General features: G+C 39.1%; 2 protein-coding genes across 5 annotated transcripts; one reads left to right on the top strand and one right to left on the bottom strand.

The window, feature by feature from the left end:
* Positions 1-44,728: 44,728 nt before the first annotated feature.
* On the bottom strand, positions 44,729-54,137 carry LOC136231385 (uncharacterized). 4 transcript variants are annotated; one of them, XR_010689777.1, is made up of 6 exons: positions 53,845-54,136; positions 53,650-53,749; positions 52,012-52,401; positions 51,759-51,845; positions 49,803-50,363; positions 48,570-49,728 (listed from the first exon to the last, which is right to left on the bottom strand). XR_010689777.1 is itself a non-coding variant. In XM_066020739.1 (5 exons), the coding sequence occupies exons 1-5, from the start codon at positions 53,970-53,972 to the stop codon at positions 44,744-44,746; spliced, it is 741 nt and encodes a 246-aa protein (XP_065876811.1). In that variant the 5' UTR covers positions 53,973-54,134; the 3' UTR covers positions 44,729-44,743. The 4 variants fall into 4 exon arrangements, 3 of the variants coding, with proteins under 3 accessions (XP_065876811.1, XP_065876809.1, XP_065876810.1); XM_066020739.1 differs by lacking the exons at positions 48,570-49,728; positions 49,803-50,363 and adding an exon at positions 44,729-44,779 and having other exon boundaries at positions 53,845-54,134; XM_066020737.1 differs by lacking the exons at positions 48,570-49,728; positions 49,803-50,363 and adding an exon at positions 45,453-45,608 and having other exon boundaries at positions 53,845-54,137.
* A 1,750-nt stretch (positions 54,138-55,887) lies between these two features.
* LOC136228737 (protein transport protein SFT2-like) lies at positions 55,888-58,533 on the top strand. Its single transcript, XM_066017200.1, has 4 exons — positions 55,888-56,260; positions 57,043-57,310; positions 57,518-57,622; positions 58,172-58,533. Exons 1-4 carry the CDS (start codon positions 56,058-56,060, stop codon positions 58,280-58,282), a joined length of 687 nt encoding a protein of 228 aa, XP_065873272.1. The 5' UTR covers positions 55,888-56,057; the 3' UTR covers positions 58,283-58,533.
* The last annotated feature ends 13,556 nt before the right edge of the window (positions 58,534-72,089 follow it).

Below are 72,089 nucleotides of genomic sequence, written 5' to 3'. Positions count from 1 at the left end.
ATAACAAGATACGCCCGATGAGAGCGAGTAATGGAGACCTGTCATAGTTCTCAAGGAGAGCGTACATACACCTCGATAGTTCTAAGAATACCAAAATGCGCACTTATAAACCATCCATGAATGGGAATAAATACAATTAAATAACAATTAATAGCCATTAAGGAGAATAAAGACTTGATTGTTCGAATACCCCAACTCTGAGGTTTTCAAGGATAAATGTTGGGATTAATGGAGAATTGATAGCAATTAAAGATGAGTGACATGACTCTTCACCTGCTTCCCCATTAATATTGAAGGTTACAGAAACCTATATAAATACCCCAGCTTCCTAGGATCAAGGGTACACATTATTCTAACCCTACTTTGTGATTACTGATTATTCTCTTAAGAATATTACTGATTTTGGCATCAGAGTGTCCCCGGCCGATCCCAACGGCACCTCACAAGGAAGTGTTTCGATCAAGGATTTTTTCACAAGTTATCAAAAATGATATTGAAGGTCCAAGTTGGAAGAAATTTGGTCTTGAAGCTGAGATGGAGTTGAACATGCAGTATCGAGAAGGATACATGCGAATAAGAGAGGAAAACGTCTCTTTTATGAAGGATCCACCCAAATAGATGGATAATGGAAAGAATGTTGTTAGCACAAGTGGGACGAAGCCTACTTATGGTGGAAGATTACGAAGGTAAAAAGGAAGACAAATGTAAGAGGTTCCTCCACCACCTAAATTGAATAATCCTTATGGAAAATTGGCTCCATTAAAGTGCTTTCAATACAATAAGCATAGTCATCGATCAAATTAATGTCCCAAAAGGAGGAGTGCCAACATGGTTGAAAGATGTGAAGGAGATGATGAAGAAGATGAAATGGTGTATTACGTTGATGATGAGGAATGTCAATATAAGGAAGAATACAATTCTTATGGTCAGGTGAACGCGAATGTCAAACAAAGTCAATAAAGGACAACAACATTAATCATTATGGACTCGATGCTTACTCTAAAGATAGAGATACAATGCGATCATTGATAATGTTTGCCAAGAGAACATAATCAATCAGGTTGTTATCAAAAGATCCAGTTTGATTCCTGAAGTTCATCTCAATCCTTAGCACTAGTTGGATCAAGAATGTGGGCAAGCTAAAGGTTACACAAAGGTGTAAAAGTCCCAATTAGAATTGGAGGATACATATATGAAATGTATTGTGATGTGATGTGGTAGACATGGATGTTTGTCATTTGCTACTTGGAATGCCATGACATGACTTTAATGCTTTACATCCAGGTAGAAAGAATACCTACAAGTCCATGAAAGATAGGGTGAAGTACATATTGACTCATATGGGAGATGATTTAAGCAAAAGGAATAAAAGCACCATGATATCGTGCTTAGACCGAAAGTCCTTCAAATAAGAATGTACAAAGGATCAACCCATTTACTTATTGATGATGAAACCCAAGGTAGGGGAATATAGAAAGGGTGAACCGAACCTCATTAAGATTGAACCTTTGTTAGAGATGTACCAAGATATCTTTCCTAAAGAATTGCCAAGTAGGCTATCTCTCGTTAGGGATATCCAACATCATATTGACATGATATCAATAACAAGTTTCTTGAACCTTTCTTGAACCTTCCTCACTACACAATGACTCCGAAGAAGAATGGAATTATAAGGGAGAAGGTAGAAGAACTATTGGAGAAGGGACAAATCCGGGAAAAGATGAGTCCTTATGTAGTTCCAATTTTACTTACGCTGAAAAGGGATGGATATTGGAGAATGTGTGTAGGTAGTTAAGTCAGTAACAAAATCACCATTCATTATAATTTTCACATCCATCGTATTGATGATATGATAGACCAACTAAGTGGCACAAATGTGTTTTCAAAGATTAGTGGTTATCATCAAATTTAGATCAGATCAAGGGACGAATGGAACATTGCTTCCAAAACACGAGATGGGATGTATAAGTGGCTAATGATGTCGTCCGGTCTAACAAATTCCTCAAGCACTTTTATGCAGTTGATGAACCAAGTGTTATACCCAGTAATTGGAAAGTTAGTGGTTGTTTATTTTGATTATATTAAGGTGTATAGTAGGACCTTATAGGAGCATAAGGAACATTTGAGGGTTGTATTTAGTTTGTTGATGGAGAATCAAATCTATGCCAACACCAAAAGGTGTGATTTTGGAATGAAGAGTCATGTATTCCTAGGACACACTATTAGCAGAGATAGGATCTAGGTAGACAAATAAAAGGTTCGAGCAATCAAGGATTGGCCCATACCAAAGAACCTCGGGGATATCAAAAGCTTCTATGGGTTATGGCCTTCTACAGACAATTCATCTGTAACTTTAGTACCATCGTTGCTCCCTAAACCGAATGTTTAAAAAAAGGAGAAGATTCAAATGAGGAGTCGAATAAGAAAGTAGTTTTTCTCTTATCAATGAGAAGTTGATTACAACTCTAGTCCTATCATTTCTGAACTTTTAACAATTTATTTGAGGTGGAACATAATGTTAGGGGATTTAGAGTTGGTGGACAATTAATATAAGAAAAGAGGTTGGATTCTTACTTCAGTGAGAAATTATGCGAGTCAAGGCAGAAGTGGGATACCTATTATAAGGAATTATGTTCCATTGAGCTTAAGATATGGGAGCATTACCTCATTGACAAAGAATTCATATTGTACATAGACTATAAGGCTTTGAATTACATATGGAGTCAAAAGCAGCTAAGAAGCTCGATGCATGCAAGATGGTCTGCTTTTCTAGATAAATACCATTACATGCTTATTCACAAATCCAGAACCCAAAACAAAGTGGAGGATGCTCTGAGCCAAAGGGTGAACCTGTTCAAGACCTTAGCCTTGGAGATTGATGCCTTCAAACATCTAAAAAATGATTATTATGGAGATATAGAATTTGGCAACATTTGTAAGAAGTGTTCAACCAATGGTCATTACGAAGAGTTTTACCTGATGGATGTGTTTTTTATGAAAAAAATTTGGATTTGATTACCTAGTACTACCATTCGGGAGAAAGTGATATGGGACTGGCATGGGGTAGCGTAGCCTGCCATTTTGGAAGGGATAAGACATTCAAAGCTATAAACTCTCGGTATTTTTGGCATAGGATAAGGAAGGACGTGTCATACCTAATGGAAAGATGCTAAATCTATCAAACTACAAAAAGCTCGTGCTTAGCATACGAGATAACACATGATCTTTGCATTATGAATTGCAGTTGGGAGAACATAACTGTGGATCTTATCTTGCATCTTCCAATAACTTATGGAGGAATGAATTCGATCTTTATGTGGATCAGTTTTAAAAAATGGCACATTTATATCCTTGTAAGAAAACAAATGACGCTTCCACTATTGCCAAATTATTGTTTCGGGAGATCGTGAGATTGTATGGAGTTCCCAAGAGCATTGTTTTAGAAATAGATATTAAGTTCCTTAGTCATTTTTGCCTACCCTTTAGACATTGTTTGATTCATCCTCGAAGTTTAGCACCACTTCTCATCCTCAAATCAATGGTCAAATAGAGGTTGCGAGCCAAACATTGGGGAGTCTCTTGAGAAGCATTTGTAGAGACAAACCAAAGAATTGAGATTTTAAAGTGGCACAAGCAAAGTTTGCTTATAATGGGGAAATACATTTAGTTATCGGATGATCACCCTTTGAAATTGTTTATACCAAGGTGCCAAACCACACATGGACTTCGCAAAAACTCATGTAGGGCTAAAGATGAATGTCTCAGGTGAAAGGTTACCCCAAGAGATCCAGTAAATGCATGAAGAGGCACGTGATAAGCTGTAAAAGAACGGTGCTGAAGTAAAAGGGAAGGTTGATGAGCACCGAAGAGATATACAATTTGAAGATGGGATGAGGCAATGATCTATTTGTGCAAATAAAGGTTAGCTAATGTGGCAGGCATCAAGCTCAAACCTCAAAATTATGGACCTTACAAAATTTTGAAGAAGTTAGGACCAAATGCTTATGTTGTGGATCTATTGAACTAGGTAGGGAATATGTTGACATCCTTCAATGTGAAAGACTTCAATCCCTACAAGACAGATGCACCTCTCAACTACCCACCGAACAACATGAAGCCAAATTATTTTCAAGAGGGGGTGAATGATGTGGATATCTCATCTGAAGAGACTCGACAAGAAGTAGAGGACAACAAGGGTCTAGATTTATGATTTGAAAGGGAAGGGAACTAAGTCTATCAACGATAAAAGGTATGAAGGTCGAATGAACAATGGTAGAAAAGCTAAATGAAAGATGTAAGGAAAAGGTCGATTTCCAAGGTCAAGCTAGGAAGAAGAAGACAAAATCTTCCAATTTGAAAGGTGTCTTATTGTAACGCCATCAAAGGATTGAACCCCGAAGATCATGCAATCCAACCAAAAGAGGAGATCCGAATGCTAGCAGGTTCTTCACAAAAAGTTGTTAAGGTATTTTGATCATTATATTGTGGGTAGATTACAAAATTGGTCTAATTGAGAGGCCCATTTACATATTTAGAGCCATTACACCACCCTTTACAAAACTAGACTATTTCAAATTGGACTTTCCCAAAATACCTTTGATATATATATAACAACTTAGTCATTTCTTCTTTCTTTCTTTCTTTTGCGAACTCGTTTTGTATACCTATGCGAATTCATTGGCGATTTCTCAGTGCTTTTTTGGCGATTTCAATGGCAAAGGCCAGAAAGAAGGTAAGTCTCTAATGTGTTATGTGCGATTTTGTTCTAGGGTTTAGGGTTTTGTTTGCTCGTTTTGTGATTTTGGTTTAGGGTGTTTTGTGCCATTTCTTGCATCAATATTATTTTCTAGGTATATTTGCATAATGAAACTGACAAATGACCCTATTTCACCAGAATGACACTTTGCAGTCATGAACTTGTTCTGCATTTGACGGAAACTACAAAGCAAAATCATAGCAGTTTGTGTCAACCGCGGAACAAATTCATGACCATGAAGGTGATTTGTCCCTTCACGATTGCATAGATTGTGAACCTATTGAGTAAACTGTGTAGTCGCATTTTGACTATTGTTTCGCGGTTTCGCTCAACTACGAACTATAATACATAAGAGTTAGTTCATAGTGCGAAGTGTTTATTTGGTACTACGAAGTAGTTTTCTTTAATTGTTTCCCTAAACTTAGTTCCATTTTTTTAAGGTTGATGATGCTAAGAAGGATTCCAAAAAGAGGAAGAGAGTAACTCATGATAATAGTGTTAAAGGAATCAAATTCAAGTACTCATTCATATTGAATACAAAGGCATCAATAACAGTGTGGGTTGTCAACAATGAATAAGGTAAAGAGCAAATTGTTGAAAGATCAAATGTTGATGTTTAGGAAATATGCTTTTGGGCATTTTGCGGATATGGAGGTGTGCACATTATCCACTCCTTTATGCCATGAGGTCATTACTAGAGAGATTACTCCATCGAGCCCAAAACATATAGAGACGTGGTTCAACATCAAAGGAGTTGAACTCAAATTCAGCGATTGAGAGTTTAGACTGATCACGGGGTTGAGATTTGGTGATCCATCACCAACTTTGTTGAGGATGAGCAAGTTAAGAAGACGAACAGATTAAGAGATATGTACTTCGAAGGAAGTCAAAGCTTAACACACAAGAACATATAATGGGATGGAGAGGTGAGGACAATCTCAAATTAGATGTTGTTGTGATATATTCTATTGTCTTATATGTTATGATTGATTGTATTGTTTGCTTGAATCAGCACATTGATGCATTCTTTTGGCTATTGAGGCGTCAGTCTGCCGAATCTAGTTTAGTTGCGGACTGGGCTACGACTGATAGCTAATTCACTGGATGGATGCATCGTCTGAACCCCGATATGGCATATTTTTTAGCGACGATCAATGGTAATAAGGAAATGTATATGAGACCCTAGAAGGAAGTAAAGATGGTGTACTTGCCTATCCGTGTCAAGGGAAATCATTGGATACTAGGAGCACTTGATATGACGGTGATGCATCTATATATACACGATAGTTTGATTCTAAACGGCAGTGATACATCGCTATCTAACTTCCTATCCAAACACCTCTCGATCCTTTCTAGGGCCATTATAAAGTTCGAATATTGGCCAAGCCCGAAGGATATTTGACCCATAACTTGGAGTAGGTTTGCTGATACTCCACAACATGCGACAGCCTCGAACGATTGTGGGTGATTTGTCTGTATTTTCACATAGTATTTATCTACTCAAATGTTGTTTACATTTAGCCCAATGGATGGAACTTTTTTTCGATATCGTATTGTGCTTGAGGTATTTCATGGGAAACTTTATCCGTTGGATTAGGAACAGTTATGTATATACATGTTTAGAATAGTGAACATTATATTATAAATGGATATGTACAAGTAATATTGGATTTTGTTTGGTATTGTTTGAATGTTTTGGTGTTGTATTGTTTGAAAGTTTATGTTTGATGTTGTATTGTTTGGATGTTCACACAATGAAATATACCACTTCGCAGTGAAAATAACCACTTCGCAGTTGCACTATCTGTTGAGCTTATTATACCTCACAGTCCATATAACTGCGAAGGTATAATTTGAACTACGAAATATATGGTTTCTGATAAGTGCAAATTATGCTATGATAATTATAGAATTAATGGCTGAAAAGAGTACTAATTAGACTTAATTAATTGCCAAAATCCTCATAATTTGCCTTATATGTGCAGGTTGTTCTCGGAAGCTTCTGTCTGCGCTGAGAAGTCAAGGAACAATCAAACTAGTGGAGAAAGGGGGGGATCACGTGACCAGACTTGGGGAAGGAGAGAAAGGAGTCCTAATGCTGAAATCACAAGTCTCCAAGAAGGAAAAAGTCTTTGCATGTGTTTTTAATGGTTTTGGAAAGATTAAACATTGTCTTTTATGAGCAGTTTTTGTCTGCTTGTGCTGTTTTGTCCTGACTCAGTAGGATTGTCTTTTTCTGTAAACTTTGTCTGTTCTGCCAGACTGCTCCCACAAGCAGCAGACTGTTCTTTCCAGATTTCCTAAGCTTTGTTTGTATTTTCTTTTTGTTTTGTTGAATCCCTTTATATAGCCTCTTATGGGAAGCTAGGGGATCATCACTTTTTACTTAGTTTCAACACTTATTTTGTGTTTTGTGTACTCTTGGGAGTGAGATTCTTAGCAATCTCACACCCTTTTCAATTTAATTGTCGTTGGATGTGTTTAATTACTTTTTGTGATCCAAGTATGAGCATGAGTGAGTAGTCACTCAACGGGCTGAGGTCGGTCTAAGGCTGGCCGAAGCAGGCAGTGTCCGCCCCTATTATATGCAAGAATATGATTAGATGATTGTTAGGTTGGGTTCCTAATTCATGATAGGTCTGGCTAACATATCCTTTAGTTGGATGATTGTGGAGGACACTTGGGTCAGAAAACAGAAATTGCAGCCTAACACACACTAGTTGAGGATGGAGACACGATCAACTATTGTGCCTAGGGTTCTTAGTTTTATAGCTAATTGCTCTCTTAACCTTAATGCATAAGAGTTTGATGACCCGCGAGGCTAAACCGGGTCATACTCATTTCGCAGGCCCAGCCCATACTTAGACCTATGGTCTAAGATCGGATGAGACCCGAATAAAGGAAGCGGGCGCAGCGAGTAACCGCCCCGAATGGGACCCGAATAAGCGGAAACGGGTGAAGTGAGTAACCGCCCCGAATTCCTAAAACGGAGCATCAAGACTCTCACTCAGAACCACGTTCGTTGCCATGAAAGCCACGAAAGGGACATGGCCTAAAAAGGGGGAACCGCCCTCAGAACGTGGCCCACTGAGGAGTAATCGCCCTCGGCGGTTACCTAAAAAACACCTATAAAAGGCCTTAAGAACGAGGGAAAAAGGTACGCTCACAATTTTCCCCGCAATACTATTGTCAAATTACCAACCTTCTTACAAAAACTGACTTGATCGTCGGAGAGTTTTCCCAGAGATCCTGTCTCCGGTTCTGTTTTGCAGGTAACTCTGGCAGAGAATATCAAATCGGATTCGGCAAGTTATCATTGGTGCAGTGAAGGTGGACCTTTTTTACCAACATTTGGTTAAAGGTACGCGAAGAATATGTCAGAACCATCACGAACGACCGGCGTTACCACTAGATCAACCAGTATGAACTCCAGGGGACCACGGATTGCGAATTCGCAACCTGCAAGTACACAGCCTGTGGTGCCTAGCTCATCGGGTCCTTCGGGACAATTGAGTCCCTTATTGGAAGTCCAAGTGCAAACTGAGATGGAAATGTCCAATAGTGATTTCGTGCAGATGGCAGGACAAGTCTTGGCTTCGAACATGAGCCAAGCGGCTGGAGATCGAATGATTAATTTACTAACTGCCCTCGCCGAACACAATACCGCCGTGGCGGCTGCTCCTCAAGAACCTGTGGTTATCTCAACACAATCACCGACTATCCCTGTCATATCGGCCCTCCCGCAGCCATCTCAGGCGCCAAATCAAGTGGGCCAGAGTAGTCGCACAAACCCACACAGCCACCCGAGCAACTACTCGCACCCAGATCTCATTACGACGATACATCCGACCTGGCAGCCATCCCAACCGTTGCCAGGAGTGCAAGGCACTCTTCCGCTACAGCAAGTGGAACATTTTCCTCACAGACATTCGGAGTTGATGACTCCTGGGTGAGAGCACACATGGAACTTTGATCCTATAACGGGACAGCGGTTAGTCCCCCAACAGGCACACGTCTCAACACCGATGGGCGGGTGGATGCCACCCAGAATTCACCAGCAGCGGATGGAAGAAGTCCGGCGAATACCCGATATTGACTTAGAAGATCAATTACGAAGCATGATGGAGCGAATGGGGTACTCGCCTAGGCCGAGAGCAGAGGTCCAGAGCGATTCACCTTTTGCCCCTTCGTTGCGGGAATTCATTCCAGATCACAGAATCAAAGCGCCCGCGATACCTAAATACTATGGGGATCCAAATTCTGATCCCGAGGCTCATGTCAGGAACTACAGAGAACTAATGGATGTTGCAGGAGCGAGTGAAAGCATCATTTGCAGGTTATTCTCGACAACTTTGGGCGGAGCCGCATTTGATTGGTTTCGATCTTTACCCACAGAATCTATTCACAATTGGCATCAATATAGTCAGGATTTCTGTGCGAAATTTGTGGGCTGTAAGGCAGCGGATGTGACGGATAGGCAGCTGAAGGAGATCAAACAGAGGAACTATAATTCCCTAAGGGAATTTGTTGTCGCATTCAACGATATTCTGGTGCGATTGCAAAACCCGGATATCGTGAGCATCCGCAACATCATGGCAGATGGAACCACAGATTGGAGTATGCGGGAGGAAATCATCCGCAACAAGCCGCGCACAGTGGCCGAACTCATGAAAATAGCAAAGGAATTCATGGAAGTGGATGATGTCAACAGGGAACATAGGGCTCAAACCCGGCGAGAAAGAGATGCCGCTAGATCCACTTCGGACAATCGGTGCCAGACCCAGTCCAAAAGTAATTTTGTTCGAAGAGGCGATCGCCCCTTTCAAAGTGGCGGATATCAGACACCATTAAACACGACTCGCCAGGAGGTGTTACTTTGGATCGAAAAGAGCCCCCTGAAGAAGGATGTGCGGTTCCCCGAGGTAAAAGGTCGAACCAGTTTGGGGCGACATCCTAACAAATATTGCAGGTTCCACAGATTGAACGGCCATGACACGAATGATTGCTATGAATTGAAGAAGGAGATTGAAAGGCTGATCGAAAGGGGCAAGCTGAATCAATTTGTACGAAAGGAGACTAGTGACGAGAAAGCAACGTTACCACATGAAGAAGAGGCAAGGCCCGAAAAGAAGCAGAAAAAAGGAGTGATAAACGTGATAGCCGGCGGGATCTATGAGCCTCCAACAAAAAGAGCTCACCGTGAACAGCGAAAAAGCAACACTCATAGGGGGGATGCCCTCAATTACTCATTCGCGGGAATCATGGAGCCGCATGCGGATGCTTTGGTGATTACAATGGCTGTAGAAGGATGGAACGTCAAGCGGGTCCTTATTGATACTGGCAGTTCTTGTAATGTTATTACTCGGACTGCATTCAACAAGTTGGGAATTAATGACGAGCGAGTGGAATATACATTCATGGATGTAACAGGTTTTGGGGGTCAATCCTCTCAAACAAGTGGACAGGTGGTGTTGGAGGCAGAAATGGGTGATAAAAAGCTAAAATGGCGAGGTGATTTAGAATTCGCAATTGTTTATCTCCCATTGGCCTACAACATAATTCTGGGACGCCCATTCCTGTCAGAAACGGAGTCGCTCATCTCAATGAAGCATTTAACATTACATTTACCAACACACCAAGGGCGAGTCATAGTTGAAGGTGATCAACTTGTATCTCAACAGGCCTATACATTGTCACTTGAACCAAAGCCAGACGAGGAAGATAGGGTAGAGGAGAAGTTGCCAGCGGAAGCATTGGGAGAAACGGAACTATTCGCCATCTCAAGCGACAAAAATGTGCGAATAGCGACGGGCCTCCCCGAAGAAACGAAGAAAGCCATTGCCGAGGTGCTGGTCCAATGTGAGTCGGCATTTGCCGCCCCAAATGAAATACTGAAAGGAATAAGTCCAGACGTAGCAACCCATCGTTTGAATGTAGACAAAGGTGCAACCCCAGTGCGACAGAAAAAGAGAGGACATGCTCCTGAGCGGCAAAAGGCGATTGAAAAAGCAGTGGCGGATTTGCTAAAGTCAGATGCAATTCGAGAAGTCACCTATCCGGAGTGGTTAGCCAATGTGGTGCTAGTCAAAAAGCCAAATGGAACGTACAGAATGTGCGTCGACTTCAAAGATCTGAACAAGGCATGTCCGAAGGATATGTATCCGCTTCCTAACATTGATATATTGGTAGATGGAACTGCAGGATATGAAGCTTTATCATTCACCGACGTGAAATCCAGTTACCATCAGATACCCATGGAGAAGGCGGATGAAATCAAAACATCGTTCATAACTCACCAGGCGACTTATTGCTTCAAGGTGATGCCCTTTGGATTGAAAAACGCGGGAAACATACCAGAGGATGATGAACAAGATATTTTCAGACAAATCTGGTGAGAACTTCTCGATCTACGTTGATGACATGATCATCAAAAGCAAGAAAATGTAAGACCACCTGCAGGATATCAAAGAAATCCTGGAAGTGCTAATCAAATATGGCCTCAAATTGAACCCAGAGAAATGCACATTCGGAGCAAGAGCGGGAAAGTTCCTGGGTTTCATTGTTAGCGGCAAGGGAGTTGAGGCGAATCCCGAGAAGGTTAAAGCAGTAATGGAGATGAAAACGCCGAGGAGCATAAGAGAAGTACAGAGACTAAATGGGCGGTTGGTGGCATTAGGGCGATTCATATCATGCTCAGCTAGGAGATGTCTACTTTTTTACAATGCCATCAAAAAATCCAAGTCCTTTGAATGGACGCCGGATTGTCAAGAAGCATTCGAGGGGATAAAGCGATTACTGTGTTATCCGCCCTTAATGAGTAGGCCGGAGGATGGAGAAGATTTATTTCTCTACGTATCCGTCACCAATATGGCGATATGCAGTGTGATGGTGCGAGAAGAAGAAGGGCAACAATATCCAGTGTACTACGTGAGCAAAGTCCTGAAGGATGCAGAACTCCGGTATTCGAAGTTGGACAAAATGGCCCTCGCAGTGATAACCACGGCGGCTAGATTGAAACCATACTTTTAGGCGCATACTATCATTGTGAGAACTGGCATCCCAATGCGAAAGGTATTACAGAAACCTGACGCATCCGGCCGGTTGATGGAATGGTCAATTCGCCTGGGAGAATTCGATATTCGCTATGAAGGGAGACCAGCGCTAAAGAGCCAAGTACTCGCCGATTTCGTGAACGAATTCACCTGGGATGACGATGAATGTCCGAAGGCACAAAAAGAAGAGTGGAGCATGTACACAGATGGGGCATTATCTACAGATGGAGCTGGGCTGGGAGTCGTCATCAAGGGCCCGGAGGTTATTCGCCTGTGCTATGCAGCAAAATTAACTTTCAAAACTACCAATAATGCCGCAGAGTATGAAGCAATGATATGCGGATTGAAGTTGCTCAATGAACTCACCCCAGAAAGAGTGGTAATCTACAGCGATTCCAAACTCATGATAAACCAGATCACAAAAAATTATCTAGTGAAACAGGAGGAGCTAGTAAAATACCATCAGGTAGTCGGCAGATTGACACGAGAGTTAACGCACAAGGGAGTCGTTTGGGAGATGGTGCATGTTCCGCGAGGCCAAAATGCAAAGGCTGACGAATTGGCAAAAGCAGCGGCAAGTAGAGAACCATGGAGTCAAAAGGCATGCAATTTGGAAATAAAATCGGCACCAGCATTCGAGGTCGATCAGATTATGGTCATCGAAGAACTGGAAGACGATGAAGATTGGCGGATGCCCATTCGCCAATATCTGGAGCAGGGAGATTTACCGGTTGATAAGAGCTTAGCCAGAAAGCTAATTGGGCAGTCAGCTCGATACTCAATTCGGGATGGAACTTTGTATCGGAAATCGTACACATGTCCATGGTTGAAATGCATTAGTCGCAACAAAGGAGACTACGTGCTGCGAGAATTACATGAAGGAATTTGTGGCGCGCACGAAGCTTCGGCGCCGTTGGCAAGAAAGGTCAAACTGATGGGATACTACTGGCCCAGGGTGGTGGAAGATTCCCAGAAGATGGTTGCGGAATGTCACAATTGTCAAATACATGCGAATGAAAAGCATGTTCCCAGAGCCGAACAAATCGCTATAATGACGGCATGGCCATTCGCAACATGGGGAATCGATATAGTGGGTCCATTCCCAGAAACGACAAAGAAAAGGAAGTACTTGATAGTCGCAGTTGACCACTTCAGCAAATGGGTAGAAGCGGAGGCAGTAACCGCACAAACACCTGAGCGAATGATCGAGTTCTTACGAGAGAACATTATCATGCGATTTGGAATCCCGCAAAAGCTTATAACCGACAATGGCACCCAGTTCAACTGTGCCAAGTTCAAAGCATACTGCGAAAGCATGGGGATCAAAAATCATTTTTCTTCCGTAAACCATCCCCAATCGAATGGTATGACGGAGGTTACCAACAGGGCCATGATTCAAGGCATCAAGAAGCGGCTAGGAGACAAAAAAACAGGTTGGGCGGATGAGATACCCCATATGTTGTGGGCATACAGAACCTCTGTAAAGGCAGCAACAGGCGAAACACCTTTCTCGCTAGTTTATGGAGCCGAAGCAGTCCTACCTGTTGAAATCAAGTCGCCCACAGATCGGATAATTTATTATTGCGACACACAAAATCCTATCAACATTAGAGATGCTTTGGATTCTGTGGAGGAACGAAGAGAAAAAGCTTACATGTGAATGGCAGTATACCGCAATAGAATCAAGAAATATCATGACAGAAGAATGCGAAAAGTAATAATCAACGAGAACGACTTGGTCTTGAAAAAAGCGGATAAAATACAATCCAGAGATGGCCAAGGCAAGCTGGGCGTCAACTGGATCGGACCATACAAAGTATCCAAGAAGCTGGGACCAGCCACTTTTGAAATAGAAGAAATGAGCGGAAAGAAGCTCCCGCGCACCTGGAATCTAGAGAATCTACGCCTATATAAAAAGGCCGAGTAGTTCGAGGAAATGACGAGTACTCTTTTTCCTTTTATGAGTTTTTCCCATTGGGTTTTCTGATAAAAGGTTTTAATGAGGCTTTGATCCCACACAGTTGGTGTACCTATGTAATAAACCTTTTCTCTTTATCAATAAAGGTATTCAATTATTACATTTATTCAATATGTTACGCCCGAATGCGGATTGTTCTTAAAAACACATAAATGTGTTGCCTATTAAAGAAAGGCGGATGCATGGTTACGCATCACTCGCAAAACCCTTAGGGTTAAACTCAAAAAACACATAAATGTGTTGCCTATTAAAGAAAGGCGGATGCATGATTACGCATCACTCGCAAAACCCTTAGGGTTAAACTCAAAAAACACATAAATGTGTTGCCTATTAAAGAAAGGTGGATGCATGATTACGCATCACTCGCAAAACCTTATGATTAACCTTATGATTATATTATTTTCGAAAGAAAAATAATAGAGTAAGGCATAAAATTAAGCGAATAAACGAGTACTCAAAAATTACAAAAAGGGTTTGGCCACAGCGAAAGCAAAAATTACTATGAAGAATTACAAGTATGAAGTCGGCAAAAGGCAAGGATCATACATGAAAATAAAGTGACAATAATCGCACGTATAGGCAAGGCAAAGCGGCAAGTGAAAGAAAATTAATATATACGGGCAGTTTGTTACATACAAAAAGTCCAAATATAAATTAAACTTTGCTACGGCTTCCTCTCCTTCACCCCTATTGCTTTCCTCGCCTCCAGCGACTCCCTCATCTCCTCTAGTGGGCGGATCTACTTCAAGCAAATCCTCAACCCTCGAATCAATAACTGCTTCAGAGGGCGGTACCTCTTGCTCAGGCGGAGAGATGTCCTGTGGTGCCCCTTCTTCCGCATTCTGGGTAGGGATCTCGCCGATAATTGGAGATTCTTGAAAACTCTTCCAATCTAAGAGGAGTACCTCATCCATATCAGCATCCTCGGCTTCCAGCTTGTCCCACTTCTCAGTTAAATCCTTTTCAGGGATGGGAACCTTGGGGCGGTTAAGTACGAGACCCTGATGTCCATGCTCATAAGCGGCATGAATCCGCTCCCCATACCAGTAGATGCGGGCACCCTCTTCAGCCAGAATTTCCTCAGCCCTCTTCTTTTGTGTCTCTTTGGAATCAGCTAGATCATCGAGGGCCTTTCGCAGCTCATCGGACTTAGCCTGAAGAGATTTAAGAGCCTCCTCCTTCTCGCTCACAGCCTTCTGAAGGGCGCCTTCTAGGATCTTCACCTTCCCTTGGACATCATCATAAAGCGACTTCTGAGTCGCCAATTCAGTACCAAGACCTTCCAACTCCTTGGCTCGCTCGGCATCCCTTCGGAGAATGCCCTCAGCGAAATTGATAATCTGCATATAAGACGGCTCACGAATAAAAAAGGGCGAATAGAAATAGGCGGTTACAATGGACGCAAGATCCTTGAAAGAGAATGACAAGCAACAATATACCTCTACAGAACGCTTCTCGATCCCCTCCACAGCGGTAGGGAGCGGTACTTGTTCGCGCACACGGGAAGCAGAGGGAAGCCGCCCGAGGACATTGCATATGGAAGAGACAATGTCCTTGCAAGAAAAACTCACGGCCATGCCAAAGGTCCTAGTCCACCATCCGCTGATGTCGGGAATTGGCTGCAAAGGCGTAAAGAAAAATATCAAGAGAACAGCAGATAGCTCATGAGGAAAAAAGTAGCAATATAGAAAGAGGGAATAGATCAGGATACCTCATGAATTGGGTACTGCTCTTTCCTTTGGATGGGGCGGATACGGGTGTGCCGCCAACAGTAAGGGACATGGAGGTGTTCTTCTTCTTGGGACGAGAAGACTCTGTATCCGCACTTATCTTCCGCTTCCTCATCAAAGGAAGATCCTCGGAGGCAGAAGCGGGACCTTGTGAAACGGAGGCCCTTACAGGAGAAGCCGCCTCAATGGAAGGAATCGTTCCTCCAGAAGAATCCGCCCCTACAACGGAGGCTGTTCCCGCCATCCGCTTCTTCCTTCTCGCTAAGGCTTTAGCCTCCCGATCTGCAGCGATTTGAGATAAAGGATCACCCCTGCAAAGGGTTAAAAGAAATCATCAACTTGGAAATAAAAAGTACCTTGTACAAAAACGCGATAAGGGATATAGACCACGCGATCCCCCTCGCGGTAGGCAATCGCTACTCGGCTCCTTAGCATATGGAAGGCCTGATCATATGTCCATACAAAAGGAGGGGTACTCTTCAGGAACTTGATGACGGCGGATTCTTCCTCGCTGGGATAACCGAAGTTCAAACTCTTCACAATGGGCCGGCCCCAATGGCGAAGGAAGTTCGGATTTCTCTCATTAAACTTGATAAAAAAGTAAGAGCGATCCCACTCGCGGATCTTGTTCAGTTTCTCGTCAAAACCATAGTATCCGCTCTGGCGGATGAAAGTGAAATACCCCGCCGAACTCTTGAAATGATGAAGCTTGGAGAAAATTTTAAGCGAGAAAGGAACCTCCAAACAATCCGCCAGAAATTTATCCAGGGTCAAGTCGGCCCATCCATTTGGATGTAACTGCCCGGGTGTGATTCCGTAACCGCCGAGGATGGAAGCAATCTCATCCGCCAGCGGATAAGTGAAGCCGCAGATAATCTGGGCGACGAAAATGGTGAAATACCCCTTTGGGTAATCGCCCGGTCCTCTATCCTCCCCGGGAATGATGGTCTCGAGACCTTGGAGCCAAGGATATTGCACCCGCAAATCCTCAATGGTCTCGCGACAAACTAGGCTTCCCAACCTGTACCTCTTTGGTAACAAACGGGGGGTTGGGACAGGTGGCGGAATCAACTTCTTAGGGTCAAAACCTAGACCCTCGTCGGTTGTATTCGCCAGGTGGAGGAAGTCAGCGGGGTGGGAATCAGACCCATGAGAACTGGTTGAAATTTCATCAACCATCTCATCAACTTCATGAGAAACCTCACGGACGTAGCTCTCATCGAACGGTGCGAAGTCAAGGTCGGGGTTCGACATGTTGAGGAAAAGAAATAAACAGAAGTAAAAAGCCGAACGAGGTACAAATTATGAAGAGGAAAACTTACATGGGAAAGACAACACAGAGAAATGACGGAAATAAGAGGTCAACGCCGGAAAAGATGACGCCGGAAAAGAAATAACGAAAGAGGAAAAATTCACAAGTTTTTGAATCTTGAATAGACAAGCGAAAACGAAGCGTCCCCTATGAACAGACCCTAAAGGGCTCTTGTATCAAACTAAATGGGAGGCATGTGATGACCCGCGAGGCTAAACCGGGTCATACTCATTTCGCAGGCCCAGCCCATACTTAGACCTATGGTCTAAGATCGGATGAGACCCGAATAAAGGAAGCAGGCGCAGCGAGTAACCGCCCCGAATGGGACCCGAATAAGCAGAAACGGGTGAAGCGAGTAACCGCCCCGAATTCTTAAAATGGAGCATCAAGACTCCCACTCAGAACCACGTTCGTTGCCATGAAAGCCACGAAAGGGACATGGCCTAAAAAGGGGGAACCGCCCTCAGAACGTGGCCCACTAAGGAGTAACCGCCCTCAGCGGTTACCTAAAAAACACCTATAAAAGGCCTTAAGAACGAGGGAAAAAGGTACGCTCACAATTTTCCCCGCAATACTATTGTCAAATTACCAACCTTCTTACAAAAACTGACTTGATCGTCGGAGAGTTTTCCCGGAGATCCTGTCTCCGGTTCTGTTTTGCAGGTAACTCTGGCAGAGAATATCAAATCGGATCCGGCAAGTTATCAGAGTTATTGCGAGCCCACGTTTTATATTAGTTTGCATGCTCTTAGAAGAATCCTTAGAACATGGGAGACCTGACCTTGGTGAAATTAGAGAGAGTTACTTAGGGTCTATGTCCTTAACATTACATAATAAGGGAAACCTTCTTGTTCGCCAAGCCATATGGTTGCGCCTCCTGCCTGTTCTTTTAATAAGAGAAAGCAACCTTAGTCAAATTGCATGTGTAGTTACTGATCATTTCAAATCACTCGCTTTAGAATAGTACACTTAATTTCTTTAAACATCTCGTCCTTATTAATAGCTTCACTTACCCCTTTTGTTCTAAGAATCTGATTGTTCTCTGAATAATTTCGTGGTTTCTAACACTCCTATCCCTGTGGATACGATAATATACTTACATTTTATTACTTGGGACCTAGTGCACTTGCTAGTGTCACTCCATTTTGGAGACAACAAGTTTTTGGCGCCGTTGTTGGGGATATGATATTTTGAAATCACTATTACAGTAAAACCTCGATAAATGCATATCCTTGAGATCGGGAAAAATATTCATTAAGCGAGATTATTTATTTATCGATAAATGAATAAATTATTCATTTATCCATAAATCAATATTTATTATTTTATAGATAATTTATGCTATAGAAATGTGATGGATGTCGAACATCTTTTGAACTATCCTAGCGCGAATGATGCAGTTATGGAATCACCTACAGACGAAGAAATTATCCAATCAATAATGAACAATGATGATGGAAATAATCCAGAGCCAAATGATAGTTGCGTTGTCGCAAATGTATCGTCAAAAGAAGTTTTTTTCAAGCAATGATCACCTTAAACAACTACTTGCTACAACATGAGCAAAATATACCAGAAGTTGTGTTTGCACTACAAAAATTTAAGGATGGTGTTCATTTTGGTTTAGATGGAAAGAAAAAAAATCAACTATAAATACATTTTTTCAGAAGAAATAACTTCTAGTTGACTGATTGAAAGATTTTGGTATATATATATAGGGGTGAGATCCAGTGTGACAAGGGGTTAGGGTGAGACAAGGAGCTTATTCTGTGACATAACAAAACTACGTAGTTTTGATGATAATTGAAAAGGGGAAGTTGGCAAATTTGTAAATAAAAAGAAAGAGAGGAGAGAGAAAATTGTTTTATTTTTTTTCTTTAAAATACATTTTTCCGACATTTCTAACCTCGTTTTTCGAAAATTTTTATACTATTAGACTCGTCTAAATTAGACAGTCATTTTAAGATCCTTGAAGCTCAAGTAAAAAAAATTCCGGTGAACGGAATCCGGGTGAGCGTTTTTTGGTGAAAAAAAAGTGCTTAAAAAATTCACAAAAAATTTCAGAAAATGTAAACCATTATTCTGAAAAACTTTAATTCTTGGGACAAAGCGAGATTTATTACTGTTTAGTCCCAATAAAATTTGTTCCTTAATTTTATCCATTTTACATGGTTCAACAATTTGTTTCTTAAAATGATGTTTTACATGTTTTGGAATTTTTTGATAATTTTCTGGGCACATTTTTTGTCCTACTTACATTGTTCCGACGGTGTACGAAATTATTCCAAATCAGTGTACGAAATTGTTCCAAATCAGTGTAACATTTGTTCAAACATAATACTTATATTGTTCCAACAGAATAAATCAGCGTACCAATTTTTCCAACAAAATAGTTCTATTATTCCAGCATAATATTTATATTGTTCCAACATAATAAATGATTTTACCAATTGTTCCAAATCAATTTTATTATCTATGTCTTCAATTGTTTCTTAGTATTTAATATAGTATCTTCAAATTTATATTAGTTATATTATTTAGAAAATAATTCTAATTCTTATATTCTTCCAACAGAATAATTATATTGTTCCAACAGAATAGTTATATTATTTCAACAGAATTATTATATTGTTCCAACAAAATATTGCAACACATAGTGCTGAAAGGTAAGACTAAAAAATACCTAAAAAATTATCAAAAAATTCTAAAATATGTAAAACATGATTTTAAGAAACTTTAATTCTTGGCTCAAAACGAGATTTCTTACGGTTTTGACCCAATAAATTGTTGAAGCATGTAAAATGGATAAAATTAAGAAAATTGTTTTATTGGGACTAAACCGTAAGAAATCATACTTTGACCCAAGAATTAAAGTTTCTCAAAATAATATTTTACATTTGCTGAAATGTTTTGAGAATTTTCTGGGTACTTTCTATTTTCTCGCCGGAAAACGCCCACCTAATCGCCGGATTCCGTTGATTTGGGACTAAACCGTAAGGAATATCACTTTGAGTGAATTAAAGTTTCTCAGAATCATGTTTTACATTTTCTGGAATTTTTTGAAAATTTTCTAGGTATTGTTTTCCTCACAGAAAAACAAATCGCCGGATTCTATTCACCGGAATTTTTTTTACCTGAGCTTCTGGGATCTTAAAATGACTGTCTAATTAAGACGAGTCTAACGGTATACAAGTTTTTGAAAAACGAGGTTGGAAAAGTCGGGAAAATGCATTTAAAAAAAAAGAAATAAAACAATTTTCTTTTTCCTTTTATTTATAAATTTGCCACATTCCCCTGGTTAATTACAAAATTGGTCATTGTCACACAATAAGGCTTGTCACACCATAAGAAATGTGTCACACCTGATCTCTCATATATATATATATATACACACACACATATTGTATGTAATTCAATAACTATTAATTTATATTTTCATTGGGCCCTTAAGGATTTAAATATTTTTATTATTTAATGCATTTAGCGAGGTTATTACTTTAGTCCATTGGCCCAAGTCGGGACCGAAAGGATTTATTATATAAACGAGGTTATTACTTTATCGAACATTCATTTATCGAGGTTTAACTCTATTTAGTTATCAGTCTGTTTTTACCTGTGTGTTTAAGTGTGCAGTTGTTCGAGCAGATTGTCCTCTGTTTATGCGACGAGCTGGAATCCCTATTTGGCCCATTGACTTAGAGATTGAGGCCACCTTGAGAAGGAGAAACGCAGCCAGAAGAAGGAATAGGTGAATCGAGTAGAGCAGTGAGCAGAGTGAACGAGCAGCTGATATCATAGAGCACGCAGAGGAACGACAAGGGGACAACATGGAGGAAGCCGCTCTCCCTTTGAAAATGAAAGAGTATTCGAAGCCATCAACCGAAGGTCACTCCTCATGCATAGTGATCCCGGACGAAGGTGACAATCTCTTTGAAGTTAAAGCCTTCATGATCCAAATGCTTCAGGCGGCCGTACAATTTGGAGGCTTGCCCAACGAAGATCCAAACTCACACATCCAAGATTTTATTACCATGTGCAAAACCTTTTGAACAAATCGAGGAATATCGGATGAAGTCATTCGACTTAAACTTTTTCCCTTCTCCCTAAGGGATAAAGCGAAAAGTTGGATGAAAAACTTGCAACCAGGTTCAATAACCACCTGGGATGACATGGCCAATGATTTTCTCACCAAATATTTCCCACCTAGACAAGCCATAAAACTCAGAAACAATGTATCCCACTTCTCCTAACACCATGACGAATCCCTTTCAGAAGCTTGGGAAAGATACAAGGACCTGCTGAGACGAGTGCCAAACCACAAAATCCCCATGTGGATGCAAATTCAGAATTTTTATAATGGCCTGACCAACGTCTATAAAATTCAGCTAAAATCTGTAGCCAATGGAGATCCGGAGGAACTAGCACCAGAAGCATTGTACGAGCTCATCGAAAAACTAGTAAGCACAAGCTACAAGTGGCACTCAGTCATGGAAGACGGCACCAACGAATCTGACTCACCCGTGGCTGAAGAGGTATCCAAGCTGACTGCCCAGGTGGAGCAACTGAGCAAGCAAATCATAAAGATGAACGCAACACCGATGAACAGCGTGCATGTTGTTCAATGTGACTTCTGTGAAGGAAACCATTGATCTGCTGACTGTATAGGAAATCAATTACCAAACTCAACGGTAGAACATTGTGACTATGCAGGAAACAACCACAGGCTAAGGCCAGACCCATACTCCAACAGTTACAATGATGGATGGAGAAATCACCCAAATTTTGGGTGGACGCAACAACCTGTTGAAACACCTTTCCACATGATTTTGATTTGACAAAATTATTTAACAAGAATTAAATCTCCATAATAAAAATATTCTAACACATTAAATTTAAATGCTTTGGTTTATTTACACTAATGTGTTTGTTCTATGATGAGTTATTTAATTTATAAGACATTAAGTTGTAAGGCCCAAAGGCCCACAAGAGAAAGTCAAGCCCAAGTCAACGGATAAAAGCCTCACGGCCCGAGCAGATCAAAACGCAGCCCGTACTGAGTAAAACGCAAGACCAGCAATGAGAAGAATCGAGAAGCCTTCGACCAAAAGCTTCAAGACGAAGTTGCTGTGTTGAGCGACAAGAAAGTCAGGTCAGCGGCTGACCTGAATAAACTTGAAGACAAAGTATTTCTACTTTGGGTAAAGTTCAGAAGACGCAGAAAGCTGTCTGGAAGACTTTACTATAAATGTGGAGACATTCTGTCTTGTCTGACGGAAAGCTGCTGAGCACTGTCGAAGACAAAAGATACGAGAATTTGATTGGCCGAGGGCGCTGAGCACGTACTGAGTGAAAGCGACAGGAAGCCGTTTCCCTCCAACGGTTATTTTGAAATTCGAAATTACCGGTGCATCAAGTGTCACTATAAATAGGCCACTCAAACGCTTCATTCGATGCAGATCTTCAATTAAGTCGAAACGCTGACCAAATTGATATTCGAAGTTCTGTGAGAAAAGCAAAGCAAATCTTACACCAATTCTAATCCTGTGTAAAAGCCTAGAGTGATCTGAATCATCTAAAGTGTCTTAGCAATTGTTGTTTAGGACAAACAAACACTTATCATTTCTAGAAGTATAGAAAGGAGAAGCTGAGTACTCAGTCATATTACTCAGCGGTAGAAATAGGAGTGAGTAGAGGAATAGAGGAAGGTACTCTTGTATACTCAGCTTTCTATTGTAAAAGGTTTGTGCTCTACCTTTAAAGTGCTCAGTAGAGGATTCTAAAAAGCTCGGAAGGAATTCCGGGGACTGGACGTAGGTGGAGAGGCCGAACCAGGATACGTCTGCTGAGTAATATCTTTATAACCCTTATCTCCTTAAATCATTGCTTGCTATAATACTGCCTAGTTAAACACTAAAAAGAACATAAGGTGAGTTGAGTGAACTAAGAAGCTGAGTTCAGGAATAGACTCAAGTGCCATCTCCTGACTCAAGGACAGATTCAGACTTAGTCACCTGTTGACTAAGCTTGTATCTGAAACTTACTTAGTGTCACCGTGCTAAAAAACTTCGAGAAAGTCTAAGTTAAGAATTGACAGTCAGCCTAACGTGAATTTTTTTTAAATAGTTCCCAACCCCCCCTTGGAACTAATCTTGTCACGTGACACGGGACCAACAAGTGGTATCAGAGCTTAACAGCTCACTGAACAAGATATAACTATCTTGAGCTGATCCCCATAATGGCTGAGAACAGCACTCGTTTCCTCCCAGGAAATCAGACAACTCAGATTCTTCCTGAGGGACTGTCCATTACTAGGCCTCCTCTGTTCTTCGGGTCTAACTATACCTTTTGGAAGAACAGAATGAAAAACTTCATTCAGGCAACAAACATGAGTGCATGGCTTTCCATAGTCCAAGGCCCGTTTGTTCTTGTTGAAATTGTTGACGGACAAACATCTGTCAAAGCTGAGGCTAAGTGGTCAGAGGATGACCTCAAGAAACTGCAAAATCATGTCGCTGCTATAAACATGCTTCACTGTGCGTTAGATGCTGCAGAGTACAATACAATCTCAGGTTGCGAGTCAGCACAGGAGATATGGAAGAAGCTGGAGGTCACCTATAAAGGAACCAGTAAGGTCAAGGAATCCAAGGTGAACCAACACATGAGGCTGTACGAGTTGTTCGAGATGAATGATGGTGAAGGAATTTATGACATGAACTCAAGGTTCACCAACATTATTAACGAACTCAAGAGGCTCGGCAAGAACTTCACTGAGGAAGAGCAAGTGAAGAAAATACTGAGGAGTCTTCCCCAAAGCTGGCAAGCGAAGAAGACAGCCATTGAGGAAGCCCAAGACCTAACCACCTACAAGTATGATGAGCTCATCGGATCTCTGCTGACCCATGAGATATCGATGAAGAACTTTGAGGTGAAAGAAAAAGCTGAGGACAAGAAGCAAAAGTCTCTTGTCATGAAAGCCGACTCCACTGATGGTGACTCATCTGATGATGAAAAAATGGCCATGTTCACAAGAAAGATGAAAAAGCTGTTCCGCAAGAATGACAAGTACAACAGAAAGCCATTCAAGAAATATGACAAATACAAAGCTGAGTCAAGCGACAACAAATACAAGAAGGAAAGCTCAAAGCCTATCACATGCTTTGAATGTCATCAAACCGGCCATATCAAGTCAAGCTGTCCTACTCTGAAGAAGGACAAGAAAAGTGGGAGAAAAGCAATGGTGGCCACATGGAGCGATAGCGATGAATCATCCTCATCAGGAGCTGAAGCCACAGAGTCAGCAAACATCTGCTTCATGGCAAATGAGTCTGCTGACCCCTGTCTTTTTGAGCAAGCTGACTCATTATGTGCATCTGACAATGAGGAACAACCAACTGAGGTAACAACTCTACCTTTGCTAAAAAATGAAACGATCAACGCCCTGAGTGATTTTTACACACTTGTCAAAAAGTGTAACAAGAAAGCTCAGGTCCCTGGTCAACAAATCCTGTTGTATAATTCAAGACTTAGATTGTTCCCTGGCAAGCTCAGGTCCAGATGGTCCGGACCCTTTGTGGTCTTTCCCCACGGAGCGGTCCAAATCAGTAATGAGTTTGGGGAATCATTTAAGGTCAACGGACAGAGGCTAAAGCTATACCAAGCAAGCGAGAGCAAAGGTGGGGAAAAGCACCAGCTTTTGCCTGACCCCCTAAGAACGAACAAGCAAGCAGGTTGTGCCGTCTCAAGCACCAATTGAGACACCAACTTTATCTTTTTTCTTTTCCGTTTTTATTTATTTATTTTTAGCTTTGTTATTTACTCCTAGTTAATTTTGTCTTTAATGTGCATACAAGTGGTTGGGAAAAGCACTTGTCATTATGAGGAGGGAAGCTTGTGAACTCTAGAAAAGGCAAAAAGTAGCTGCCACCTGCATCGCACACTTCCCACTTCCCTATTTTGGACTCTTCACCTCCTCCACTATCCAGAAGCAGTTAAATAAGTGGGGAAACCGTTTTTCTCTCTTCAACTTACCACTACCAACATCTCCACTCAAACAAACCAGAAAACGGAAATGGGGCAAAAAACTCGAAGCGCAAAAGCAAAACAAGTGGTACTTGAGGTTTCTGATAAAACTGCTCCACCACCACAAGACGCTGCCGAAGCATTCACCGCCAGACTTTCAACATTCTTCGTGGAATCAGAGATACAAAGGTACGAATCTTTGAAAAACATGGGGTTCCTCCCTATGAGGAGCATTTGCTGGGCAAGTTTGCAGACATTGGGGCTGGAGGAGAAGATTCAAGAGATGCTTGACAATGCCGGCTTACTCAAGCTAAGAGATCTCAAAGAAGAAGCATACAGAGAGCTCACCCTTGAATTCCTATCCACCTTCGTATTTGACGAGAAGATCTGTGATTTGGAGGACAAGGAGAAATTTAAGTTCCATCTCATGGGTTTGAACCTATCTCTATCACTCAACACCTTCAATGCTTACTTAGGGTTCATCGATGCAAAGGAGATAGCAACTGCCGACTATAGGGAAAGCCTAATGGAGATGCCGTCGGAATTTCACCCTGAAGTCTTTTGGTAGGAAATCACGGGTACAACTGGGTACAATCCGAGCGATTCCAAGTCTGCCGATATCATTACCCATGAGATGCTTATCTGTAAAGGTACTTGGCCACTAGCTTGTTCGGTCGCTGCAACCAGAGCAATGTGCCCACCAATGACTTGTTCGTATTATGGTGTATGATGCACAAAAGGAGAATCAATGTGGGCCATTGGTTGGGGCTTCATCTGGCCAGGCAGGAGCAGAAGAGCTCAAGCTATATTCTGTGTGGACTTCTTATCACCAAACTGGCCAGGGCCATTGGAATGTTCAACCCGTCAGTTCACATATTGACTTTTGCCAAAAAGATGGAGCCTTTTGATTGCAACTCGATGAGCAGGCTGGACATATGTAGTAAGCAAGGCAAGTCTTGGGCACTTATAACGGAGGAAGCCAAAACAGAGAAAAGTGGGAAGCGCAAGATAAGGGAGAGCATGATCAAGGTCAAGCCATCATCAGATACGCCAGAACCAAAGAGAAGACTATTTGAAGAGGACCCCCTGCCCAGTAATGCTGCTGACCTGTCCATGCGTCAAGTACTTGATGTGTTGAGTAGGCTAACTAGCCAAGTCCAAGCTTTGGAGGCTTGTTGTGAAAGTCAGCAGAAGGAACTAGCAAAGCTCAGGCTTCTAGTGGGGAAGGCAGATGAACATGAAGATGAGCTCCAGTCATGCCCCCTCATTCGATCTGGTAATAAAAAATTCTATAGTCCCCAAAGAGCAAACACCTAAAAAGGCTAGGGAGGATAACAACTCCCTGCCATCACTCAACAACTGATTGTTCTCTGTGATCTCCCATCTCCGGTAATGTTTCTAACCTTTACCTTTGCAAGCAGAACAACATGGGTAAACCAGTTCCTTTCTTAGTTAATTTTCATGCACTGAGGACACTGCACATTTTTCATTTTGGGGGTGGCTTAGTTTGTGCACTTCACAAACTTGATAAATTTTCAGCTCACTAAGCACCCATGGTATTCACATTATAACTAATCATGCTTGATACTATTGTGTAAAATGATGTGCAAATCTTATTTTGGGGGTCCCCTGAAATTGGCCCCCCCCCCCCTTTTTTTCAAATTTAGGCCATCATAAAACATGCGAAAAGACAACTCAAGCATTATTTTAGGGGGTCCCCTGAAGTTGGACCCTATCCCCCAGAATTGTTGCTCTGCTTGTTCTTGTTAGTAAGTACCTTTCTCCCTCAAACTTTACCTTTCTCCACCACTTATCATCCCACAGATTGGTCCTAAGGTCGAGAGTTGCCAAGAGAACTTCAGGGCACCTTTGAGGCTTGAGTCAATCTCAATCCTCCCTAGGATTTCAATGAGCCTTAATATGAGAATTAGAGCAGAAGCTTAGTGTTGGCCTAAGATGAAACTTAACCCAGTATTGCTGAAACATACATTGTAACCTATGTCTAAGTTTGGTACTCGTACAAATTGAAAATGTCTAAACAATAAAAGATTGAGCATTCGAGCTTAATTTTCCTTACAATCCAAAAATTTGCTTAACCTCTTTCCATAAAAGCTGAGTAAATTGTCCAAAAGAAAAAGGGAAACACATATACCATATCCTGTATCAATGGCTGACAAATTACCAAATGTGAGTAACAAAGTTGTCACACAAAAAGACAGAAAAACATTCGTTCATCTGTTATCTCACTGAATCAAAAATTGCCTGCACAATCAGCCACATTCGTTTACAATCTTAAAAGTAATAGGGGATATTGGGATTATTTGTTATTCAATTTTCTTGACTGATTCCACGAAGCATTCAAAAACTTGAAGTATCCTGCTTAACTTGGTTAGGATTTTTTGTTTCATCAAGGCTGAATCAATCTCATTTGCAAAGAACCATTATGCATGCTCAACTTCAAAAATATTAGGTTACTTGTCATCCTTTGGTGGATTGGGAATCTCTCAACACCTGCGGGAACCCTCTCGTTTTGTTTGCAGCTACTGTGACTACGGACCAAAACAGAAAAATCCACAAACCTCCCCTTTGTTCATCCATCTTCATCTCTTTCCATTCTTCCATTCTTGCTTGAGGACAAGCAAGGTCTATTTTGGGGGTATTTGATAAGTGCAAATTATGCTATGATAATTACGGAATTAATGGCTGAAAAGAGTACTAATTAGACTTAATTAATTGCCAAAATCCTCATAATTCGCCTTATCTGTGTAGGTTGTTCTCGGAAGCTTCTGCTTGCGTTGAGAAGTCAATGAACAGTCAAACTAGTGGAGAAAGGGGGGATCACGTGATCAGACTTAGGGAAGGAGAGAAAGGAGTCCCAATGCTGAAATCACAAGTCTCCAAGAAGAAAAAAAAGTCTTTGCATGTGTTTTTAATAGTTTTGGAAAGATTAAACATTGTCTTTTATGAGCAGTTTTTGTCTGCTTGTGCTGTTTTGTCCTGACTCAGCAGGATTGTCTTTTTCTGTAAACTTTGTCTGTTCTGCCAGACTGCTCCCACGGGCAGCAGACTATTCTTTCCGGATTTCCTAAGCTTTGTTTGTATTTTCTTTTTGTTTTGTTGAATCCCTTTATATAGCCTCTTGTAGGAAGCTAGGGGATCATCACTTTTTACTTAGTTCTAGCACTTATTTTGTGTTTTGTGTACTATTGGGAGTGAGATTCTTAGCAATCTCACACCCTTTTCAATTTAATTGTCTTTGGATGTGTTTAATTAATTTTTGTGATCCAAGTATGAGCATGAGTGAGTAGTCACTCAACGGGCTGAGGCCGGCCTAAGGCTGGCTGAAGCAGGCAGTGTCCGCCCCTATTATATGCAAGAATATGATTAGATGATTGTTAGGTTGAGTTCCTAATTCATGATAGGTCAGGCTAACCTATCCTTTAGTTGGATGATTGCGGAGGACACTCAGGTCAGAAAACAGAAATTGCAGCCTAACACACACTAGTTGAGGATGGAGACACGATCAACTATTGTGCCTAGGGTTCTTAGTTTTATAGCTAATTGCTCTCTTAGCCTTAATGCATAAGAGTTCTTGCAAGCCCACGTTTTATACTAGTTTGCATGCTCTTAGAAGAATCCTTGGAACATGGGAGACCCGATCTTGGTGAAATTAGAGAGAGTTACTTAGGGTCTATGTCCTTAACATTACATAATAAGGGAAACCTGCTTGTTCGCCAAGCTGCCTGGTTGCGCCTCCTGCCTGTTCTTTTAATAACTGAAAGCAACCTTAGTCAAATTGCATGTGTAGTTACTGATCATTTCAGATCACTCGCTTTAGAATAGTACACTTAATTTCTTTAAACATCTCGTCCTTATTAATAGCTTCACTTACACCTTTTGTTTTAAGAATCTGATTGTTCTTTGAATAATCTCGTGGTTTCTAACACTCCTATCCCTGTGGATACGATAATATACTTACATTTTATTACTTGGGACCTAGTGCACTTGCTAGTGTCACTCTATTTTGGAGACAACAGTTTCATAGTTGAAGTTCTGTTTCACAGTCTTCAATTACTATGAATCTGCAATCTATGGTAACTGCGAAGTTGTGTTGCAAACTGTGAACCATACCTATTGAAATGCACATTGATCTATAGACACGATGAAATATACAAGTAAGCACACCCACTTAGCCAATTTTATGGTATATATGAGTACAATGAAATGTACGCGCACCTATTTATACAATTTTATAGTATATATGAGTTCAATGAAATATACAATTTTAATATATGTGTTCAATGAAAGTTTCACACAATGAATATTACATCACGTCCTAGAACTTAGAGAACTTGCTACCGTACTTGGAGGATGACTCGTATTTGGTAGCAGACGATGACAATTCAACCTAGTGTGGCCAGTATTCCCACATCGGCTACATGTTCTTGGAACTGGATCTTCACCTTGTGATGGTCTTCTATTCTGACTTCTTAGTCGACCGACAGGTATAGAGCCTTTTATAGGGGGAGTGTTGGTCCCGTGTGATTAGTTCCAAGGGGGGGGGGGGGTTAGGAACTAATATAACTTTTTCACTAATTAATCTTGCTGACTTAATAATTTTGGTGAGTTTGTTAACTCGGCTTTGGTCAGCTTGGCCGTTCTTTTATGTAAGACAGCTTTAGTCAGATACTGACTAAGACTATTTCACTTGAGAGTTGGGAATTGACACTTTTGTGGTCAGCTTCCAACTCAGTACTCCAATTTACTCAGTGTCAGCTTCAATCAGTTTATATGCTGAGTAAATACAACAAGCAACACATACACACACACACACACACACACACACACACATATATATATATATATATATTTGAGAGAGTTAGAAATTACTCAGTATCACTTATCCTGGTTCGGCCTCTCTGCCTACGTCCAGTCCCCAGAATCCTTCGGGCTTTTAGAATCCAATACTAAGCTCTTTAAGGGTAGAGCACAAACCGATTACAGGCAGTTGAATATGCAAGAGTACCTTCCTCTATTCGTTTACTCAACTCCTACTAAGCGCTACAACCCAGCACTTAGATTTCTCTACCACTAAGTACTTAATACCAAGTACTCAGCATACACACTCTCAATATTACAATTGATCACAAACTTGTTCCTTTTAAGATAAAGAACACTTTAGATAATTATAGACAATCAATCTAGCATTTACACAAAGAATAGAAGATTGGTGTAAGCTTTCTCTTTTGTTTTGAGTGCTTTGAATTTGTATCTTTCTCACTTGTAATTTTCTGTGAATCGGCAATCTTCCAAATGATATCTTTGTCCCTTTTATAGTTGAAATGTGAGGAACAAATCATTTGAAAATTGATTTGTCCATTGAGTCCAAAACGGCTCTTTTGGGGGGACAAACTTCTGGTCAGCTTCAGATGTGCAGGCCAATCCTGTCTTCTGAATTCTTCAGACGTCAGACTTGTCCTCTTCCTACAGACTTTGTCTTCTTGTGGCAGTTTGTCTTATAGCATCGAACAGTTGACCCATGCATCTTGGAATTTGGCTTTTGCGTAATCCAAGACTTCTATTATTGGTGCAGATAGTTGTCGAATTTGTCTTTTAGCTTAACGGATCATTCATGCTGTTCTGAAGATCACTCAGCTTTACTTCGATAATCATTGTCTTTGATTTTCACCAAGTTACATACTGAGTTCTTTTTCCACTCAGCTTCCGTGGTCAGCTTCGTTCTGTAGGATCTATTTCTTCAAGCAGACTTCTATTGTGTTGAGCTTCGTTTCACTCAGCTTCTTTGATCAGCTTCATCCTGAAGCTGTTGTTCTGAAGATGGCTTATCTTTTCTTATGCTGAGTTGCTCTTGTGTTGTGTTCTCATGCTCACTTTGTCATGTCTTAATCTTTATTTCTTTTTGCATTTATATTTATACTCAATATTGAACAAACGGATTAGTACAATTAAATCAAAGCACTTAAATTTAATTGTCTCTTAATCATGGATTACACTTAAATGATTTTGTCAAATCAAAATCTTGTGGAACGGTGTTTCAACAAACTCCCCCATTTTGATGTTGGCAAAATATTTAATTTATGGAACTCAGTATTGAAATTTCCCATGATTGAATTGCATTTGATTCTTCTGAAGTTACTCCCCCGTAAGGGTTGCATATACTGTCTTAACTCAACTCTAAACCTTCTAAGTAATTTAGAGAGGACATGTTTGTACTGACTTAGTTCAATCCTCGATTTTCTAAGATTCACTCTAGATCAATTTTCAGAAGAGTTCAATGTTTACTCAGTTTGATATAACAAATAGTTTTGGTATCAGAGTTAGTGTATACTGAGTATTTTTAATTTGAATTTGTTTGTTCAATTTTTAGACAGATCAGCACATATCATAAATTAATAAGCATCGCATATAGTTAAGTCAAATTGAATGAAAGGATACTTAACATATATTCGAGTCATCAAGCATAAATACAGAGTAAGCTAAGTCCTAAGTTGACTAAGTTATTGCTTCCTATTAACTTGTGCTTGATGAGCAGCTTGATACAATTTTCCTTTGCCTTTGTCTTGCCGCTGTTGACTGCCTGAAGCTTCACATGTGTCTTGCTGAGTTCCATAATCTCGTCTTTTCTCCCCCGTTTTGCCACCATCAGGTAGAGGAGCAATGCAGGTGTCATTGAGAGCAGCACGAGTCAGTTTGACCGAGTATGCCTTGAGACGTTTCGTGCTTTCAAACAACCCATCAAGCACTGGAACTCCATCATCCAGAACTGAACCTGGGACGCGAATGGATGAGCTGATCATGCTGAGCATGTATTCTTGTGACTTAGCGAGCCAGGACATTGCTTCCGCTAGCTGGGCATAGGATTGATGGTACATTCTAATGATAGCCTTGTCATAGATGTCACGCTGAGCGTTTGTATGACGCACATGGCGAAATAGGCTTTGAGTGGTTTGGAGAATGGTATTGGTTTTTACCATGTCAGTTTCCATCTCCTCTTTGCTCATGTGTTATGAAGCTTGGGGAGAACCATCTACATCTGAGAACCTCATGATTCTTCACACTTGGGTACACCTTGACGAAGAATTTCTCATTCGGCTGCTTATCCTTCTTCTTCTTCTTTGAAGAGGTTGCTAGGTCAGTTTTGGGGTTTCTGTTTGGAGTTAGGTCATGCTGACCTTGTTGAGGAGGAGACTTAGGGTTTTCATCGGTGTGGTCGTCGTTGTTACCGCCACCGGAAGGATTTTGGGATTTCGCCATGATTATGAATTCTTTGAGAGGATTCTGGGATTCAGAGAGAAGGATTTGAATACCAAGGATTTTGAGTGTAAAGAGTGATAAGTGGGGATACTTTCACTATTTATAGCGATACTAATTAATCCTATTCGTTGAACTAGCCGTTTAACCTCGAGATTATCAACCGACAGAGATTCTGTCATTTATGACACGTTCGGCGCATGGGTTTTCTCATTATTGCTTACGTTATCCTAGGTGGCCATTAATGCGCGTGCCAGCATTTAATGTTTTAAATGGGTTTTATTCAGCATTAAGAATACCAAACGTTTGTGATTCTGAGCAGTCAGTTTTACGTAGGATTGTTGTTTGTGGACTTAGTAACTCGTCTTAGAAAAATCACTCAGCATGTATGTCTACTCAGCTTAGGGTGATTTCATGTCATTCTTAACTCAGCATGCAACAGTTACTAAATTATCACAAATCACTCAGCATGGTAATCACTCAACACTCAATTTAGCACATAGAATTTATTGAAGAGGATTAGACATACCGATAGCTTCCCTTAGTATGTTAAATTGCTCACGAGCCAAGGGCTTCGTAAAGATATCCGCAAGCTGTTCATTTGTTGATACGTAGGTCAGCTTGATCTCACCCTTGAGTACATGATCTCTGATGAAGTGGTGTCTTATGCTGACATGCTTCATCCTGCTGTGTTGGATTGGATTCTTAGATAAGTCAATGGCACTCTTGTTGTCACATTTGACTTCTATTGTTTCTGTTTTGACGCCATAATCCTCAAGCTGTTGCTTAATCCATAGGACTTGGGCCACACAGCTTCCAGCAGCAACGTACTCAGCTTCAATTATAGACAGGGCTACTGATGACTGCTTTTTACTAAACCACGAAACCAGATAGCTTCCTAGGAATTGACATCCTCCTGAAGTGCTTTTTCGTTCTAGCTTATCTCGTCCATAGTTAGCATCGGTATATCCAATCAGTGTGAAGTCACTTGTATTTGGATACCATAAACCTGCATTAACTGAGCTCTGCAAATATCTGAAAATTCTTTTTACAGCTATTAAGTGAGATTCCCTGGGGTTAGCTTGATATCTTGCGCAATAACATACTGAGTACTGAATGTCAGGTCTACTTGCAGTAAGATAAAGTAGAGAGCCTATCATACCTCGATATAACCTGTTGTCTACAGACTTACCTTTTTCGTCAGCACAAAGGACAGTATCAGTACCCATTGGGGTTGATATGGGTTTACATTCCTCCATATCAAACTTCTTTAGCATTTCTTTGGAGTACTTGGACCGACTTATGAAGATGCCATTCTTACCTTGCTTGATTTGAAGTCCAAGGAAGAAGTTGAGTTCACCCATCATAGACATTTCGAACTCAGTTTGCATCTGTTTGCTAAATTCTTTGCACATAGAATCGTCAGTAGCACAAAAAATTATGTCATCTACGTAAATTTGTGCAAGTATGATATTTTTACCCTTTTTCTTAATAAACAAGGTTGTGTCAGCTTTGCCTCTGACATAATTCCTGGTCAGCAGGAAGTTGGTCAACCTCTCATACCAAGCTCTTGGTGCTTGCTTTAGGCCGTATAGGGCCTTTTTGAGTTTATAAACGTGGTTTGGAAACTTTGGATCTTCAAACCCAGGAGGCTGACTAACATATACCTCTTCGTTTATAAAGCCATTAAGAAATGCACTCTTAACATCCATTTGATATAATTTAAAGTTCATAAAACTTGCATAGGCACATATTATACGTATAGCTTCTAACCTAGCAACGGGTGCAAAGGTTTCACCGTAGTCAATGCCCTCTTGCTGACTATAGCCTTGGGCTACAAGTCGGGCTTTATTTCTGACTACGTTGCCTTGCTCATCTAATTTATTTCTAAAGACCCACTTAGTTCCCATGGTCTTTTGATTTCTAGGTTTAGGTACTAAATCCCATACCTCATTTCTTGTGAATTGATCAAGCTCTTCTTGCATAACATTGATCCAATATTCATCGTGCTCAGCATCAGCAAAATTCTTTGGCTCATGCACTGAGACGAAGGCAACATTGCTGAGATACTTCCTAAGCTGATCTCTTGTCATCAGCTTGTTGTCAGCAGCATCAAGAATGGACTTCTTCGAATGTCCTCTTGGAATTTTTATTTCTTTGGGCAATGTTGAGTTGTTTGGAGCAGGTGTTTCTACAATCTCTGCAGGAATAGATTGGTCAACAAAGGTTATTTCAATTTCTTGCTTACCTTTGGTCAGCCCTTGTATTGATGACTCAGAGGCTCCATTTTGATCAGCGGAAGTTGAGCTTGGTTCATCTTCATTGAGCTGAGTTGACTTTCCTGCAGGGTCAGCTTCATCGAACTCAATATGGACAGACTCTTCTACAACCTGAGTTCGTTTATTATATACCCTATATGCTTTGCTGTTAGTTGAGTACCCTAAAAAGATCGATTCGTCAGCTTTGGCATCAAATTTTGCAAGATTATCTTTTGTGTTGAGTATAAAACATTTACACCCAAAGGCACGGAAGTAGCCAATGTTGGGCTTTCGTCCTTTCCAGAGTTCATATGGGGTTTTCTTAAGAATAGGTCTAACTAAAGCCCTATTGAGAATGTAGCATGCTGTGTGGACAGCTTCACCCTATAAATACTTTGGAAGTCTATTTTCACTCAGCATTGTCCTAGCTATTTCGACAATTGTTCTGTTCTTCCTTTCAACAACCCCATTTTGTTGAGGTGTTCTAGGAGCAGAGAAATTGTGGTCAATACAACTGGTTTCACAGAATTCATCAAACTGTTGGTTTTTGAATTCTCCACCATTGTCACTTCTAATATGAGCTACTCTTAGGTCTTTGTCATTTTTAAGCTTCTTGATCAATGTGGTGAACATCTCAAATGTTTCATCCTTGCTACTCAGCAAGATGATCCAAGTGAACCGAGAGAAATCGTCTACAATAACCAAGGAAAATTTCTTACCACCCAAGCTGAGTGGCTGGATAGGTCCGAAAAGATCCAAGTGTAGTAATTCTAATGGTCTCTTGGTTGAGACAATATTTTTACTTTGAAATGACTTCTTAGTTTGTTTGCCTTGCTGACAAGCGTTACACAATTGATCTTTTTCAAATTTAAGTTTGGGTAATCTTTGGACTCTTAATAATATATCTCATTATTATTAACTCTTAATAATATTATTTCTTTGTAAATAATCTTTGGACTACTGTATATTCATTAAGTAATTAAACAATACAAATAATTACACATGAATACATATATATTATTAACTGCCATTTGGATACAAAATTCACCCTGTATAATATACAAATGTATAATATACAAAATGAATGGCCTAGGGCATACAACACTTACAATCTCCCACTAGCACTAGAGCCATTCAGTAGAATATTTAAGACCTATCTTCTCAAGATGATGGTCTAACTGTGACTGAGTCATTGGCTTAGTAAATGGATCAGCTGGATTATCAGCTGATGCTATTTTCTGCACCGAGATATCTCCTCGTCCAACAATCTCTCTGATTAAGTGATACCGCCTAAGCACGTATTTGAAGTTCTTGTGAGACCTTGGTTCCTTGGATTGTGCAATCGCTCCATTGTTATCACAATACAAAGGGATTGGACTAACAATAGAAGGAACCACACCAAGTTCGGTGATAAAGTTCTTCAACCACACTGCTTCTTTAGCGGCACTTGAGGCAGCAATATATTCAGCCTCAGTAGTGGAATCAGCTACAGTATCTTGTTTAGAACTTTTCCAAACAACTGCAGCTCCATTACATGTAAACACATATCCTGAAGTGGATATAAGTTTCTCCTTATCTGATTGAAAGCTAGAATCTGTAAAGCCTTCAATTAACAGATCACCTCCTCCATATGTTAAGATCATATCTTTAGTTCTTCTCAAGTACTTAAAGATAGCCTTAACAGCAATCCAGTGAGCCATACCTGGATTTGATTGATATCTACTTGTTAGACTAACAGCAAATGCAATGTCTGGCCTTGTACACAACATAGCATACATTAGACTTCCTATAGCAGAAGCATAAGGAATCTTGGCCATTTCTGCTCTCTCTGCTGGAGTCTTAGGTGATTGCTCCGTGGAGAGTTGCAAACCATGTCTAACAGGTATCAATCCTCTTTTGGAGTCTTCCATTCTAAATCTCTTTAGAATTTTCTCCAAATAGAGTTTTTGAGATAGCCCTAATATTCTTTTAGCTCTATTTCTATAAAGCTTAATTCCAAGAATATAGGCGGCTTCTCCCAAATCTTTCATAGAGAAGGTAGAGGATAACCAAACCTTAACATTAGTTAACATACCAATATCATTCCCAATTAACAGAATATCATCAACATACAAGACAAGGAAAGTGATAGCTCTCCCACTAACCTTCTTGTAAACACATGGCTCATCAAGATTTTTGACAAACTCATAACTCTGTATGGCTTCATCAAATCTCTTATTCCAACTCCTTGAAGCTTGCTTAAGTCCATAAATGGATCTCTTAAGCTTACACACTTGAGAACTTTCTTTGGATATAAAACCCTTCGGTTGTTCCATATAGATTTCTTCATCAAGAAATCCATTGAGAAATGCAGTTTTAACATCCATTTGCCAAATCTCAAAATCAAAGTGTGTTGCAATAGATAAGATTATTCGAATACTTTTAAACATAGCTACAGGAGAGAATGTTTCTTCAAAATCAATTCCCTCCCGTTGGCGATAACCTTTTGCCACAAGCCTTGCTTTATAAGTATCCACAATTCCTTCAGAATTCAGTTTGCGTTTGAATACCCACTTACAACCTATAGGAACTATTCCTTCAGGTGGGGTAACAAGTTCCCAAACTTCATTCTTATACATGGAATCAATCTCACTTTGCATTGCTTCTAACCACTTAGAAGAGTCAGTATCACATACTGCTTCTTCATAAGTAACTGGATCATCAGGATGGTCAGTACTACCAAAAACAAATAACTCTTGTTCATGGTCAGTAATGAAACCATACCTATCAGGAGGATGTGAAACCCTTTCAGACCTCCTAAGAGTTGGAGTGATGATATCTGTTGTTTTGGTAGGCTCATCTGGCTGATCAATTTGCATTGGTTCAGCATGTTGGATTTCTTTATTAGATGATTCCTCATCCAATAAAATCTTTCTACCTTTACCACCTTCTTGCAGAAACTCTTTCTCAAGAAAAATGGCATCCCTACTGATAATAACAATTTGTTCATCGGGGAGATAGAAATAATAACCCATAGATCCTTTCGATTTAGGGTATCCAACAAATCGACCTTTAGTAGACCGTCCCTCTAATTTTTCTGTTTTCTGCTTTTTTATATTATAACCTTCGGTTAATTTTAGAGGAGCTAACTTAAGACACCTCTCAATTCCAACAGTCAACACTTGACTATTGTATTCGAAAAAAATCATTAACTTTAAATTGAGCAAGAATAATACTTTATAATTTCTTCAATTGAATATCAAACAGTGTCAGAATGTTTTGTCAATCTCATTGACATATTCAATTGCGTCAATCAATTAGTTAAAACACTTTTAATTAATCAATTTAACTAAAGCTTGATACAAACAACTTGTATGTGTGTGACTTTCTAGGTTCATCTTTAACTGGCATTAGAGGCATAATACTAACTCTTAGTAAATATGTCAGGAATCCAATTCCTTGTACTATAAGTGTATCCCATATAAGCTTAACTTATATTTACTTATAATCCTCTAAAGGTCATGATCTCCAGCTAACACACTACGCCATGACGTCCCAATTAAAGAATGAAGTTACTTGAAGTAAACTTATAATTAAACTAATTATGAACCATCGATCATAATTTCCATGCACTAAAGTCCTTTCATTAAAAATCCCGATCTTGACTAGAGTCACAAAGTGTCAAACTCTAACTGTCAAGATACTAAGAAATATTGATTAAGTCTTTGATAAAATAAGACTCTCATCAAAGAACCATTCTTTGATACTTATCTCATAAGGCGCGTCTTATTGTCCTGGCCAGGAACTCATTCCATCAAAAAACCAATCAATAACTATCTTAGGATTTATCTCTATTTACTTAGAGTAATGAATTCTCTATTAGCAAACTCTTGTTACACTACACAACTAACTATAGCGATTCACTGCCGGATTACTAGAATTAAGATCCCAGTACAAAGCAGGAACAAACTATAATTACCTGCGCAAGAACAACTAAGTTTCCTCAAGTCAAAGGACTATATGCACTATTATGACCTAGATAATAATTATGTTGACTAGGAGTAAACCTTTGTGCAATTATTATCTAACGTCACAGTTCGAACCATTCGCCTCTTTGAATGTCCACATATTTATTCTGATATCAACATATCAAATAGAATGAGATTTTCTGTTTCTGATTAATATCTCATACTAACCGAGAAAATAAACAGAGGTGATAGTCTAAGGATAGATGAGTGTCCAATTCATTATCCACCGACTATGAACATTTAAGATTATTATTTTACCAAAGAAATATATCTCATTATTATTAACTCTTAATAATATTATTTCTTTGTAAATAATCTTTGGACTACTGTATATATATTCATTAAGTAATTAAACAATACAAATAATTACACATGAATACATATATATTATTAACTGCCATTTGGATACAAAATTCACCCTGTATAATATACAAATGTATAATATACAAAATGAATGGCCTAGGGCATACAACACTTACATCCGCGTTATTAAAATGACGTCTATTCCAAGGACGTCACAAAAGAAGAGAAAAACAAAAACAAAAATAGACATGAAATTAAAAATTAAACCCTTTAAAGTTTTGGTCCTACGCGAGGCGTGCCCTAGGGGGCGCCCCGCGTAGGAGGTGCGTTTTGAGTTCTTTTTGGGCAGAGACTCAAATACGCGGGGCGCAGGAAGTGGGGCGCCTCGCGTGTTTGAGTATGTGGGCTCTTTATGCCAGAAAAAAGGCGATCACGCGGGGCGCAACAGGGAGTACGCCCTGCGTGAATGGTGCATTTTAGGCCGATTTTGGCCAGAGGCTCGGATGCGCGGGGCGTGACGGTGTGCACGCCCCGCGTGAGATATTTGGATTCGTATGGGATTTGTTTTTCGTTGGTTTTATTTGAAGAAAATAAGAATGGTGCCTAAAAAGAACAAACGGATTTGATACATATATACAAAGGGTTTAAGGAACGCAAACCGAAGCTACGTTTAGAGTCGGAGTAGCTCGAATTTCTCGTGATGTGTGCATGCTCACAGTGTTTTAAGGAATGTGGTTTCTCCGTGTTGTGGAAGAGTGCCTCCGCAATAGATTTTCAGGCGGTGGCCGTTCACCCTGTGGGTTTCGTTGTCGGAACCTTGGATGTTGACCGCACTGGATGAGTGGGCATTGACAACGGTGTACGGTCCCGACCACCGACTCTTTAATTTTCCGGGGAATAGGCGGAGGCGAGAATTATATAGGAGGACTTGATCCCCTTTGTTGAATTCCCTGATTTGCACGTGCTTGTCGTGCCATTTCTTCGTACGTTCTTTGTAAATCTTGGCGTTTTCGTACGAACCGAGACGAAGTTCATCAAGGGTATTGAGTTGGAGGAGACGTTGGTCCCCTGCGACCTGCATATCAAAATTTAAAAATTTTAGAGCCCGATAGGCCTTATGTTCCAATTCCACTGGTAAATGACATGATTTCCCAAAAACTAAACGATAGGGAGACATCCCGATAGGCGTTTTAAACGCCATGCGGTAGGCCCAAAGAGCGTCATCGAGCTTTAGGCTCCAGTCTTTCCTAGAGGCACTAACCGTTTTTTCCAAGATTCGTTTTAGTTCACGGTTAGAAACCTCGACCTGTCCACTAGTTTGCGGATGGTAGGGGGTGGAAACTCGGTGTGCAACCCCGTATTTATGTAATAGTTGATCGAATTGGCGGTTGCAAAAGTGGGAGCCCCCGTCACTAATGATGGCTCGGGGGGTTCCAAACCGAGTAAAGATGTTCTTCTTTATAAATTTCCCTACTACCTTAGAGTCGTTTGAGGGTAAGGCTACGACCTCCACCCATTTGGAGACATAGTCAACCGCCACAAGAATGTAGGCGTTGTTATGCGACTTAGGGAAAGGTCCCATAAAGTCTATCCCCCAAACGTCAAAAAGTTCGCAAACTAGGATCCCTTGTTGGAGCATTTCATGTTTACGGGAGATGTTCCCGCTCCGCTGACAAGCGTCACATGATTTGACGAAGTCTTGGGAATCCTTGGACAAGGTAGGCCAATAAAAGCCGCATTGTAGAACCTTTGCCATAGTCCGACTGGGACCGAAGTGGCCCCCCGGCTCTTGGGTGTGACACATATGCAACACATGATTTACCTCATCTTCCGGTATGCACCTACGAATGACATTATCAGCACAAGATTTAAACAAGTAGGGCACTTCCCAAAAATAGTTCTTAGCGTCATGAAAGAACTTCCTACGTTGCTCGTAAGTAAGATGCGGGGAAAGAATATTACCGGCTTTGTAGTTTGCCATATCGGCATACCAAGGTAAAGGTGTTACCGCATAGAGAGTTTCGTCGGGAAAGGTCTCCTTGATCTCCACAACTGCCGAAGATGTGGCTGACTCGCTTTGTAATCGGGAAAGATGGTCAGCTACGACATTCTCCACTCCTTTCTTATCCCTAATTTCGATGTCAAATTCTTGTAGGAGTAGAATCCACCGTATCAATCGTGGTTTGTCATCCTGCTTAGTCATTAAGTACTTGAGAGCTGCGTGGTCAGTGTATACGCTAATTTTGGATAACATAAGATACGATCTAAATTTATCGAAAGCAAAAACTACAGCAAGCATCTCTTTTTCCGTAATGGAATAGTTTTGTTGGGCTTCATTGAGCGTTTTGTTCACATAAAAAATGGGGCGGAAAATTTTATCCACCCGTTGGCCCAAACAAGCACCTACAGCCAAATCACTCGCATCACACATAAGTTCAAAGGGAAGACTCCAATCGGGTTTCACCATGAAGGGTGCATTAACTAGTTTTTCCTTTAGCGTGTTAAATGCAAGCAAACATTCGGAGGAAAAACTAAATTCCGCATCCTTTGCGAGGAGTTGGGTCAAAGGGGTTGCTATTTTAGAGAAATCTTTAATAAATCTCCTATAGAACCCCGCATGGCCTAAGAAACTCCGTATTCCTTTAACATTGATTGGAGGAGGTAATTTTTCAATCACCTCAATCTTGGCCGGATCGACCGCGATTCCTTCCCCGGACACATTGTGTCCCAAAACGATACAATCTTGAACCATAAATTGACACTTTTCCCAACTAAGAGCTAGGTTAGTGTCCTCGCAACGTTGAAGGACTTTATCAAGATTGCTCAAACAAATTTCGAAGGACGACCCAAAAACAGAAAAATCGTCCATGAAGACTTCCATGAAATCCTCAATCATTTCGGAGAATATAGCCGTCATGCACCGTTGAAAGGTGGCGGGGGCGTTACAAAGCCCAAACGGCATCCGCCTATATGCAAATGTCCCATACGGACAATTAAATGTCGTCTTCTCTTGATCTGACGGATCAACGGGAATTTGCATGTAGCCGGACAGGCCATCTAGGGTACAAAAGAATTTATGTCCCGTCATTCTTTCCAACATTTGGTCAATGAACGACAAGGGAAAATGATCTTTTCGGGTGGCTTCATTAAGTTTCCTATAATCAATGCATACTCGCCACCCCGTCACTTTTCATGTGGGGATTAATTCCCCTTGATCATTTTTCGTCACCGTAGTGCCTCCCTTTTTGGGAACACATTGGACCGGACTAACCCATGGACTATCGGAGATAGGAAAGATTATACCTGCGTCGAGGAGTTTGATTACCTCGGCCTTTACTACCTCTTTCATATTGGGGTTAAGTCGTCGTTGCGGCTGCACGGAGGGTTTGACTTTATCCTCCATAAAGATGCGGTGTGTGCAAATGGTGGGGCTAATCCCTTTAATGTCGTGAATGGTCCATCCAAATGCGCCCTTGTGTTTTTGTAACACCGCAACTAATGCTTCCTCCATTTCTGCTGTCAAAAGTGAAGATATAACAACCGGTAAGAAATTAGGAGGTTGTAAAAATACATATTTTAAATTAGGAGGCAAGGGTTTAAGTTCCAAATTCGGAGGCTCCTCGAGAGAGGACTTCGGCTTTAATTTGCTGTCCCGGTCCAAACCCTCGAACCGGCTCCTTGCCAACAGACATTGTTCTATTTCGGAGGAGTATTCAAATGGCTTGTTCAATGGCTCCTCATCCAAATGTTCATTACCATCTATTTCCGAAGAGGTTCCCGCAGAAGACCTATCACAAAAATCCTCAACAAAAAGATCAATAGAGTCTACGGAATTTAAAAAGTTACAATCCTCCATGGTATTAGACGGGAATTTGATAGAGTTGTATACGTTAAACTCTACCTCTTCGTCTTGCAACCGTAGGATAAGCTTACCTTCGTGGACGTCAATGAGAGTCCTACCGGTTGCAAGAAATGGTCGTCCTAGGAGGATCGGTACCGACTCGTCTTCCTCCATATCGAGTACTACAAAATCGGCGGGGAAAATGAACTTATCCACTTTCACTAAGACATCCTCCACAACCCCTTTTGGCCGGACAATGGATCTGTCGGCCAACTGGAGCGTGATATTGGTAGGCTTTGGCTCTCCCAAGCCGAGCTTTCTAAACACAGATAAAGGCATTAGATTGATACTAGCACCCAAATCGCATAAAGCTCTCCTAAACTCAACATTACCAATCGTGCAAGGGATAGAAAAACTTCCTAAATCCTTGAGTTTAGGTGGGAGTTTGTTTGTTATGATCGCGGAGCATTCCTCCGTGAGCGCTACCGTTTCATTATGATCCAACTTCCTCTTTTTGGCGAGGATTTCTTTAAGAAACTTTGCATATGTAGGCATTTGTTCCAATGCCTCCGCAAGCGGGATATTAATGTGAAGTTTCTTAAAAATCTCCAAAAATTTACCATATTGGTGATCCAATTTTTCCTTTTTAAGTCGTTGCGGAAAAGGGAGCTTCGGTACGTAAGCTCCAATTGGATCACATACATTTTTATTTTTATCCGAGGAAGTCGTGGGTTTTGGATCCGAACCGGGGTTGCTTACCACTTCCGGTTCGTCACTTACCTTTGGAGCGATTGGAGTCGCCTTTGGAATCGCTGGTTCCAAACCCTTACCATTACGGAGAGTTATTGCTTGTGCGGTCTCCCGGTTCTTTGGTCTCGGGTTTTGTTCGGTGTTACTCGGGAGAAACTCATGTTGTCTCTCTTGTCGTTGGCGACTCAATTGGGCCACTTGACGTCCCAAATCCCTGCAAAATGCTTCATTGTTTGCAAGACGGGAAGATATTTCTTTGAGAAGATCAATTACCATAGGGTCTTGCGCATTGCTAGGAGGTTGAAAATTTTGTCCTCCTTGGGCATGAGGGAATTGGCCCGAACCTTGCTCCACGAACTCATCATGGAGTTCGGATGGGGGCTTCAACACCTTCTGATTGTTATCATTAGACAAATTCGGGTGTTGGTGTTGAGGCCTCCATCCGTTGTTATTATTGTTACGGTGGTGATAAGCATTTGAGTTAGGATAGGAGTTATGATAAGAATTATACCTTTGCTGCCCCCCTACATAACTTACGCTTTCGGTATCGCCGGCAAAAGGGCTTCCGGCTTGACAATCCTTACCGTGGTGGTCACCACCGCAATGTGAGCACACTAAGACTTGTGCTGTATTCTTGAGGCTCATTTGCGCCATTAAAGCGTCCAGCTTTTTATTCATTTCGACCATGAAGATTGTGGGAGCCTCGTCTTCCACGGCAAAAGTTTGATATCGCGAGGATCCGGCAAGCCGATCTTCTTGCCATTGGACACTTTTCCTAGCTAATTCGTGGATGAGCTCATAAGCCTCGCTTGCTGATTTCCGAAACAAATCCCCACCTGCAGCAGAGTCAACGATTGCACGATTAGCGGGTGTTAATCCATGGTAGAAAGTACTTACCAAATCATGCTTAGGAATATCATGGTGGGGATAGCTTCGGAGCAACTTTCGGAACCTAGCCCAAGCTGAATGGAGGGCCTCGTATCCAAGTTGCCGAAAGGAAGTGATATCGTTTCTCAACTTAACCGTTTTAGAAGGCGGGAAGTAGTAAGAAAGGAACTCCTTCTCAAGCTCCTCCCATGATGTGATCGATCCCGCCTCTAACGAATGCAACCACTCCAACGCTTGTCCTGTCAAAGAGAAAGGAAATAATTTTAGTTGGATGGCCTCAATCGGAACACCGTTTTGCCGCGAAGTTTCGGCACACATAAGAAATTTATCAAGGTGTTCGTTAGGATTTTCATGGGGTTCCCCTCCGAATTGACCAAGTTGTTGGATTAGTTGGATCATGCTAGTCTTTATTTCATATGTGTCGGTCGGAATGGCGGGGGCAATGATTCCGTTACGGTTTTGAGGGCGATGTGGAGCAAGAATCTCCAACATCGAGCGCATGTCATTGCCTCCACCATTGCGGTTGTTATTCACGGGTTGCTCCGGCGGCCTTTGGTTGCCCTCGGGCTGGTTAGCTTCATTGTTGAGGGTTGCCATTTTCTCTCTCCGAATCCTACAAAGAATACGTTCAATTTCGAGATCAATAGGAATGAGAGAATCACTTCGAGATCGGGTGTGCATAAAAAGAATGAAATAAAATACAATATCAACAAGAACGAATGATGTTAGTAAAAATATATATAAACAATTTATACAAAAAGAATGCTTAAACTAACAATAAAACGTTTTTGTCTAATATTGCAAAATATTATAAATCCCCGGCAACGGTGCCAAAAACTTGATGCGTGCCGTCTAGTGTAGTGTTTTCTACGATAAAATATGTATGATAAGTGCGCTACGACTATGGATGTGATCTTTCTAAGTGCTCTACCTTTACTAGACGTCACTACTTAGGGGCAAGTGTACCCCGTCGTATCAAGTAATAATCCGGTTAAGACCGGGTATCGAATCCACGGGATTTATAACTGCAAGTATTAAACGACTTGGTTTTATACGTTATTTAAGCGGTGAATACTTTGAGGTTGATATGGGGACCAACTACAAACTACTCCTAACTACGGGTGAGGCGAATTTATATAACAAAACTCTATGAAATGATGTGGATGCGATAAGATACAAATATGACAAATAACGACTTCTAATGTTTATATGGTTGATGGTTTGTTCGTGCAATGACGACTACGTGTAGTGTGATCGACCCGTGAAGTGCTTAGACTACGTGGTTCCTAGTCAAGGCGTGTCTAATGCTCGGGATCAGAAATTAGGGCCCGTAAGTTCCGTGGCTTGTCAATTCCTACGGTTTTCGGTTTGTCACTTCCGGTAAGGCAACACCTATGTGAATCCCTAAAGATAGCCCGAATGGCATCGGAAATCGCGTTCTCCTACACAATAATCAATTATGAATATCAAAACAAGTAACAAGAATCAACACATATATAGAAAAGAAGATTATGAATCATAATTTATAAATATGGAGAATGTAAATATGAATTACAACCAAGCCTAGTACATATGATGAGTGCAAGCTAATTAGCAAGTGTAAAGGGAAGAATCCACCCTCGGAACTAGCTAACCGGACTCAAAGCCGTCTCTTAGGACTTGGATGGTGGAGCTTTCGAGCTTGGTGCACGGAGATGGAGCGGAACTGTGATGGAATGCCGGAATCAACGAACAAGCTCTCAAGGTGGAAGAGTTTGGCTATATAAAGCCTAAAAAACAAAATCTAAAACTACAAATGATAAGAATTTAATCTCAAGAGAGTATGTTACAAGCTATCTATGGTGTAAGGTCTCTAAAGTGAGTGCTAGTCACTCTTATTTATACACATCAAGCTAGGGGTAAGATTGTAATTCCACAAGGTGCAAGCATGGAGGAACATGATTTTGTGCAGAAATCCCATAATATGCCTCGCGTAGGGTGTGGAACGCCCGCGTGTTTGCCCATTCCGTCAGAAATCTCCTGCATGTGGACCAATTCCAGATCTTGTTGTCTCAAACACGCCCCGCGTAGACTGGATGTGCCTCGCGTGTTTGAGTTTCTGAGATTTTATTGCTTGAATTGGGTCTTTTACGCCGTGCGTAGCTGAAGCACGCCCTGCGTAAAAGAGTCTCTGAGCTTTTTTCATTGAAGAACTTCCTTACACGCCCTGTGTGTAAGGTGGTACGTCCCGCGTACGGATAGTTGACTCAGGGAGACCGTGCAGTCTGACTTTCAGGATTAGGTTAATCATTTCTGACATATGTTCCACGCCCCGCGTATGGTGGCACACGCCGCGCGTATTGATGACTAGATCCCACATGGTGCCTGCGGATAAGTCAATTATTTCTGATCCAGTGTTTCACGCCTCGCGTGAGGAGTGATGCGCCCCGCGTGTTTGGGTAGATTTTTACTTCTTGCTCGTACCTGAAATACAATTCTCAGGAGCCGAGTTAGCTTGACGTTTTATTTACTAATATCAATCAAAAACAAGGAAAATTAACCGAAAGTGCGGAATTTATTTTTATTTCATTATTTTATTAAAACACTCTATTTTTGTAATTAAACTTATTTATTTCTTCTAAAATTAACCCGTAAATCACGCTAAAAGATAGGGGTAAAATACCCCTATCAAGGTTCGGGCAGCTTGCCTTGATGTGCCCAGTTTGGTGGCACTCGAAACAGGTGACAGGCTTTGAGCTGTCCTTCTTATACTTGTTGTCACTGGGCTCAGCTTTGTATTTGTCATTTCTTCTGAATGACATTTTGCTGTTCCTATCATTCTTCCTGAACAACTTCTTCATTTTCCTGGTGAACATTGCCATTTCCTCATCTTCTGATGAGTCAGCTTCGGTGGAATCAGCTTTCATGACAAGTGATTTCTGTTTCTTGTCCTCTGACTTCTCCTTCTCTTCAAAGTTTTTCATTGATATCTCATGAGTCAGCAATGATCCGATCAGCTCATCGTACTTATACGTAGTCAGGTCCTGAGCTTCCTCCACAACAGTCTTTTTGGCCTGCCAGCTTTTGGGGAGACTTCTTAAGATCTTCTTCACCTGTTCTTCCTCAGTGAAGTTATTTCCAAGTCTTTTTAGCTCATTTATAATGTTGGTAAATCTAGCATTCATTCCCGAGATGTCCTCATTATCATTCATCTCGAACAGCTCGTATAGTCTCATATGCTGATTTACTTTTGATTCCTTGACTTTGCTTGTGCCTTCGTAGGTCACCTCAAGCTTCTTCCAAATTTCCTGTGCTGACTCACAACCTGAAATCTTATTGTATTCTGCAACATCTAAAGCACAGTGAAGCATATTGATAGCCGAAGCATTGTTTTGAAGTTTTCTAAGGTCATCTTCTGACCACTCAGTTTCACTCTTAACAACTTTCTCATTGTTAACAGTTTTATATGGCACGTATGGGCCTTGAACTATTACAAGCCATGCACTCATGTTTGTGGCTTGAATAAAGTTCTTCATCCTATTCTTCCAGAATGTATAGTTAGATCCAAAGAATAGGGGAGGCCGACTAATAGATAATCCCTCAGGGAGTATCTGTGTTGTTTGGTTCCCGGGAAGGAAACGAGTGCTGTTCTCAGCCATTTGTTGGGATCCGCTCAAGATAGTTATATCTTTGAGTAGTGAGCTTAGACTCTGATACCACTTGTTGGTCCAGTGTGATTAGTTCCAATGGGGGGGGGGGGGGGGTTAGGAACTAATATAACTTTTTCACTAATTAATCTTGCTGACTTAATAATTTTGGTGAGTTTGTTAACTTAGCTTTGGTCAGCTTGGCCGTTCTTTTATGTAAGACAACTTTAGTCAGATACTGACTAAGACTGTTTCACTTGAGAGTTGAGAATTGACACTTTTGTGGTCAGCTTCCAACTCAACACTCCAATTTACTCAATGTCAGCTTCAATCAGTTTATATGCTGAGTAAATACAACAAGCAACACATACACATATATATATATATATATTTGAGAGAGTTAGAAATTACTCAGTATCACTTATCCTGGTTCGGCCTCTCTGCCTACGTCCAGTCCCCAGAATCCTCCGGGCTTTTAGAATCTAATACTGAGCTCTTTAAGGGTAGAGCACAAACCGATTACATCAGTTGAATATGCAAGAGTACCTTCCTCTATTCGTCTACTCAACTCCTACTAAGCGCTACAACCCAGCACTTAGATTTCTCTACCACTAAGTACTTAATACCAAGTACTCAGCATACACACTCTCAATATTACAATTGATCACAAACTTGTTCCTTTTAAGATAAAGAGCACTTTAGATAATTATAGACAATCAATCTAGCATTTACACAAAGAATAGAAGATTGGTGTAAGCTTTCTCTTTTGTTTTGAGTGCTTTGAATTTGTATCTTTCTCACTTGTAATTTTCTGTGAATCGGCAATCTTCCAAATGATATCTTTGTCCCTTTTATAGTTGAAATGTGAAGAACAAATCATTTGAAAATTGATTTGTCCGTTGAGTCCAAAACGGCTCTTTTGGGGGGACAAACTTCTAGTCAGCTTCAGATGTGCAGGCCAATCCTATCTTCTGAATTCTTCAGACGTCAGACTTGTCCTCTTCCTACAGACTTTGTCTTCTTGTGGCAGTTGGTCTTATAGCATCGAACAGTTGACCCATGCATCTTGGAATTTGGCTTTTGCGTAATCCAAGACTTCTATTATTGGTGCAGACAGTTATCGAATTTGTCTTTTAGCTTAACGGATCATTCATGCTGTTCTGAAGATCACTCAGCTTTACTTCGATAATCATTGTCTTTGATTTTCACCAAGTTACATACTGAGTTCTTTTTCCACTCAGCTTCCGTGGTCAGCTTCGTTCTGTAGGATCTATTTCTTCAAGCAGACTTCTATTGTGTTGAGCTTCGTTTCACTCAGCTTCTTTGATCAGCTTCATCCTGAAGCTGTTGTTCTGAAGATGGCTTATCTTTTCTTATGCTGAGTTGCTCTTGTGTTGTGTTCTCATGCTGACTTTGTCCTGTCTTAATCTTTATTTCTTTTTGCATTTATATTTATACTCAATATTGAACAAACGGATTAGTACAATTAAATCAAAGCACTTAAATTTAATTGTCTCTTAATCATGGATTACACTTAAATGATTTTGTCAAATCAAAATCTTGTGTAACGGTGTTTCAACAGGGAGAACTTTCATAGGAGGATCACAGTTTGTCCATTCCGATTGGTGTCCGATTGGTTATATAGACTCATCATAGGATAATTTGACTGCGTTGTTGGTGTAGTAACAATCTACCTATTGGTATGCATCACTCATCCGATGCTTAACTTTGCATACATGTTTATAAGGAAACTGAGAAAGTTTCAATTTCCTACATGTGTATGTTCTTGCATTTAAGTCGACAACTCCCCCTTTCGTTTGATCTCCAATATGAAATGTGTGGGTATTTATTCCATAAAATGTGCAAGTGACAGCTTTATCAACATGACTTATTATCTTTTTTTCAGCCTAATGTTGCAAATGTGATTATCATGATCCTGAAAGTCAAAGTTGTTATGTTAATATATGTATATCATTCAAGTAGCATAAATTACAATAAATGATTGTGTACCTGCCAATTGTTGTCTCTCGTAAAACCATGAAGAGTAGCTCTTATGTACTCTACCAACATTGTGATAGGTAAACGTCATCCTACCACCATAATTGCATTCCATTATTCTGCTATATTTGTGGTCATCGTGTTATACCAATGAGTATGAAAGTATGCACGTGACCATTTCTCGATACCGATTTGCTCTAAATATTATGATGTAGGGCTATGTAATTGTTGAAGTCGAGAAATGTCTCGTTAAAATCGAAAACTCTATAAGCTTCAGCAGCTTGCTAGTACACCTCATTTATTGCAATAATCCACCCTGCGACAAATACTCATGGGCAAAAGCGTGGTCTGCATAACATAGGTAGGAATAACCGAGGTAACAAATTTAATAAGAGTGAGACGGCCTGTAGGAGAGAGACAGTTTGCCTTCCAACCAGCCAATCTAGCATTCACCCGATCAACAACCTAACTATAGGTCTCCTTAGAGACACGATTAGAAGCACTGACATTCCAAGATATCTTCTCCCCAGGTCTTGAGTTTCCATAAACCCCAAAGTAGAACAAATATCGCATCTGACACAATTAGGAACATTCTTAGAGAAAAACACTCTTGACTTGGCTAAACTCACTCTTTGCCTGGAGCTATCACCAGAAACTGTTAAAGACATACTAAATAACCCTAGCTTGATGAATACTACCCTCGGCCATAATGACGATATCATCGGCAAACATGATGTGGGATAAAACAAGACCATTATTCGATGCTTATTACAATTTTATATTATTATTCAACAAGAGCCAATAAACGATCAGGCGCGTGTCATTTGAATTTTAAATTATTATAATATACATGTTTCGTCCTCTCTACCCAAACCCACATGAAATTACCATTTAACATCACTTCGAAATTTGAAGTTTAAACTTCACCATTTGCTCTATTTCTCTTTCTCATCAAAAATTTAAGCAATCAATCTTTCTCATTAAAAGTTTAAGCAATCAATCACTCTATCCGTCTCTCAGTTTTTGCCATTGTTGTATTTGTTCCTTCCTACATTTCTCCTTAAATTTTTTTTAATTTGCATTCACTTAAGTTTCTTTTTTAGCATTAATATGTGTACTATTTTGAAAGTAATCGATGGAATTTGCATTTTCTTGTAATGCCTTGACCAATTTTATTCATCTACATTGGTGTTTTGTTTCTGACCTATGGCTCTTTTATCTTTCTTGTAATGCCTTGATCAATTTTATTCCTCTACTGATCTATGGCTCTCTTATCTTTGTTTCTTTTCAAAACCATCCTCTGCAAGCCGTTGGATTCTACTTTTTGAGTTCTGATTCAGAATTTTTTTTTTTTTTTTTGATAGTCTGATTCAGAAATTTTAATGTCGATATGTTAGTGGAAATAGAAATGAAGAATTTCTAGTCATTGTATGAAGGAGATAAGCAGAAAGGATAATTCAGCTGGATATCGATTTTAATTGGACCTTGAAACTAAAATTCTTTTGTTAACAACATGGATTTTTGACTTTCAATTGAAATCAGAAATTTGTGTTACAGCTCGAGTTTCTGATTCAGTTTGATTTTGTGGTTACAGCCAGGGTGCGACATACAGCTTGAGTTTCAAATTCAGTTGGATTATATTCGTTGATAATTATATACTAATTGCTAGGCGTCACAATTCTACTGCAGATTGGTGGAAAACGAGGCTTTCAACTTATTCTAAAATTGGTGGAAAACCAACCCCAATGCCTACTAGCTTAATTTTCTACCATATTTTGCAATTGAAAGTATCCCAAAATCATGATACAATGATCGTCATTATATGCATTCTGCTGTCAAGATGAAGTTTCACAACAAAGTGCAGAAAATATGGATCCACAAAATTTTCCAATTAGATGCACAGATCCACTTGTAACGTTCAAAAATCTTAAATCAACCATACAATGCTCGCCATGGATCCTTACTAACCTTTGATGCACTTGCTGGAGTCCATGTGATTTCCCTCAACGACAAAGAAATAGTGGTTTCGAGAAGCTCTCCCATCTCATATAGTATCTGCAGAATTAACAATGACGATAAGTATCTATAAAACATTTAAAACTTAAATGTTGCACCATTTTCGTGGCTCAATTATAAACTGAAACTTTTAATTTCAAGGCTTCCATGCATTAACGGTAGTACAGATTCTAGGCTCATCACTAAGTTATTGAAGAGTGAATACCTCAAGCTCTTCTCCAGCAGCTTTATCTGAAAGTCGATGACCTTTTTTGCCAATAAGAATCGAGGTTGGCAAGTTCAAGACACGAACTAAGTGCAGAAAGCAGGCTAAAGGTTCGTAATGAATTTGCAGGGAAGCTGGTGGCTTTTGTGTTCTGGTAGAAATTGCCCTACTTGTCTCGGTTTCTGGACCTATTTGAACACCGTAAAGTGAGACTTTGGCATTGTTTTGCATCAAGGCTTTGCTCTCCCATTTAAGTTTCGATGACATTCCAGCAAATGGAACTATGAGTGTTGGTATGGCTGGTGAAGCATCCCTTATTTGGGTCAAAACTTTGGTTATAGCACAAACCAAGGTAGGGGACTCATATTTCTCCAAAATCAATACTGACACCTGTAGGAATAATCTAAAACATGAGAAACCACTATCATATAGTATTTTTATAAAGGTGTTAAAAGATGGAAGTTTATGTCATATACAATAGCAGCTTTTGAGATCACAAAAGTGTTATTCGAAGCAGTATAGGTAAGCCAAACTGAAGTGGAATACACAAATATAAAATTGAATTAGTATAACAATGACCAATCGAAAGTTTGGCCCCAAAGGCAGTACACTGGAGAGAAATATTCCATGTATCTGATCAATATTCGTCAAGGAACGGCCACGGAGGTCACACTAGGGGTTAATTATCACAGGTGTAATACCTTTGACAGACTTGGAAGTCCAAATGCCTGCACAAAATTATAAGTGCAACATCATGGTCTTCAACTACTCTACATGTTATTTCACACAAAATGATCCCTGCTGAAAAAGCATAGGATCCCACTTCACATATTATGAGAAAGAAAGATACTTCATCCAGCAAAACAGACTGCAAGGATAATATTCAATGTTTTGGTGTATCCTGCTCGAAATCCAATTGTTTTTCCAAAGGATAATGTGTTAACTCATAGTGTAAGGATCCGGTCCAGAGTGGGTGACATTGAGGTGGAAAACCTAAGCGATGACTGGCCCTACGAGATCACAATGGGTGCAGGATGAACTAAATGCACATCAGAAATGGAGAGAGTGTGAATGGGGGTATACTAGTAAGTTGTATTTCCAATACATGTACAGGCGTTTAAAAGTTGTGAGGCCCAAGGAATGGAATTTGGGCTAGAGTGATGATATTGGACCAGGCTGTTACACATAGACATAGGCATCACATATGTTACTGGTTGTTGGTTTTGGGACCGAACAAACAACCCATTTATCCCATACAAGCTAAATGCAAATTGTGTAATACATGACTTGGCTTGGAAAAAAATGAGGCACTTGGCTGGACACAACGTAAAATGCATTGACGATTAGGTCTAACAAACACACACCTTATGCTATATAGCCCAAATGAGTTCTTCCAATCATCAGTATAATCTCCATTACAAGGGCCTAAGAATCAATCAAACGTGTAACTCTAAACAACCATAAAATCTAGCAACAAACATTCTAAAGCTGCCAAACATGGATCACCATCATCCTGTAGATGATAGACCTAAATAAACTAGGTATATCCATACGCACATCTATTAGTACCCATAAAATCCTGAAACGCCCAATTTCTCACAGAAAATTGTTGTAATGAGCTAGAGAAAAACATAATACCTGATAATTGCCATCAGTGTCGATGAAATGAATGAAGTTGCCTTTCGCTTTAACATCTTTGATTCCAAATTGGTCCAATGGTAGCTCGAATGACTCTTCTCTGTTTAGCAGAAAAAAAGACAGAAACATAAAGATGAAGAAAATAATTAAAAAAAGAAGAAGAGAGTGAGTGAGGGAAAGAAGGAATCGACGTACAAACGGCGGAAAGAAGAGTTGGGTGGAGGGTGGAGAGCATTAGCTACGGCGAAAGAGAATCCATCGGAATCTTTGAATAGGAATATAACGGTTGGAGCCACCTTAATTATTGCCGTCGAGCTTTCCATGGAATTGATGCAAAAAATGTTAGTATGAGTTTGCGAACCAAGAGCTGTGAGTGTGGGACTTAGGTCTATTTGGACCGAGCTGAGGGCAGTATTCTAACGAAATGGGAGGAAGAATGAGGAGTTAATTGCATATTAGAAATGAATAGGTAGGAGTCAATGCCAAAATAATAAAATTTCCAAACATCAAAGCATCCAACTCTCTAATTCTTTTTTTTTTTAAAGAAAAATGTAAAATCAATAGTTAATACATTACGTAAAAAAGAGGGTGGGACATGACTCCATTCCCCTCAATTGACCAGACTCAAAAGCAACAGCTCGTTCAAAATACACAGACAATTTAATTTGTTGAATTTTTCACAAAACTAACATCACTCTATCCTAAATCCACAAGGATGGACTTACAATCTCCAATAATTCGACTAAAAAGGTTGAACAGCCCAATAAAATGATGAAACGTCTGAATAAATAGTTGAGAATCTGATTTAATAGGACATTTTTGTACCTTTATTATTTGCCAACTTAAAGATTCGTGATAAGATAGCGCCTCACCAAGTAACGGAACTGTCGGACAAGGGAATAGTCCATTGCGAGCTGCTTAAAATGTCCATTTGAATCTCTGAGGACAAACCCAAACCCTGCAGACTAACAAGCATGAAAAACCACAACATCAGAATTAGACCAACTAGCAACCGTGGATGCTGTACTGGGGATTGTCATGGGACGAGGGAGTTGAGCTTGGCTCCATTTGCTCAAAAAGGTCCTTGTATTGCATAATAAGACCGAGGGATAAAATACTTCATTTGGAAATTCTTCATCTCCCTCCAAAGATAAAATACTTCATATGTAAATTCTGTTTGAGTTGTTTACCTTTCCGCGCTCTACTCCGTTCATGTTATATAGTAGTTCCAAATGCATGTTCAATGTATGAAACTGCTATAGAATACAATTGGCGTTGCGCATGTTCCTTCGCGAAATGATGTTGGAGAGCCGATGGGTTGCAGCCGCCAGAGGGAGAGTATGATGATGCCGTAGATTGGCTCTTGGCTCCTGGAATTTTATCAGATTGCTAGAAAGAATGAGGTAACAACAGTAGCCCTTGTTCTTTATTCAATTTGGAAGCAACAAAATAATAACTTGTGGAATCAAGTGAGAATTGTTATCATTGAATGTCTCAACACCGATTAGTTGATTTTACACAGAATGATGCGAATGTCAGAGTGACAGTACCAGGTGAGTTAGTCCATCAAGGACGGCTATGACGAAAAAGTGGGAGAAATCAGGGGCTGGCTGGCTGAAGTGCAATACTGATGGTGCAGTATTCACAGATGAGGAAATTTGTGGATGGGGTGCGATCTTGAGGGACGAGGAGAGCCAATTCCAGACTGGAAAATTTGGACAGATAAATGACATTCATCCCGAGCAGGTTGTGGAGGCAGTAACACTTTGAACCAATCTGCTATGAGTATATGATCAAGAATTGACAGGTGTGGCCTCAAGACTGCAAGAAGAATTACACAGTGTCTTTTGTTTCCCGTCTAGTGAATAGAGTGTATGAAATAGTAAGACATACTTCCAATACCAGAGACTTTTTGGTGTTTAAAAAAATATAAAGATTTTTAAAGATTTTTTTATGAATTTTTTGCGTGATAAATGATATTATAAATATATATTTAAAACATATAAAGTATTTCTTCGGTAATAATTAGAATATTAGGAATGTTGAACATAAAATTTTAAACAAATCTAATCTATTAATTTTAAGTGATTTTTAAGTTATAAAAGATAATCTAAAATTTTAAAAATATTAATTTCAGACTATTTGCGCCAACAAACATTAGAGTCAAATTGCTTAACAAGAAAAAAATTAGAGTCAAATTTGTAATTTATCGAATAAAATGTGATATCCTGACATTAATTTCTACTTTTGTTACATACAAATCTCAAACCACGAAACTTACTCCGGCAAGAATAAAAATGGTTATAACGGTAGAAGCTGGCGCCAAACTATTGTTAGATCTCAAATTTTCACCCAAACAGTGCTGCTGATCAAATTCTTCTCTCACACAAGAACACAGACGTAGAGAGATGCAGAAAACTGCGCAATCATGGTTCGCGGGAGGCCCAAGCACCAGCACCTTTAACGATCAACAGCAACCCAATTCCTCCTCTTTGCTTTCTGATTGGAACGCTTACGCCGCTTCTCAGGACTCCGATTCCGCCGCATACGGCTTTGATTTGGAATCTGCAGTTCGTACTACTAGTGACAAAGTCACTGGCACTTTCAATGTGTAAGCTCTAATTCCATTTTCTAATTTCAGAAGTGTTTAGATAGATAGGTATGCACATATTGCGGTTATCAGTTAATTCTAGATCTGTAATTAGCCAGCAGTTCTCTATGGTTAAATTGGTAGTTATAGCAGAGTAAGAACGAAATCACGGTGTCAGCTGATTTTTTTTTTATTGTTTCTAGCTACTAGTTTTCATAAGATGCCACAGTAGTTGCGTTTACCTTGTATGCATTTCTTTCCGTTCTAAAATTTGATTGATTATGGTGAAGTTACTTGATTTTGACCTAGAATTTAAAGGTTCAAAGTAAAGATCTCCCTGCAATGCATAGTGTCACCCCTTGTAATATGATGGAATTTTTCCATTGATGCATGCTCGCAACTTTCACTATCAACCCCCAATTTTCATTATTAAATTTATCTGCCAAATAATCTGCATCTTTTTGTATAATTGTAATTGTGTTAGTATCAATATGTCTCGGATATGGACCTTACAATACATGATATACCATTTCCTTAAGTTTCATATACTAACAATAATGAGTATATGATGGTTGGCGACGATAACTTGGTAGGTTTGTTTCCAAGGTGAAAACGGTGAAGTCTGAAGAGTAAAAACTTCTTACACTCAATGTGAAACTGGTGACATAGCCCTCATTATTACTATAAATGGGATTACAATTTTTGTTCTTTTGTTTGGTCTATGGCTTTCCTGTTATGTTACTCATGTTTACTGGCCGTTGTAATGATATATGGGTGCCTCATTTGAACCAACTGGTGTTCAGAGTTTCAAAAGGAGTGAGGGATTTGCCTGGTAGCTTTCAGTCTGCCACTACCAATGTCCCTTCTGGAAAGTCTCTGATGTACTTTGGCGTCCTTGTTGCTGCTGGAGTGTTCTTTATATTTATTGCGTTCACCATGTTCCTTCCTGTCATGGTGCTGGTGCCTCAGAAATTTGCTATCTGCTTTACTATTGGCTGCATCTTCATAATTGGCTCATTTTTTGCACTTAAAGACCCCAAGAATCAGCTTGAACACATGTCTTCTAAAGAGGTACATCTTCCATTTTGTTTCACTATTAGTATATTAATTAGTAACCTAAGAGAAAAGAACTAAGATCGCCGTGCTTGCTTGAAATGCTAAAGTTCCTTTCTGCTATTGTCAGATATACAATAGCAAAAACGTTAAACTATTACTTGTGCTGGTTTGGATGGAAGAATCTTCCTTGTAACTGATATGTATTTGTTTTTTTATCAACAGAGGCTTCCTTTCACATTGGGATTTATGGGTACGATGATGGGAACTGTTTACGTTTCTATGTTCCTTCATAGCTACATCCTTTCTGTGCTCTTCTCTATATTACAGGTACAGGAACTTTTGAAGTCTCGTTTTGAACTCTTTATCCTGTCATTTCTAATATGCTACTATTGGAAAATGGGAAAGTAAACTTTACTAGTTGAGGGTAGCATTTTAGTTTGGTAGTGTGAAGCTTGATGATGACGTGTTCTGATTGCAACTTAATATCATGTCTTGACTCTTTCATGCTCAGTTGCTTTTCTTTTAAGCTGCTCGTTGTTTAAATGGTTGGGTGTTATTAGCCAATATATGAAGAGTTTATAGTGCTTCTGTTTACATATTTTCTGTAAGACTAAATGATTTTTTCTTAAAAAAATTTCTTTTATTGCCCTCTATATCCCAAAGGGTCAGATTCGTAATTTTCTAATATGAAGATATTAAAACTCTTTAACATTGTCTAGGCGCAAATATCTAAAGATAATCATTCATATTATGTGTCAACTCAATAATGATAAATTTCAGTAATATTACCATGATTTTATATGGTTGAATCCAATTAATTTCTTCTTCAAATATAAATAGATATTCAGAAACTGATTCACCTTCAATCTTTACCAGGTTCTTGCACTCTCATATTATGTCATTTCTTACTTTCCTGGAGGGTCTACTGGATTAAAGTTTCTTTCTTCAACTTTTACCTCCTCAGTACTGAAATGTTTTGGAAGGTGATGTGATGATTTAGTTTTTGTTAAGTAGAATTTGTTGGTAATCCAAATTTTTGTTCTTATATTGTTTTGTAAGATGTGACATGTTTCTTGGATGACATTTACATAGTACAAGGAGGTAGATTATCTATGTGAAACACTATACCATGAAAGCACAAAAGAAAATTGAAAGGTGTGACACTGTTTGTAATTGTATATGTCCTTCCCTTTTCGGTTGGATGGGCAATAAGTATCAATTTTTTCACTTTCGAATCACCGGTTTTTTACCGAGTTGAACTTTAAAAGCCATTACTCTTTCACCTTTTTGTTCTTTTTCTTAGTATTCATTTGGGTTAACTAGACCACTTGAAGAAATCAGAATGAGGTCCTGAAACTAGGAGAAAAACAGTGTGAGAAATGGAACCTCTTTCCCATTTTTCATGGACGGGATTGTATTTAAGTGGTTTTATGATGCTCATTGACAGCTTGGCTATGCTGCTTGAATTCTTATTAGGTTCCTTTAGATGTAAAGACTGCATATAATAAAGAAGAAAGCTTTAAAAAAAAAGATACCTGAACCGATATTTTATGTATCCGAGAAACATAACTTGGTGCGTTTTCGTAAACGATAACAATAGTCTAATACCTGCCTGTGATCAGGGCCGGCCCTGGGCATAGGCCTGGGGTGTGCCGGCCTAGGGCCCACGGCTGGAGGGGGCCCAAAAAAAAATTTAGCCTTTATATGTATATATAAAATTTAATTTTTTTAATATAAATAGTGATAAAATTATATAGGAGGGTCCATTTCTTTCTGAAACCTCGTTGATAAAAAAATTTGAAAGACCTATTTCGTTATGTATAATTTTTTATTATTAAAGGGGTCCTTATTTGTACTTATTTTGCCTAGGACCCCTAAATTGTCAGGACCGGCCCTGCCTACGATATATCTGAGAAATCGGCTAATTGAACTGTTAAAGATACCATTTTCAAGAAAAGAAATTCATAAGAAATAACAAAACAACTGAACTTATGCATTTGATGCTATAACATCTGTTAGAACACCTACACTACACATAAAACAACAATAAAGCTTTAGTCTCGAAATAATTCGGTGTCGGCTAACATGAATCATCATACAAAACCGTGAAATCAAGTCGTGTCAGTGACATAAATTCTCTCCCTCCACTCCGTCATATCCACTACCATATTTTCCTCAATCCCTAATAAACTCATATAACTCTCGATCACCCTCTTCTAAGTTTGCTTAGGTCTTCCCATATCCCTCGCTATTACATCTATTTGTCACTCTTCATTCTTTCTAACCGGCGCATCAAACACTCTTCGTCTTACATGGCTAAACCACTTTAGTTGGTTTTCCCTCATTTTATTCTCAATGGATGTAACCCCTACTTTTGTCCTAATTATTTCATTACTCACCCGATCCTTTTTCGTATGACCACACATCGATCTCAACATACGCAGCTCCGTCACTGACATCTTATGAATGTGACAGTGTTTCACTGCCCAACACTCCGTACCATATAACAATGCAGGTCTAATTTTCGTGCGGTAGAATTTTCCCTTCAATCTATTAGCCATGTCGCGGTCACAAAGGAAACTCGTAGCACTCTTCCACTTTGGCCAACCAGATTTAATCCTATGAGCAACATCTTCATCTACTTCTCCATCCGTTAGAATAATAGACCCTAAATACCGGAAGCAATCCGAGCCCTGGACAACTCTCCCATCGAGGGTGATTGTCCCTGCCTCCCTACTCATATCATCGCTAAACTTACATTCCAAATATTCCGTCTTACTTCAGCTCAACTTAAAGCCTTTAAATTCCAAAACTTGTCTCTATAGTTTCAACTTCCTCTCCATGCATTCTTTCGTCTCATCAACCAACACAATATCATCTGCAAACAACATGCACCATGGTATACCATCTTGAAGTGAACTTGTTAATTCATCCATAACGATGGCAAAAAGAAATGGGCTAAGTGCGGAATCTTGATGCACTCCAATCGTAATAGGGAACTTTTCAGTCTTTCCAACACTGGTACGTACACTCGTGAACGCTCCCTCATACATGTCCTTTATGATGTCAATATATTTCCGCGAAATGTCTTTCCTTATTAAGGCCCACGAAAGTACTTCCATTGGTACCTTATCACATGCCTTCTCCAAGTCAATGAAAACCGTATGCAAGTCTTTCTTCTTATTTCGATAGTGCTCCATTAATTGTCTTATTAGATGGATGGCCTCCATGGTTGATCTTCCCGGCATAAAGCCAAACTGGTTTTTCGAGAACTTCATCGTCCTCCTTAGCCTTTGTTCGATCACTCGCTCCCAAAGTTTCATAGTGCGACTCATTAATTTGATTCCTCGATAGTTGGCACAATCTTGGACATCACATTTGTTCTTATACAAAGGGATTAAGATACTTTTCCTCCATTCTAATGACAACTTATTATTTCTCCAAATCTTGTTGAAGAACGTCGTCAATCATTCGATTCCTCTCTCTCCTAAACATCTCCAAATCTCAATAGGGATGCCATCAGGTCCTACTGCTTTCTTCAGTCTGATCTTATGTAATGCCATTTTGACTTCACCCTTTTGAATTCTCTACATGCAGTCACGATTTATCATATCGTGAGGGATACTTATATCTCCAACATCATGTCCACGATCTCCATTAAATAAGTCATCAAAATAGGACCTCCATCGTTCATTGATATCCTTATCTCCAACTAGGACTTTTTGGTCCACATCCTTCACACATTTACTTTTTCGAGATCTCGCGTCTTCCTATCTCTCATCCGAGCAATTTCTATATATGTCTCTTTCCCCTTCATTTGTATCCAATCTTGTATACAAATCCTGATTCACCTTTGCTCTAGCATCTCGTATGACCTTCTTTGCTTCCCTTTTAGCCTCTTTGTACTTTTCATAGTTCTCATCACTCTTGCATTTTCCCAATATTTTATAGGATTCTCGCTTACTTTTTACTGCTTGTTGTACTTCTTCTGTTCACCAAGATGTGTCCTCACCCGGTGACTATGTTCCATCTTAGTCCATATCGAATCTATATCTAAATCCATATTACAAGTCCAAATATCTTTTGTGGCCATCTCATCCACAAATTTTTGTTGGTTCTCCCCTTGCAGTTTCCACCACTTAATCTTAGTCTCCACTTGTGGTATTCATTTTCTTATACATCTCCTACTTCGAAAATCAAACACCACTACTCTATGTTGGGTTGTCGTACTCTCACTAGGGCTCACCTTACAATCAATGTAACTCTTTCTCCAAACACTCCTTACTAGGAAGAAGTCAATTTGGCTCGCATTACCGCCACTCCGATAAGTCACTAAGTGGGAGGTTCTTTTCGTAAACCAAGTGTTCATGATACTCAAGTCATAGGCTGATGCGAATTCCAGAGTATCATTTCCTACTTCATTTCTATCTCCAAAGCCAAAACTTCCATGAACACTCTTAAACCCATCTCGCCTAGAACCCACATGTCCATTAAGATCACCACCCAGTACCATCTTCTCATCCCTAGGAACCTGTTGCACCACCTTCCTCCAAGTCCTCCCAAAAAGCTTGTCTTATACAGGCATCTAATCCTATTTGTGGTGCATATGCACTTATGACATTCACAACCTCATCCCCGATCACAAACTTATCACTTATAATTCTATCACTCTTTCGAGACATTGCTACTACATCATCAATATACTCCCGATCAATAAGAATACCTACTCCATTTCTACCCTTATCCTTTACTGAGTACCAAAGCTTATAACCCCAATGAGCTATCTTTCTAGCCTTGGCTCCAACCCACTTAATTTCTTGTAGGCACATTATATTTATTCTCCTCATCTTCATAACATCTACAATTTCAACTAATCTTTTTGTCAAAGAGCCTATGTTCCATGTCCCAAAGCATAACCTACTACCCCTACCCCTACCATTATTGTTACCATGGACTAGCTTATTTACCCGCACGCGTCCATCATGCGGGAACCCTTGCATATTTGACACCACCCCGGGGTGCCGCTTCGGGGCGATGACCTAGCAACCCTTGCACATTTTTCACTACACCCGGGTCTATGAACTGCAACACGTCGCTGAGTAGGGAACGCCCCCACGATATTCATATTTTGGTTCATGTCCATAAGATGTGGCTAAGTTTTACGATGGCCGCCACAAACCTATTGCAACCCTCCTCCTTTGTCCGGGCTTGGGACCGACTGTAAATGCCACCAAGTGACCTTCACAGGCGGAGTTAGAACAACTACACTACACATGTTATGAATAATTATCATTAGTGTTAATAATTACTTAATGGATATCTACCATATTAAATGCATGTCCATCAAATTAAATGGATGTCTACCAACAACTAAACATGTATTAAATATACACATGTTATGGTTAAAGATAAGTATAATTAGAGCCACTGACTTTGTAAGTCTACTACTATAAATAAGCTTATCTCTCCATTTGTAATATACACCAATATTAAAACTTTTATGCACTTATTATTTTCTCTCAATCTAAGTTCTTCATTATAATATATTAATCTCTATATATATATATTTACACATATTTATTAATCTACATATAAGTGTGGTTATAATCACACTATAATTCGATAATTTTATAATATGTTATCAACACGAGTTTGCTTGATCGATTAATTTCAACACGAATTTTTTCTTCCAATTAATCTTAAGTAAGTGCTATTAATTTTATTTGTTACATATTATAATTTTATGTTCTAATACAATTGTTTGTATCATATTTTAGAGATGTCAAACCTTACAAATGTTTAATTTATGGTATTTGACATTTTCGGGAATAATTATCTTACGTGGGTGTTGGATGCAGAAATCCATTTGGAGGCCAAGGGTCTCAGAAATACTATTAAAGAACAAAATGATGCCAATCTGCAGAATCATGCAAAAGTGATGATTTTTCTCCGTCATCATCTTGAAGAAGGGCTAAAGTCAGAATATCTGACTGTAAAAGATCCATCTTTCCTTTGGAAAATTTTAAAGGAAAGATATGACCACCAGAAGTTGGTCATGTTACCAAAAACTCGTTATGCCTGGTCGACATTAAAGTTGCAAGATTTTAAATCAATAACAGAATATAATACTACACTTTTTAGAATTACATCTAAATTAATATCGGGTGGAGATATTGTTACAGATGAACTTATGTTAGAGAAAACTTTCTCTACTTTTCATGCATCTAATGTGCTTCTGCAGCAGCAATATAGAGAGAAAGACTTCAAAAAATATTTCGAGTAAATTTCTTGCCTAGCGGAACAAAATAATGAGCTCTTAATGAAAAAACACGAGTTTCGTCTTACTAGATCGACCGCATTCTCATAAGTGAATGCAACATCATACAATAATGAACACAATAACCGTGGTCGTGGATATGGTCATGGTGGACATGGTCGTGTTTATAACTATGGAGGTTATAATAATAAAAATACAAATTCCCATAAGAAGTGAAAAAATCAAACTGATAAATTTGACAAAAAGAATAACCAGGGCAAAAGTTCAAATGAGAGTTCAAGACCGGTCAAAAAGTCAACATTTGGCCACCTAATTTAAAATTACTTCTATAACCCTTCTTCCTCATTTCTCCTCCCTTTCCCTTTCTCTCTCTAACTCCTCTTTCTACCTTATTTTCTCTACTAATTTATTAACTACAATGAATTGATTGGTATTTTTTCGGTAACTGAATGGGGAATCTTTTTGCAGGAGCTCATTACAGAAGTACGAGCCTTTAGATTGGAGTGACTTTTTTGACCTGGAAGATGACGTTTCCATTTCGAATTCAGATGATGTTAGTCTTGATCGTTTGTGCTTTAATTATAACCTTTTTTTTCTTTTTTTATGTTGTTGTTTTGTTCTAATTTTCTTTATGATTATAGGCATTTCATGTGTATATGGTAGGAACTGAGGGGTCTGTTGTTTTCTATCTCTAGTGGTTATTCTGGGCATGTTCTATGATTTCGGCCTTATCCATTTTATAGTATTTGATTCTGCAGATTTCCATACAACAAATCGGCTAATTATTCATTCAATTTTAAAATTGGTGAAAGCTTTAGCTTATGATAGTGTAGAAGTGATTTTTTTTCGAATTTCTTATTGATAAAGCTTGTGCTAGAGGATGTTGCAGAAAGCGCATAGTGATTTAAAAGTTCTAATGTCCAAGCAAACAACTTTATCCCCCTCTCAATTTCATACTCTTCATCTTAATTAAATTTTAATTAATTTGTAACTATAACTATAATTTGATACCAAAAAGAAAATATTATTTTTGTTTTTGGTAGAGAGAGAAATAAGATAGAAAGGGAAAGGAGAAAGGAGGAAGAAGAGGTATAGAAGTAATTTTAAATTAAGTGGTCAATTTTTGACTTTTTGACCAGTTAAAATGCTGACGTGGCGCGTTGACTTTGCGTTGATCGGTCATTTTTACCCGCTATACACCAAAGTGGGAGGTCACCTATAAGTTCGTTCATATTATCACAAATTGAAGGTTGTATACCAAAGTGTGAAATGGAGAAAATGTTGTACACCATTGATGAAATTTACCCTCCATTTCTGTGAATATCTTTAAAACTTAGGAAATTTCTGTGAGATTTTGGGAAAAATAATGCATTATTTATAATAAACTTTGTTTCTCCTAGTAGGATCACACTGGCTCTACCGGAGCCTTCAATTAATTTTGTGTTACCAGATATTGTAGTAACAACTGCTTCTCCCTTTCTTAAAGAAGAAAAATATTTTGCATCTTTAAGAATAGTATGTGTAGTAGCACTATCCACAATGCATATATTTGCTTCATTTATCTTGAAGTTAATTAATATTAGGGAAGTATTCATCTTCTTCATTAAAGAAAATAAGGACATATTATTATTGATTCAAAATGAAAATACATAAAAAAAATATACATTAATAAAATAAAATGCATGACATTAATTATCTTCTTCGGTGGATAGGAATAAGGAAATCTGGCATATCCAAATGAGATATATCCATTGGGCTATCTCCATCAAAGACACAATTAGTTTCAATATTTGTGTCTTGCTTCTTCATTGATGCTTGATAAAGTAAAACCAAATGCTTTGTCGTACGATAGGCATGCTGACGTGGCGCGTTGACCAGCCATTTTTACCTGATATATACCAAAGTGGGAGGTCACCTATAAGTTTGTATATATTAGTGACAAATTGAAGGTTGTACACCAAAGTGTGAAATGAGGCAAATGTTGTACACCATTGATGAAATTTATCCCAGAAATGGATATCATATTGAGACTGTAAATGAAGAAAATAAAGAATGTCTTATGTTACGAATATAATTTTAGGGAAGAAATGTATGCTGGAAAAATTTAATACTTTATCCTCTGGTTTATATTTCATATTCATAAATGTGATTGAAGCAAATCTTACAGTAAACCAGAAGTTTACCGATTTAGATACTTATAAGATTTGACATGATAGACTAGGTCATCCTGATTCTATAATGATGAGAAAAATTATAGAAAATGCACATGGGCAGCCATTGAAGAGTCAGAAGATTCTTCAAAGCAATGAATATTTTTGTGTTGCTTGTTCGCAAGGCAAATTAATTATAAGGCCCTTGAAGGGTAAGATTGGAATTGAATCACCGATATTTTTAGAACGCCTTCAAGGCTATATATGTGGACCAATTCATCCACCATTTAGGTATTTTATGGTTTTAATTGATGTTTCTATTCGATGGTTGATGCGAGCCGAACTAGTAGCGATGAACTCGAGGTGATCACTACTCCAACTCTACAACTAAGGGATAAGTGTATCCCGTCGTATCAAGTAATAAATCTGGTTAAGTCCAGGTATCAAATCCATGGGATTTATACCCATAAGTATTAAACTACTCGGTTCTATACATTATCTAGGCGGTGAATACTTTAGATTTGGTTTGGTAACAACTATAAACTACTCCTAAACTATGGGTGAGACCGTTTTTATGTCGTTCAAACTCTTAGGGAGTGATATGGATGGTGATAAGTCACAACATACGACAGTCAATATTTCAGAATGTATATGAGTACCAATTTACTCTTGCAAAGATGATTATCTATAAACCGAACAACTCCGTGAGGTTCTTAGATCGTTGTTCCCTCTTAAGGTGACTCTAATTCTTAGGTTCAGAAAATATGGCCCGTAAGTTTTGTGGATTGTCAATTTCTACTGTTTTCGGTTTGTCACTTCCGGTAAGGCAACACCTATGTGAATCCTAATGGATTTCAGAGTTCGTAAGCGACCTACACAATAATCAATTATAAGTATCAAAGCAAGTAATAAATATCAACACCTATAGTGAAACTGAAAACTGTAAATCATATATTATTACTGTGGAAAACGTAAATACAGAATACAACCGAATCTAGTACATAGGAAGAGTGAAAACGAATCAGCCCTTAGAACTAGCTAACCGGACTCAAGGCTGTCACTTCAGATTCAGAGGTGGAACTCTTGACTTGGTGAACGAGGGTCTCCATTAATGCTCTATTAATGGCGGTTACGAGTTATCTCTAACCTGGCAGTTAGCTAATTGATTACTCATTAATGATCTTTATGGCCGAGTCGGCGGCCAGCCGTTATAGTGGCGAATCAGGTGAATGAAGAGATTCGCCTCATAGGTCCGCCAGCGGATCTCTCATAACAGATCCGTGGAGATCCGTCTACCAGCTCCCCTTTGGGGATCATTACGCGGCGTTCCGGAGGTGAATATCCCTTTTAGTCCTCGGGTTAATATCACGATGTTATCAGAAGCCCCCCCAAAATGCCCTTAAAGTCCTTTAGGGACGGAGTGATGAAAGGATTACACAAGCTCTCAAGGTGGTAGAGTTTTATTACAAAAAAATTGAATGAAAACTCCATATAAAACTACTCTGAAAACTCTTTTCTCTGTATATCTATTTATGTCCCCAAAGTTGGATTCTAAGCTAGTTTATATAGAGAAAATTACAAGCCATAGTGGCAAAATTGAAATTATATAAAGTAAGAAGACTTTGAAGGTTGAAAGAAGACTTTGAATTTGCATGTTGAAAGAAGACTTTGAATGTATATAAAGGTTGTAAGAAGACTTTGAATTTGATGTAGAAGATGGGCCCCACACGAAATAAGGAAACACATGATGCTTGTAGGAAAATATGCATTTTTCTTAAATTTGGGTCTAGCACAATGTGTTGGCCTTAGTGCTAGGCTTTTGTGCCTCTTTTCTCCTTTTCACACCTTGTCCCGTTGCTTGTCTTTTCCTTTGACTACAATATCAAACATTAAAAAGTTCAAAGTAAACATTTCAAAAGGGTGAGTTTCATTTCCACACATACAAATTTTTATTCCAAAAATTACAACTTAATTAAATCCTAATAAAGACTTTAACATTATGGAAAAGATAAAAGAGGTTAAAAATATAGAAATATAAAATTAAAATAACTCAAATTAATCTTTTTAACTAAGGAGAAGTGAAATTAGACAAAAGTGAGTGAACGTGGGTGAAACTACAAACTAAGAAAAAGTGAAAGTGGGTGAAAGTGAATGAAATTAACTGAAAAAATAACTAAAACCAACTAGCATTGACTCAAACTCACTAAACAATTTCAAACAAGTACTTAAACTAGAAATGTAATGAAAAATGACTTAAATTAACCCAAATGACTCTAAAAATTATACATAAAGATAGGGGATAAAACGTCCCTATCAGTGGTCACATGTATGTTTATTATCATCACGCAATATAGCTTTTGTGAGATTATTTGCTCAAATTATTAGATTAAGAGCACAGTTTTCTGATTATCAGACAACTCTCTTGATAATGCCGGTGAATTCACATCCGAAACATTGTAGCCTATATATGTTCATACACAAAATGGTCTAACAGAATCATTTATTAAACGTATGCAATTAATCGCTAGACCATTACTCATGCGAACTAATCTTTCTACATCTGTATGGGGATATGCAATTTTACATGCAACATCACTTATATCTATTAGACCAATAAGCTATCATGAGAATTCCCCATTACAATAAGCTTTTGGTCATGAACCTAATATTTCTTATCTAAGAATTTTTGGATGTTCACTATATGTTCATATTGCTCCACTACATCGTACTAAGATGGGTCCTCAAAGGAGATTAGGAATTTATGTTGTCTCCCTCAATAATTAAATATCTTGAGCCGTTAACAGGAGATATGTTAACTACATGTTTTGCAGATTGTCATTTTGATGAATCCACATTCCCTAAATTAGGGGGAGAAAATAAAAATGTGGAGAAGACAATAATATGAAAAGCTTCATCACTTTTTCACATGGATCCTAAAACAAAGGATTGTGAATAAGAAGTTCAGAAAATAATTCATCTTCAAAATTTAGCAAATCAGTTGCTAGATGCACTTGCTGATCCAAAACGAGTAACAAAATCGCATATGCTAGCAGTTAATGCACCAATTCGTATTGAAATTTCTGAAGAAAAACATGATGATCGTTCTTAAGCATGCCTGAAGCGTGGACGACCTATTGGTTCAAAGGATAAAAATACTAGAAAAAGAAATTTGGTCAATTATAAAAATGAATCTATTGAAGATATAAATACTAACATAAGCACACTTCCTGAAGAAGTGCAACCCCCTGGAGTTGTACAAACACTTGAAGTTGTTACCAACGAAGAGATTTTAATAAATTATGTTAGTTCTGAAAAGAGATGTGATAGAAAGGAAATAGTTGTGGATCATATTTTTGCATATAATGTGGCAATGAACATTATAGATGAAAATATTGACCATGAACCACAATTTGTTCAAGAATGTTAAAATATAGATGATTGGCAAAAATGGAAAGATGCAATCCAAGCAGAATTGAGTTCTCTCAACAAATGCGAGGTTTTCAGACTAGTAGTCCAAACACCAGAAGGTGTTAAACCCATAGGATACAACTGGGTATTTGTTAAAAAGAGAAATGAGAAAAATGAAGTTATGAGATATAAAGCAAGCCTTGTTGCACAAGGTTTTTCCCAAAGACCTAGGATTGATTATGAGCAGACATATTCTCCTGTTGTGGATGTAATAACTTTTCGATATCTTATTAGCTTGGTAGTACAAGAAAGATCGAGCATGCGCTTAATGAATGTAGTTACAACTTATCTATATGGCTCACTTGATAATGATATCTACATGAAAATCCCTGAAGAATTTAAACTGCAAGAAAAATGTGAAAAACGAGAACTTTATTCTATAAAGTTACAGAGGTCCTTGTATGGACTGAAACAATCTGGGCGCATGTGGTATAATCGTCTTAGTGAATATTTGTTGAAAGAGGGTTATAAGAATGATCAAATATTTCCATGTGTTTTCATAAAGAGACCAAGAACTGGATTTTCCATCATTTCTATTTATGTAGATGATTTGAATATTATTGGAACTCTTGAAGAGATTTCAAAAGCAGTGGATTATTTGAAAAAGGAAAATTTGAGATGAAAGATCTTGGAAAGACAAAATTTTATCTTGGCTTACAAGTTGATCACCTATAAAAGGGAATTTTTATTCACCAATCGACTTACACAGTAAAGACCCTTAAAAGATTTTACATGGAGAAAGCACATCCATTGAGTAGCCCAGTGGTTGTTCGATCACTTGATACAATTAAAGATCCTTTCCGACCTCGGGAAGATAAGGAAGAGATTCTTGGTCCTAAAGTACCATATCTTAGTGCAATAGGTGCACTAATGTATCTTGCTAACAATACGAGGCCCGATATTGCTTTTTCTTTCAATTTGTTATCTAGATATAGCTCGACACCTACACGAAGGCATTGCAATGGAATTAAGCATATATTCTGATATCTTCAAGGAGTACAACTATATCTTGGTGCTCTACGAAGCAAACTATTACAGCTACTTCTTCAAATCATGCTGAGTTAATAGCTATTCATGAAGCAAACCAGAAATGTGTTTGGCTAAAATCGTTAACCAAGCATATACGAGAGTCATGTGGTAGATCATCAGATGAAGGAACACCGACTACAATATATGAAGATAATGCAGCTTGCATTGCTCAACTGAAGGAAGGCTACATTAAAGGAGACAGGATAAAGCATATTCCACTAAAAAATTTCGTTACTCACGATCTTCAAAAGAACGGTGAAATCAGTATTCAGCAAATTCGATCAAGTGACAATCTGGCAGATTTGTTTACAAAGGAATTACCTTCTACAACTTTTAAGAAGTTGGTTTATGGTATTGGAATGCGTCGTCTCAGAGATCTTCAGTAATACTGTGAATAGGGGGAGTAAACACTATACTCTTTTTCCTTAACCAACGGTTTTGTCCTACTGCATTTTACTTGGTAAGATTTTTAATGAGGTAGTGTTCTATTCGCATGGATGGACAGTGTTATGAATAATTATCATTAGTATTAATAATTATTTAATGGATGTCCACCATATTAAATGAATGTCCATTAAATTAAATGGATGTCTACCAATAATTAAACATGTATTAAATATACACATGTTATGGTTAAAGATAAGTGTAATTAAAACTATTCATTTTGTAAGTCTACTACTATAAATAGGCTTATCTCCCCATTTGTAATACACACCAATATTAAGGTTTTTATGCACTTATTATTTTCTCTCAATCTAAGTTCTTCATTATAATATATTAATCTCCATATATATATATATATATATATATATATATATATATATATATTTACACATATTTATTAATTTACATATAAATGTGGTTATAATCACACTATAATTCGGTAATTTTATAACAACATAGAACTTGTGAATCTATTTTCATATTAATTGGATTGAAGTCTAAGGAAACATTCAACATGTAGAACCTATTAAAACCCATGAATATAGTTAATTTTATAGCTGAAATTATGATGGCAATCAGAAGAGCCATGTTACGAATTCAGACTCCGTATAGCTACTGCAAAGCGCATATTATAAGCCTCATCCTATCTTTGGGTAGACGCAACCGCTAGTCGGATACACAAGACCTTCAGGGATTGATCTGTGATTAGTCGAGGATTAAACGAATTTGTATTTTTGTGTTTTTATTTACAATTATTTTATAAATGCAATTTAAATATGTTTATACTTTCTAAAAATAATAATATAAAATGATTTAGTATAAAAAACATGTTATTTATAATATATATCTTTGAAAATGTGTTGCTAACAATATTTCAACAACAAATATCATTGAAGCAATTCAAACATATATAAAAAAATGTCCACAAGTAATATGATTCGCCGAAAATTATGAAATAATGTACTTAAAGTCTTAAATCATATCATGTAAACAAGTAGAGAATGCAATTAAAAAAAATCGAAAATAATAAACACAATTAATCAATAACCATGCGACAATAAGTAAATTGTAATAAAATAAAATAAATGTTTCTTTTTGTCCCGATCGCAGCATAAGCGGTCTAGACGTTGGCTAGGTGGGATAAATCCCGACTAGGGAGGCTAATTGGTGAAAATTGAAATGGATTTTTAATTTCGAGCGCCTAGGCGGTCTGGGCAGCCATTTCCTAACACTAGATAGACATCGATACATTGGTTCCACGTGTTGCTTCTAGTCAAAAAATACATTTTGCCATTGGTGTAAATATCAATATTGGATACCTATGTTGCACGGAAACTTTTCCTCATTAGCGTTTCCGCGTTTTGCTCTTGAAGAGATTTTAAAAGCAGTGGATTATTTGAAAAGAGAATTTAAGATGAAAGATCTT

The sequence above is a fragment of the Euphorbia lathyris genome, chromosome 5 (assembly GCF_963576675.1).
Source record: "Euphorbia lathyris chromosome 5, ddEupLath1.1, whole genome shotgun sequence".
NCBI lineage: Eukaryota > Viridiplantae > Streptophyta > Magnoliopsida > Malpighiales > Euphorbiaceae > Euphorbia > Euphorbia lathyris.
Note: the sequence above shows the minus strand (reverse complement) of the source record. Positions and strands in the feature narration are given on the sequence as shown.

What these genes read in the sequence shown, in the direction of transcription:
- LOC136228737 (XM_066017200.1), top strand. Translation starts at nt 56,058, where the DNA reads ATGCAGAAAACTGCGCAATCATGGTTCGCGGGAGGCCCAAGCACCAGC. An exon ending in GTCACTGGCACTTTCAATGT is followed by an intron (nt 56,261 to 57,042) that starts GTAAGCTCTAAT and finishes ACTGGTGTTCAG; the next exon opens with AGTTTCAAAAGGAGTGAGGG. An exon ending in TGCTCTTCTCTATATTACAG is followed by an intron (nt 57,623 to 58,171) that starts GTACAGGAACTT and finishes AATCTTTACCAG; the next exon opens with GTTCTTGCACTCTCATATTA.
- LOC136231385 (XM_066020737.1), bottom strand. Translation starts at nt 53,972, where the DNA reads ATGGAAAGCTCGACGGCAATAATTAAGGTGGCTCCAACCGTTATATTC. An exon ending in ACACTGATGGCAATTATCAG is followed by an intron (nt 52,402 to 53,649) that starts GTATTATGTTTT and finishes TTATTCCTACAG; the next exon opens with GTGTCAGTATTGATTTTGGA. An exon ending in CTGCTGGAGAAGAGCTTGAG is followed by an intron (nt 51,846 to 52,011) that starts GTATTCACTCTT and finishes TTAATTCTGCAG; the next exon opens with ATACTATATGAGATGGGAGA.